The 71,091-nt window shown below is 40.8% G+C and overlaps 5 protein-coding genes and 1 pseudogene across 5 annotated transcripts; all 6 read right to left on the reverse strand.

Annotated features, from left to right (window-relative positions):
• On the reverse strand, window positions 3,279-4,869 carry LOC102176147 (annotated as a pseudogene).
• LOC102175876 (hemoglobin subunit beta-A-like) lies at window positions 17,759-19,401 on the reverse strand. Its single transcript, XM_005689815.3, has 3 exons — window positions 19,270-19,401; window positions 18,919-19,141; window positions 17,759-18,012 (listed from the first exon to the last, which is right to left on the reverse strand). The coding sequence occupies exons 1-3, from the start codon at window positions 19,353-19,355 to the stop codon at window positions 17,884-17,886; spliced, it is 438 nt and encodes a 145-aa protein (XP_005689872.2). The 5' UTR covers window positions 19,356-19,401; the 3' UTR covers window positions 17,759-17,883.
• On the reverse strand, window positions 32,766-33,262 carry LOC102175600 (hemoglobin subunit beta-1/2-like). The gene is given in 4 exon segments (XM_013969691.2): window positions 32,766-33,045; window positions 33,175-33,207; window positions 33,209-33,228; window positions 33,230-33,262. Coding segments are annotated over 4 exon segments (330 nt in total). The 3' UTR covers window positions 32,766-32,801.
• On the reverse strand, window positions 37,305-38,713 carry LOC102182894 (hemoglobin subunit epsilon-2). Its single transcript, XM_018058911.1, has 3 exons — window positions 38,622-38,713; window positions 38,274-38,496; window positions 37,305-37,433 (listed from the first exon to the last, which is right to left on the reverse strand). The coding sequence occupies exons 1-3, from the start codon at window positions 38,711-38,713 to the stop codon at window positions 37,305-37,307; spliced, it is 444 nt and encodes a 147-aa protein (XP_017914400.1).
• Window positions 46,598-48,201, reverse strand: LOC102175317 (hemoglobin subunit epsilon-1). The gene is made up of 3 exons (XM_018059442.1): window positions 48,104-48,201; window positions 47,772-47,994; window positions 46,598-46,726 (listed from the first exon to the last, which is right to left on the reverse strand). The coding sequence occupies exons 1-3, from the start codon at window positions 48,199-48,201 to the stop codon at window positions 46,598-46,600; spliced, it is 450 nt and encodes a 149-aa protein (XP_017914931.1).
• On the reverse strand, window positions 64,324-65,891 carry HBBC (hemoglobin subunit beta-C-like). Its single transcript, XM_005689813.2, has 3 exons — window positions 65,781-65,891; window positions 65,426-65,648; window positions 64,324-64,578 (listed from the first exon to the last, which is right to left on the reverse strand). Exons 1-3 carry the CDS (start codon window positions 65,855-65,857, stop codon window positions 64,450-64,452), a joined length of 429 nt encoding a protein of 142 aa, XP_005689870.1. The 5' UTR covers window positions 65,858-65,891; the 3' UTR covers window positions 64,324-64,449.

Consider the following 71,091-nt stretch of genomic DNA (forward strand, 5'->3'; position numbering starts at 1 on the left):
GACAAGAGTACTGGAGTGGGTCGCCAGTGCCTTCTCCAGGACATAATGAGAGAGGGACACAATCATATCAGAAATAAGTCTCTCTAAGAAGGTCATAGTTGAGGCAGCCCAGAATGAAAAGAAGGAATCTGTCAGTTGAGAGTATTAGGATAGAGGTCTTGAAGGTTGCGATAGTGGCTCCAAATCTCTAAGGAAGGTAAAACAAATGTCTGGTATGCTAGAGATATGAGTGATGGGGTGGTTGGTATGTAAATAGTAAAAGTAAGAATGGCAGAAAATATTATTGTAGAGAAAGCATTAACCTAATAACTTAGAACTTCTCCTCAGTGATAGCGAATAAGAAGTCATTATAGGATTTTAAACCTAGTAATGACAATCTCTAAACCCTCTGGCTCTTAGTTAGATTAATATTCCCAGATAAATGTATTATCACATTATTTTTCTCAGCTGACTCTTATGGTCTATCAACAATAATTAGACACCTTTTCATCTACTAAAAATTTGAGCCATCTAGACCTGATTATATCCATATATGTTTGTGTGTGTGTAAATTGTGTTTTTGTTTTCAGTTCAACTGTCCTGAGCTGGCAAAATCCAGATCTAGACTTAGATCATTAAAGGAGGAAGACTGTATCTTCTGTTTGCTCCCTCACCATCACCACCCCTGACCCCTTGATATTCAGAGTAAGAATAATAGTTGAGAGGCAAGAAGGATGAAAAAGAGATCAATTGATTTAAAAAGTACTTTGCTCTCATTTGTAGACTGACTGGATGAGGTTTCATGCCACAGAGAGTCTTTCTTTACTCTAGGGAAGGGAAGGGAAAGTTGCTCAGTCGTGTCCGACTCTTTGCAACCCCATGGACTGTAGCCTACCAGGCTTCTCCGTCCATGGGATTTTCCAGGCAAGAGTACCGGAGTGGATTGCCATTTCCTTCTCCAGGGGATCTTCCCGACCCAGGGATCGAACCCGGGTCTCCCGCATTGTAGGCAGACGCTTTACCCACTGAGCCATCAGGGAAGCCCTTCTTTACTCTATATAGGGGCATATTAAGAGGCAATGGGGAACTTTCTTGGTGATCCTATGGATAGGAATCCTCCTTACAATGCAGGGGACATGGAAACAATCAATCTCTAGCTGGACAACTAGGATCCCACAGGCTGTGGGGCAACTAAACCCAGAGATGTAACTACTGAGCTCAAATGATACAACAGAGATCTCCCAACCATTACTAAGATCCAATGCAGTCAAATAAATAAATAGGCAAGGGAGCACAGACAGACCAGTGTGTTGACAGTCTGCAAAAATGTAATCACTGGTCTTTTAGCCGCACTGTGAAGACAAAAGGCCAAATTTGAAGGTAATTCACAGGACATATTGACTCATTTGAAAATACCCTTATGCCCAGAAAGATTGAAGGCAGGAAGAGAAGGGGACCACAGAGGATGAGATGGTCAGATGGCATCACCGACTCAATGCACATGAGTTTGAGTAAACTCCAGGAGTTGGTGATGAACAGGGAGTCCTGGCGTGCTGCAGTCCCTGGGGTCGCAAAGAGTCAGACACAACTGAATGACTGAACCAAACTAAACTGATTATAATTAATATATGGAAGTAATGAAATGAATGCCTCATAGAGTTAAATTTGCCAGTCCTTAAGAGGACAATTTGACTCAAAGCCTGGAGCACATGATTCCCTGAGCAATCTGGCAGTGATGCCCTCAAGAATAATTCAGTTAATGCTTCTCTGACATGAAGCCCCCAGGTCATTGCAGGTTTCTTCTGGTTAGAGCCAGGCTGTGAGTTTTCTCAACTGCTGCTACCCTCTTTCTTCTCATCCACCCCAGTCAATCAGAAAATATGTCCTCTTTACTCTCCCCTTCCTCATCCTTCACTTTTTGCACACCTCCCTGATCTTCTTCCAGGGCTTCCCTGGCGGTCAGCGCTAAAGAATCTGCCTGCCAAGCAGGAGATGAAAGTTCCATCACTGGGTCAGGAAGATCCCCTGGAGAGGAAACGGCAATGAGCTCTAGCATTCTTGCCAGGAAAATCCCACGGATAGAAGAGCCTGGTGGGCTATAGTCCATACAGTCACAAAAAGTCAGACACAAATAAACACACTGCTCTTCTTGGATTGAGGCCATTATATCTATCCTCCTCAATTAGCATCCATGTCTAGTCTCTGAAATTTTAATTCATTTTGTGTGAGTTAAGCATATTATTTGCCCCCTCCAAATCCTACTCCTTGAGTCATTTAAAGTTCTAAGAATATTCATTGCTTACCCTTACTACTATCAAGGTAATAACTTTTATTTTTATCTTCAAAACCTTATATTATCTAGTCTTTCCTAATCCTCTACCTATGTCTTACTCTCTCTTCCACTTCCAGAGAGCCGTTTTCATGCACATTGCCAAGCTCTGGCTGGCTAATTTTAAACTATGAGACCTAGTTAGTATCTTATCTCCTACATGAAGTCTTAGTCACCCCCCTGTTCATCTGAATTTATACACTATCCTAAGTCTAATTTTACTTTAGTACACATTACATTCAATCAGAATATGATGTAGGATGATTTCAAGTGTCTTAGCCTTGGCTTTGTAAAGAGACAGTGGAATCCTTTAGAAAAGGATAAGCTATTGTTGGTTCATGGAGATTTTTTGAAAATTCTCAGCCACCCATCAACTGATCTTCTTATCTCCAATTCAGTCTCATAAGATATATAATATCTTAGTTGACTCAAAATGTACATTAGAGCAAACTAAAAAAGTAACCCTAGTCTAGAAGATGAATCCCTACAAAGCTTTTATTTTTTTTTTTCTGCAAACTCTCTGGCACGTACTATAAATCTATCTTGTTTTCTCTCAGACACCACTTACTACATCTGCCTTCCTGCTACAGTAAGTTTTTGTCACACTGCCTTGTGGCAGTCAGTCCCCAACCACAGAATAAACATTTCCAACCACAGAAAACTTCTTTCTCCACCTTTACTTTCTCCCAGTAATCCTAAATCCTACCAGAATGTCTGTCTTCCACTGATGAGTTTCCCAATGCTTCTCAAAGGACTGTTACTTCTTCCTATGTCTCTCCCCATCCTTCAGCTAATGAACCATTTCTCCTTTAGCACAAGATGAAATGATAGAGAAGATACAAGGTTAATTTTTGATCCCTGAATAGAATGTACTTTATTAAACAGAAGCTGGGCTCTCAAGGCCAAACCCCAGTCCCCGTGGGCAGAAAGAAGGCACCGGGGACACAAAATGGTGAATTGAAAAGAGGATTCAGTGGTATTTGTGGGCCAGAGCAGTGGCAATGCCAAAAGCAACATCAGCTTCTGCCAGGCAGCCTGCATGTCAGGGGTGAATTCTCTGCCAGAGTGAGTAGCCAGAAGACAATCACATTGCCCAGGAGCTATTGGATGAGAGACAGAATGACAATTAAGTATCCCAAGTAGAAGTTTCCTAGAAGAGTTGAAGAAAATAATGGCTTAGTACCTACACTCACTCCCAAGCCCACATCTTAAACTGCTCCATGGGTTGTACCTATACTATAAACTCAGATGAGCTTGTCCTTCAATTTAATTTAAATTCTATGAGCCCTCCATTCAACATTTTTCTACCTGTATCCCCTGCCTCTCTCCTATTTCACTATTTTTATTTGCCTCTCTCCCTCCCTCTAATTTTTATATTCATAGGATTTCAGGATTGCATGGGTTCCTAGAATGAGTTTAGTAAAGCCTCCAACTAAGCCTCTACTTAGTCACAATACTGATGGGTAATTTAATAGAGAATTGATCTATTTTTCTTTAAGATGAATGGCCTAAAAATTGTTCTCCCAAATATTTTCCTAACTTCAATCATCAGGAATCACATATGAGATTTCTCCTTCCTTGAGGTTGGACTTCATCTATCAAAGGTCAGATTTTATTTCTCCTTGAACAAATATGCTATTCTTTGGTATTTTCTGGGGGTAAATACATCCAGTTCTGACAGAAGTTCCTGAAAATTTTTAAGCAAACTTAAGGCTGTTCACTGTGACACCAATGGTAAAGAGCCTGCCTACCAATGCAGGAGATGTAAGAGATACAGATTTGATCCCTGAGTCGGGTAGATCCCCTAGAAAAAGAAATGGCAACACATTTCTGTATTCTTGCCTGGAGAATCCAATGGACAGAGGAGCCTGGTGGGTTACAGCCATGGGGTAAAAATCTGACACCTGAAGCGACTTAGCATGCATGCACAGTAAGGCTGCCCATAGCTCTTTATGTCACTAGTCCTGAATCAAGGTGGGCTCGGTATGCCCAGTGGAAATCTGTCCTCCTAACACCTAGTTTGATCTACGAATTCTGAGATCTTTGCTAGGCGTTCCAATGAAACACTCAACTTCCATTATTATTGAAAAGTAAAAATCCAAAGGGAACACACGAACACTTCCTGAACTCACCCTGAAGTTCTCAGGACCCACGTGCAACTTGTCACAGTGTAACTCACTCAGCTTAGCGAAGGCACATTTGAGGATGTCCAAGTTCTTAATAGCTTGTCCAAAAGAGGTCAGCACCTTCTTGCCATGGGCCTTGACCTTGGGGTTTCCCATTATGGCAGAGGCAGAGGACAAGTTGCCAAAGCTGTCAAAGAATCTCTGGTCCAGGGGTGGAGGACCAGTAGCCTATGAGATGGAACCAGCAGATAGAAAATCAGTGACTTGAAAATTTTTTCAGAATTTGCTGATCAATTTGCCAGGCTCATACTCACCATCCTCCCCCATGAAGTCCACTTCCTACCTGCCCAGAGCCTCGCCTCCAGCCTCTTCTACATTTACTTTGCCCCACAGGCCAGTGATAGCAGCCTTCTCCTCGGCAGTAAAATGCACCATGATGTCAAGTCGTGGAGCTTACAGGTGATCACAGAAGCATCAGAAGCAAGTCTGTGCTACTGTTGTATGTTGCAGCCTTTATTCTTTACTGCTGAACTTCTGCTCCCTGCTCCTCCTTGTCCTTTGAAGTCATTGGTCAAGGTTAGGTTGTGTCCCTCAGGGGTGGAGTCAGGTCAGCTGATGGTCAGCAAGAAAGATGTATATTGAGTGTATGATAACGTGCTGGTTCCTGAGACATCCTTCCTTTGTTAGATCCTCCTCTATCCTAAATACTGTTTTCCACTCATTTCCCATTTTTCCCCTCAGCTCTTCCCATGTCATCCTCCACAATGGCATCCATCTCTCCCATTCTCCTTCTCCCAGAACGATCCATGGAGTGTAGCTAAGCATCAGACTAGGAAGGAGCTCTATTCAAACCATTTTAGTATTGGTTAAAGGTAGTGAGATGGTGACAAGGACAGAAACATGCTCAAGATAAAAAACACAATTGTAGACAAGAAACTCAATCAGTTCTAGCTCTCTTGAGGAGTGAATTATAGCCAAGCTCTGGGTTTTATTTTTCCAAGGGAGGAAAAAAAAGAAAAACAAAAACACATATTTATGGTTACTTCATGAAGCTGAATGGAAATGCAAGGGATCTACAATAGAACTAAGTGCTCAATCCCAAATTTAAATATCCAAAGGTTATTTCATAGAGAGAACAGGCAGAATAAGCTTGCATCCTGTGCTTCCAGGGAACTCTGTTCATTTCTCTGTGACAACAAGAGAAATTGTCCACTCTGGAGACATTGCCCTGAGTTTTCTTCTTGATTTTGTCTTCTTATTGATACCAGTGAGGCAGATAAGTCTGAAATTATTTAATACTAGGACTTGTGATCACACTAAGGAATAAATGAATTGATATGAGAGGCTAGGTGTTGGAGTATGTTTAATGTTTGTTGAATCCATCAGTGATGGAGACTTCAAATTTCTCTAGTGTCCTTGTTTTGTTTTGTATTTTGATGTCCCTGTTGTCTGTAGGCTCCCCTAAGAACACATCATCATCATGAAATAGAGTCTGTACCTTACAACTTTTTCATTGACAACCCACTGTTATTTTACTGGAGTCCTGTTGATATGATGGTAAGGAATGGGGGGAGGGGGAGAAGCAGCCCATAATTGTATAATTAAAAATCAGCCTTTAATGGATCGGTTTTCCTGGGCTGTGACCTTCATAAGTATTGCTAAGCTTCCCCTCCCTTAAGAAAAATAGAAAAGACACCCTAGGATAGACTACCTAACCTCAGTCATTTAGCTCAGTTGCTCAGGCGTGCCCAACTCTTTGCAATCCCATGGACTGCAGGATGCCAGACTTCCTTGACCATCACCAACCCCCAGAGCATACTCAAACTCATGTCCATCCTGTCAGTGATGCCATCCAACCATCTCATCCTCTGTTGTCCCCTTCTCCTCCTGCCTTTGATCTTTCCCAGCATCAGGGTCTTTCCCAATGAGTTGACTCTATGCATCAAGTGGTCAAATTATTGGAGTTTAAGCTTCAGCATCCGTCCTTCCAATGAATATTCAGTACTGATTTTCTTTGTGATTGACAAAGAAATCTCCTTGCAGCCCAAGGGACTTTCAAGAGTCTTCTCCAACACCACAGTTCAAAACATCAATTCTCCATACTCAGCTTTCTTTATAGTCCAACTTTCACATCCATACATTCCTACTATAAAAAAAACCAGCTAACAGCAATTTCATAATTTGTTAAATGGCATTATAAAATGAAATTTTCATGTTTTAGCATGCTCCAGCAGTGAACTAAATAACAAACACTTTGATAATAAAATATGAAGTAAAACATAAAAAAAAAAAACCCATAGCTTTGACTAGATGGATCCTTGTTGGTAAAGTAATGTCTCTACTTTTTAATATGCTGTCTAGGTTCCTCATAGCTTTTCTTCCAAGGAGCAAGGGTCTTTTAGTTTCATGGCTGCTGTCACCATTGGCAGTGATTTTGGAATCCAAGAAAATAAAGTCTCACACTGTTTCCATTTTTTCCCCATCTATTTGCCATGAAATGATGGAAATGGATGCCATGATCTTAGTTTTCTGAATATTGAGTTTTAAGCCAACTTTTTAACTCTCTTCTTTCACTTTCAGCAAGAGGCTCTTTAGTTCTTTGCTTTCTGTCTTAAGGGTGTTATCATCTTCATATCTGAGGCTATTGATATTTCTTCCAGCAGCCTTGATTCCAGCTTGTGCTTCATCCAGCCTGGCATTTCACATGATGTACTCTGCATAAGTTAAATAAGCAGGGAGAGTATACAGCCTTGATGTACTCCTTTCCTGATTTGGAACCAGTCAGCTGTTCCATGTCCAGTTCTAACTGTTTTTTCTTGAGCTGCATACAGATTTCTCAGGAGGCAGGTCAGGTGGCCTTTTATTCCAATCTCTTGAATAATATTCCACAGTTTGTTGGCCAAAGGCTTTGGTGTAGTCAATAAAGCAAAAGTAGATGCTCTTCTGGGACTTTCTTGCTTTTTCGATGATCCAGCAGATGTTGGAAATTTAATCTCTGGTTCCTCTGCCTTTTCTAAATCCAACTTAAATATCTGGAAGCTCACAGTTTATGTACTGATGAAGCCTGGCTTGGAGAATTTTGGTTTGCTAACATGTGAGATGAGTGCAATTGTGCGGTAGTTTGAATATTCTTTGGCATTGCCTCTCTTTGGGATTGGAATGAAAACTGACCTTTTCCAGTCCTGTGGCAACTGCTGAGTTTTCCACATTTCCTGGCATATTGAGCGCAGCACTGTCACAACATCGTCTTTTAGGATTTGAAATAGCTCAAACCTAGGATGACACAATTCTAGGGCAAGAGAGCAGATGTTTTATCACTGAAATAGAAGACCAATGAAAGGACAAGAAATGTCTGTCTACACTGTGAAGAACAGCCCTTGTGTGAATAAGAGTATTTTTTTTCCTGGATTTGGTTTGCAATGTTATGCTAGTTTCAGGTGTTCAGCAAAGCAACTCAGTTACACAATAAGCCCCTGTATATGAATCTTCAAGTTGCAAACTTTCAAAGATGCGAACATGTGTTCCATCTACTTCAGGTGTGAGTCAAATTGCAGCTTGTTCTCCATCTCCTATTGCTGATGATTCTCCAGCTCTACCATCTCCCACTTCTTCTCCCTCCTCCAGGCAGTAACTCCTCTTGCCTGTTCACTCGATGCCAGCCCCTGTATGCCAGCTGCTGTGCGGTACTACTGCAGTTTTCAAGATAGCATGTTTTAAGATCAAAAACGCTGTCTTTATTTTTTGTAGTTGTTTTTCATGGTATTTGTGTAAAAAGTATTGTAAACACATTACATACTGTACTATATGTCTGTTTATATTAGCTGATTATGTCAATTGACTGAGTGCATGCTCAGTCATGCCCAACTCCTTGTGACTCTATGGACTGTAACCTGCCAGGTTCCTCTGTCCATGAGATTTTCCAGGCAAGAATACTGGAGTGGGTTGTCGTTTCCTTTTCCACTGGATCTTTCTAACCCAGGGATTGAACCCATGTCTCTTACATCTCCTGGATTGCATGTGGATTCTTTATAGCCTGAGCCACCAGGAAAGCCTTGTTAGTTTGGTACCTAGGCTAACTTTGTTGTACCTAGGATTGGACCCTCAGAATTGAACTCATTCATACAGAGGGGACTTAATGTTTATATATATTTTTTTCAGATTATTTTCCCTTATAATCTACTACAAAATATTGTATATTGTTCCCTGTGCTATGCAGTAAGTTCATCTATTTAATATATAGTAGTGTGTTTATGTTAATCCCAAGCTTCTAATTTATCCCATGCTCACCTTTCCCCTTTGGTAACGAAAAGTTTATTGTCTGCAGGTCTATTGCTCTTTTGTATATAAGTTCATTTGTATTATCTTTTGTTGGGGGGCTTCCCTGGTGGCTCAGTGGTAAAGAATCTACCTGCCAGTGCAGGAGATGTAAGTTTTATCCCTCGGGCAGGAACAGCTGCTGGAGAAGGAAATGACAACCCACGCTTGCCTGGGGAATCCCAAGGTCAGGAGAGTCTGGTGGGCTGCAGTCCATAGTAGTAATGAAGTCTCTCAGTCATGTCCTGACTCTTTGCGACCCCATGGACTGTAGCCTACAAGGCTCCTCCATCCATAGGATTTTCCAGGCCAGAGCACTGGAGTGGGTTGAAGAGTCAGACACAACTTAGTGAGTAAAGAACAACAATAGTACACATACACACACATCTTTTTTATCCATTCATATGTTGAGAGACATTTAGATTTCTTACTTGTCTATTATTGTAAATAATGCTACTTCAAACACAGCAGTGCATGTATCTTTTGAATTACATTTGATATATTAATTAGTAGACTTAGGGCTCTAGGATTCCAAGGCAAATTTCTATAGATCCACAGTATGAGGACAGTGATTCTTTCCTTAGACCTTGGATATGAGGATCAGACATTGTCAAAGCCCAGGGAATAAGAATCAGATTCTATAAGACCAAGAGTTGGGGAAATAAACCCCACCTGAAGCAAACAGTTTGAATATATCCCATTCTCTTTCCAGAGTGTGGACACCAGCCTTCTTTTAAATTCAGGATGTGAGGCTGGTCCCTCTCCTTCTCCCTCATACCCACTTCAGGGCTCTATATCCTTCTCTGGAAACTGTCTTTGGGAACAGAACTGGCATGTCTCCAGGGATCTAATCCATCTCTTGCTTTCTTATTACTAAATGTTGTGGAAAAGGGCTTTAGAAAGGTTATAGGGTTGAAAAGCAGCATGTCTATAGCTTGGTAAAGCCTTATGAATTCCGATTCTGAAGTCACATAGCCTGAATAGAATTTCATTTTTACTTAGGTGCTTGCTGATTCAAGCTATTATCTCAGCTGCCCATTTTGAAATATTTTACTTATGCCTCCTACAAAATACCATGATTATTGTCTCTTTTTCCCAGATGAAAAACCCAAAGTTTAGAGAGATAAGTGATATGATTATCCATGATACATCAGAAAGATTAAATGGTCAGAAAAAACTAAGATTATTCACTTAAGCCTATAAGTTAAAATTAAAATTAAAATATTATATCCAAAGGTATTTTAATAAAAAAGACTTTTAAAATGAAATATCAATAACCTCAGATATGTAGATGACACCACCCTTATGGCAGAAAGTGAAGAACTAAAGAGCTTCTGGATGAAAATGAAAGAGGAGAGTGAAAAAGTTGGAAGATCATGGCATCTGGTCCTATCACTTCATGGCAAATAGATGGGGAAACAGTGGAAACAGTGGCTGACTTTATTTTTCTGGGCTCCAAAATGACTGCAGATGGTGACTGCAGCCATGAAATTAAAAGATGCTTGCTCCTTGGAAGAAAAGTTATGACCAACCTAGACAGCATAGTAAAAAGCAGAGGCATTACTTTGCCAACAAAGGTCTGTCTAGTCAAGGCTATGGTTTTTCCAGTGGTCATGTATGGATGTGAGAGTTGGACTATAAAGAAAGCTGAGCACAGAATTGATGCTTCTGAACTGTGGTGTTGGAGAAGTCTCTTGAGAGTCCCTTGGACTGCAAGGAGATCCAACCAGTCCATTCTAAGGAAGGACTAATGCTAAAGCTGAAACTCCAATACTTTGGCCACCTGATGCAAAGAACTGACTCATTTGAGAAGACCCTGATGCTGGGGAAGATTGAGGGCAGGAGGAGAAGGAAACGACAGAGGATGAGATGGTTAGATGGCATCAACAACACAATGGACATGGGTTTGGGTGGACTCCAGGAGTTGGTGATGGACAGGAAGGCCTGGCGTGCTGTAGTTCATGGGAATGCAAAGAGTTGGACACGACTGAGTGACTGAACTGAACTGAACTGCTTATAAGTTAAAATTGATAAAATAAAAATATTATATTTGCTGCTGCAGCTAAGTCACTTCAGTCGTGTCTGACTCTGTGCGACCCCGTAGATGGCAGCCCACCAGGCTCCCCCATCCCTGGGATTCTCCAGGCAAGAACACTGAAGTGGGTTGCCATTTCCTTCTTCAATGCATGAAAGTGAAAAGTGAAAGTGAAGTCGCTCAGTCGTGTCCCACTGTTTGCGTCCCCATGGATTCTTTGCATCCATGGATTTCTCCAGGCCAGAATACCAGAGTGGGTAGCCTTTCCCTTCTTCAGGGAATCTTCCCAACCCAGGGATTAAACCCAGGTCTCCTGCACTGCAGGCAGTCTTTACCAACTGAGCTATGAAGGAATCCTGTTGCTTTCATTTATTTTTATAATTAAATATTTGAGAAATTCCAGGGGTTTTATGTCCAGTTTAAATACTATTACCTAATGTAGTCTATGGGAGAAGGCAATGGCACCCCACTCCAGCACTCTTGTGTGGAAAATCCCGTGGAAGGAGGAGCCTGGTGGGCCGCAATCCATGGGGTCGCTAAGAGTTGGACACGACTGAGCAACTTCACTTTCACTTTTCACTTTCATGCATTGGAGAAGGAAATGGCAACGCACTCCAGTGTTCTTGCCTGGAGAATCCCAGGGATGGGGGAGCCTGGTGGGCTGCCGTCTATGGGGTCGCACAGAGTCGGACACGACTGAGGTGACTTAGCAGCAGCAACAGCAATGTAGTCTATGAACTAAAACATAGCATGCCATTGAAAAAGAAATTTACACATATCTGAAACAGGATAGATTTGAAGTTAAGTAACTAAGCAGGGCTTAAATGGAAGCAGTGCTGCTTATATTTAGGTCCTACCCATTAATAAGATCATCTACTATGAGAAATTATGAGAAACTAGGATCCTTTGTATTATACGGTCTAGTGAGAACAGTTAGGAATTGCTCCTCTCCCAAGCCCCTTTCCATGCCGTGCCATGCTATGCCACTTTAGTCATGTCTAACTCTCTGTGACTCTATGGATTGTAGCCTGCCAGGCTCCTCTGTCCATGGGATTCTCCAAGCAAGAATACTGGAGTGAGTGCCATGCCCTCCTCCAGGGGATCTTCTGACCCAGGGATCAAACCTGTGCCTCTTAAGTCTCCTGCATTGGCAGGAGGGTTCTTCACCACTAGCACCACAGGGGAAGGCCCAACCCCCTTTCAAACTTTGCTCATTCTAGCCCCAGAAAGACTCTTTCTGAAACCAAATTTCCACAGACCCTATCTTACTGAGTCTGAGGTATCTCTGAGGGAAAGGAAAGCTTCTCAGATTCCTAGACCAACAAGCTACTGTAGTCCTGCTTTGTACTCTAGCCCATTCAGGCATTAGTGCCACCAATTATTTCCTGTACCTGTTTCGTTTAGTCTTTTTCCTTTCCCTTTCCTTTATTCTTCCCCTTCTTCTTTTTCCTCCTCTTACCTCTCTCCTTCTCCTTCTTCTCTTCCATCTTATTCTTCTCCTCCATCTCCTATTTCTTCTGTGTTCACGTGCTTTCTGGGGCTTGGAAGGGGGTGGGACATTTATTTTATTTTGGTGTGTTTTTAATTAACAGAGATAGACAGATCCAGTGGTTTTCTTCTTCTGCGTACTCTGGCTGGAGATAGCTCAGTGGATCAGAAAGTGTGAACACAGATAAGGGTTCAGGAGTACACAGAGCTGTGGCAAAGGACAGGACTAGCTAAAGACAATGAAAGCCAGGGTGCTTCTTCAAAGACTCTGTCCTTAGTCTCCATGCAAGTACATAAGTGAAAGAGATTATGAGTTTGTGCTTGGGGGTCTTGCATGGTTAACTGTTCAGAAATGCCTGGTCAATATGCCCTGTGTAAAATGTGTGTGTGTGTGTGTGTGTGTGTGTGTTTATAAATAAGGTTACAGTGGCTAGATAAAAGGCAAGGCCTTGAAAGCCATATGAATAAATTTCACTCTAATTTTAATTGCAATTAAAAATAAACTTAGTTTAAAAAGTAATGAAAACTAATTTAAATAACAGACACAAAAACAGACACAACATCACCTGAAAGAAAAAGAATGCTTCTCAGGCCAGAAACTCTGAACTATAATCTTTGGAATTTTCCAATCTGTAAAAAGTGTGTTAATCGTTAGAGAACTGAACAACAGGGAAGTATAGGAAAAAGAAGGTTGCTCTGTTGACTTAGAATCTAGAGACATTGAACCTCACATAATATTTATGTTCAGGCCATATCTATCTTTCTCATGAAGAGGACGACTAAGCCATGTCTGGACTTACTGTCAAGATGCTTTCTTGGCATGACTGAATCCAGCTACCTGCCTTGTAAGTTTGCTTCCTCTTCTTTCACTTGATTGGTATAAGGGAAGCAGGTATTACTCACAAAGACATGAAAATTCAAGTTATAAATCCCAATATAAATTAATAAATAAGTACATTGATATATATTTTTAGGCTTGCGTGCCTTTTATTTTGACCAAAATACGTCTTCAAGAGTCCATCTCAACATACGGACAAATGGGCCACATTCTGAAACTAACCGATTTGATCAAGGCCCTGTTTGCTGTGGTCTAAATAGTGCTGATTGGCATTACCTCTTTTGGCATTACTCCACTGATGTTTTTGTGTGCGTGTAGTGGTGGGTGCTTAGGTATGTGTTCACACATGCTAAGTTGCTTCAGTCGTGTCCGACTCTTTGCAATCTGGACTGTAACCTGCCAGCTCCTCTGTCCATGAGATTCTCCAGACAAGAATACTGGAGTGGGTTGCCATGACCCCCTCCAGGGGATCTTCCCAACCCAAGGACCAAACCTGTGTCCTTTGCATTGGCAGGTGTGTTCTTTACCACTAGGGCCAACAGGGAAGCCCGTTTAAATGTATAGGTGCCAACAAGCATGCATGCGCACTAAGTCACTTCAGTCTCATCCTACTCTATGACCCTATGGACTGTAGCCCGCCAGGCTCCTCTGTCCACGGGGTTCTCCAGGCAAGAATACTGGAATGAATTGCCATGCCTTCCTCCAGGGGATCTTCCTGACCCAGGGATTGAACCTCGGTCTCCTGTGACTTCTGCATTGCAGGTGGATCCTTTACTACTGAGCCGCAGAGGAAATCTGTAGGTGCCAATATAAATATTAGCAATTGTTATTGTATGAAATTTGGCTTTATTATGAGTGATGCAGGAAAATCCCAGAGAACTTTGGATAAAGAGATTGCCATACACAATTTGCATTTTTACCAGTGTGCTTTGACTGCCATATTGGGAAGACACTGTCAGGAGCAGCGGTAGAATGATCAGTTAGAGGTCTGCAGTAAGCATTCAGGTGGAGATTACATTGCCTTACACGACGGAGGTGGTAGCAAGGAGTTAACCTGTAAATAAATGTTTAACACTAAGTGGATTCTCTAACAGGATGTGGAATTTGTGAGCTGTTGGTGTGTGTATGAGCGTGCATGCATGCACATGCTCTTGTACATGCTAATTTCTGAATGTGAGTATCTGCGTGGAAGGATGTGAAAGCCAGGCTAATTTCTGAATGTGAGTATCTGCGTGGAAGGATGTGAAAGCCAGACAAGGAGAGTCTTTATGTTGAGTTTGGTCAATTCCTTTGTTCATCACACTAACTGCCTCAGAATTCTTGCTTTTAAATGAGGATAGTGGTACTTCCCTGGTGGTCCTGTGGTTAGAAAAACACCTGTCAGTGTAGGGGATATAGGTTTAATCCTTGATAAGTCCGGAAAGATTCCATGCCACTGAGCAATTAAGCCCGTGAGCCACAACTGCTGAGCCTAAGCACCGCAGCTGCTGAAGTCTGTGTACCCTGGAGTCCGTGCTCCACAGCCAGAGAAATCACAGTGAGAGGCCTAAGCACCACAGGTGGAAAGTAGCCCTTGCTTGCTGCTACTAGGGGTTAGGGTTAGGGTTAGGGTTAGGGTTAGGCTACTAGAGAAAGCCTGTATGCATCAATGAAGGACTAGGGCAGCCAAAATTAAATAGATAAAATAAAATGTTGGTGGTAGATGGGTAGGTAGGAAAATCAGAAAATATCTCTGGAGCATGTTCACACATTCAAATTTTAGCCAAAGTGACATGAACAGTGACAGCACTTCGTGGCTGCTGATCAGAGGTCTAGAAGGTAAGACATTTTCCCCTGAGAGCAGCAGCACCAAGATGGGCCTGAGATGGTTCCTAAAGTCGGGCGTTCCCTGGTGTCATCCCCAGTCAGATCTGCCCAGCATGTCACAGGCCCTTTGTCAGCTGATGTTGGGGGTGCCCTAAAATCATTAATGATGTTTTCCTCTTCCTGTTTCATGCCCCCCTCTTTCATCCTCATATCTCAGTCCATAACCAGAGAACCCTGCAAAGAGGATGTACATTATGTGGAATTTTAAAAACGTGAGACCTAGGACTTGCCTGGTGTACAGTAGATAAGAATTTGTCTGCCAGAGGAAGGGACATGGGTTTGACCCTGGTCTGGGAATATTCCACATGCTGCAAAGCAACTAAACCTGAGCTCCCTGGCTACTGAGGCTGCACCAGACTACTGAGGCCCACACACTGCTACTACTTAAGCCCATGCACCCGCGAGCATGTGCTCCACCAAGACAAGACACTGCAATGAGAAGTCCACACACAATGAAGAGCACAGTTTCATCTCTGATTTGACTCCCTAAAACCTTTGACCTAAAAATGAGAGACTTTTCTTTAACTTTTTGATTCTAGATGTCCATGGCAATTCAACTTTCTTTTAAACATGGATCCTGCTAGCATGGTTCCCTTGTTGTTAAGATCCATTAAAGAGAAGGCTCCAAAATTCCCTACTCTTCAATGTTGCCATTTCAGCCTGAGACCTTTTGCATTTAGGAAGAGATGTTAAATGAGTCAACTTACTCTTTACAAATTCTCACCTGACATTAACTTTTGTTAAAAGTCAAAGTAGAGAACTGTGTTGAGACCTTTTTTTTCATTACCCTACAACATTTAAAGACGACATTATTTACACATTATATATACAAATTGACAAGGGTAGTTGATTCTTCACAAGGTCAGAGTAGTAATTTTTTTCAGTCTTGGCTGTCTGATTTCAAAATGATGTTCTAAACTGTTAAACCACTCTACTTTACTTTTTGATTAGAAGTGAAAACATCTCGTGAGTAATGTCTAAATGGGATATTCTTGTTTGTGAATTTTTAACTTTAAGAATGCATCCACAGTGTACACCAAAATATATTATCTATTCTATTCTATCTCAGGCAGTTTTTTTTTTTCCATTGTCTTTCCTGTTTACCTGAATTTCTCAGAATACACAAACACATTATTTATCAGTGATTTGGCCTATGCTATCCTCCTTTTCTTTTCTGACTTTTGTCTTCTTGTCTTTTGGACAATTGTCTATACTACTTATCTTTACCATCCCTTTCATACCAAGGGCTTCATCATCTGATCTCATAAAAACCTTGAACACACTCATTTACAGTCACTTGTTAGATGTGTTAGTTTCAGAATCTCCCCAACTAGATTCAGAACTGGGAAAGGAATAAGTCAAAGCTTGGATATTTAACTTATACGCAGAGTACATCATGAGAAATACAGGGCTGGATGAAGCATAAGCTGGAATCAAGATTGCCAGGAGAAATATCAATAACCTCAGATATGCAGATGACATAGCCCTTATGGCAGAAAGCAAAGAGGAACTAAAGAGCCTCTTCATGAAAGTGAAAGAAGAGAATGAAAAAGCTGGCTTAAAACTCAACAGTCAAAAAATGAAGACCATGGCATCCGGTCCCGTCACCTGATTGCAAAGAGATGGGGAAGCAATGGAAATAGTGACAGACTTTATTTTCCTGGGCTCCAAAGTCACTGAAGATGGTGACTGCAGCCATGAAGTTAAAAGACGCTTGCTCCTTGGAAGAAAAGCTATGACCAACATAGACAGCTTATTAAAAGGCGGAGACATTGCTTGGCCGACAAAGTTCCATCTAGTCAAAGCTATGATTCTTCCAGTAGCCATGTACGTATGTGAGAGTTGTATCATAAAGAAAGCTGACTGCCAAAGAATTGATGCTATTGAACTGTGATGTTGGAGAAGAGTCCCTTGGAGTGCAAGGAGATCAAACCAGTCAAACTTGAAGGATATCAGTCCTGAATAGTCATTGGAAGAACTGATGTTGAAGCTGAAGCTTCAGTACTTTGGCCACCTGATGTGAAGAACTGACTCATTTGAAAAGACCTTGATGCTGGGAAAGATTGAAGGCAGGAGAAGGGGACAACAGAGGATGAAATGGTTGAATGGCGTCACCAACTTGATGGACATGAATTTGAGCGAGCTCCAGGAGTTGGTGATGGACAGGGAAGCCTGGCATGCTGCAGTCCATGGGATTGCAAAATATCATACACAACTGAGCCACTGAAGTGAAGTGAACTGAGATTCAGAATTAGGATGCAAGAGGGAACAAGGATTACTCAAAATTCATATGTCATTGTCAGACTCCAGCACAGAAGGTTCTGTCCTTCTTGTAGATCTTTCATAAGATGATAGAGGAAAGTAGGATAAAAAAAGGTAGGGCAGGAAGAGCAATGGGGACAGTAAAACGCTTAAAGAAAATCTTAAAACAGTGGTGTCTTTAGGCAGAAGAACTTAATGGATCTAAGTGATGTTCTGGATAATTAGAGAGAAGACATTTATAAGAAAGGCTAAACAACATAATTTATTTAAATAAAACATACCAACGATCTAACTACCAAATCAAGCTGCAACTTGAATTCCTTAAGGCAGAGTAAGACTAAGGAGCAGAGCATATTTTCCAATAACATCAGCTGTTTACAACCATCTTGTCATTGGGTCCAAGATACTGATATATTTTCTCAAAGTTCCAACTTAGCCCTTTATTTCTTTATGTCTTCAGTGCTTTGCCCTCCCAAGTGCCCATCTGAGTAAGAGACAGTGAAATAATTTAAATACACCAGTGCAATGAGAATAAGTGTCTTTATTAAGCAGAGGCCAGGTGCTCAAAATGCTTCATAATTTTTCCATATTCAATTTTTGGTCTTTGAGAACGAAAAAACCTTTCCTGGAAATCAGGAAGGGGAGCTTAGTGATATCTGTGGGCCAGGGCATTGGCAACACCAGCCACCACCTTCTGAAACTCAGCCTGCAGCAGCGGGGTGAATTCACTGCCATGGTGGCGAGCCAGCACAACCACCAGCACGTTGCCCAGGAGCTGTGTGGAAAGACATTAAGCAAGGGCAGGGTTAGTGCAGGTTAGTAAAGTGAAAGTTGCTCAGTCATGTCTGACTCTTTGCAACCCTATGGACTATACAGTCCATGGATTTCTCCAGGCCAGAATACTGGAGAGGGTAGCCTTTCCCTTCTCCAGGGGATCTTCCCAACCCATGGATAGAAGAACCCAGGTCTCCCGCACTGCAGGCAGATTCTTTACCAGCTGAGCCACAAGGGAAGCACAAGAATACTGGAGTGGGTAGCCTATCCCTTCTCCAGCCATTCTTTTCCTGACCCAGGAATCGAACTGGGATCTCCTGCATTGCAGGCAGACTCTTTACCAACTGAGCTATGAGAGAAGTCCAAGGTTAGATTCAGGGTATTTCAGTCTCATCCCAAGCTGTGACCATAGGATATAAGCACAAGGATGACTGAAGTGAAGATGTTACTACTGATATGTATCTACCTATATCTTCCTGAATATATATTTAGAAATGTTTCTCTCTTTCTAACTTAATCCAGAACTTGTTATCATTTTTATTATTTTGAATCATTTCAAAAAGCAATAGAACATTTATTCCTTGAAAGAAACAGATAAGGGGAAAATACTAGATACGATTTTTAAAGTTGATAAAATAAATATTTTTTTCAAATTAAACCCTCAAAATAAAAAGTATAATTAAAAAGAGGACATTGCAGACAACAGAGAACAAGAATGAATCAGAGGAAATGATGGTTGTGAGCAAAGAGGTTAAAAGAGTCTAAACGGTTCTGAGGAGTCCTTAGCACTCTAACCAGAATACCTCTTCTCCATTCTAAACTGTGTCCTGTCATTCAGCCTTCTCCCCACAAAATGAGCTTGACCATAAAAAGAACGAGGAAAACACTGAGGACTCCACAAACTCACCTTGAAGTTCTCAGGATCCACGTGCAGCTTATCACAGTGCAGCTCACTCAGCTGAGCAAAGGTGCCCTTGAGGTCGTCAAGATGCTTCATGCCGTTACTAAAGGAGTCTAGCACCTTCTTGCCATGGGCCTTCACCTTAGCATTGTTCATAACAGCATCAGCAGAGGACAAGTCCCCAAAGTGCTCAAAGAACCTCTGAGTCCAGGGGTAGACAACCAGCAGCCTAAGGGATGAAAACAGCACATGGTCAGAGGAAGTCAGCAGCTTTCAGAATCTCAGGGACGGCTCTGTCCTCACATGCCTAGGTGCCATCCACTCTCCTTAAACCTGTCTTGTAAGTGAGATACCTACCTGCCCAGGGCCTCAGCACCAACTTCATCCACTTTCACCTTGCCCCAGAAGCCGGTGACGGCAGCCTTCTCCTCAGCAGTCAGCATGGTGTCTGTTTGTGTAGCTGCTAGTGAACACGGTTGTGTCAGAAGCAAGTGTAAGCAGCAGCTGGCCCGGCTCTTCCTTTTATGCCCAGCCCTGCCTCCTGCCCTCCCTGCTTCTGTGAGCAGATTGGCTCGTGCCAAGTTGTGGTTCCACAGGGTGAGGCTTGAATGGTGATAGCCATACCTCTACTTGGTCTTCCTGGCACTGACTTTAGACCGTCAGCCCTCTTTCTGGGCATCTCAAGGTCTCAGTCATTCCAGCAATACACATTGCTACTAAAATCATCTTCCTTAGCAAGTTTGCTTGTAGAGATTTTAGAATCACAACGAGGTAACCTCTTGAAAACCTACCTCCTCAATTTTCTTATTACATAAATGAAGAATCCGGGCTCCAGAAAATGGAAAGGATTTTTCTACTATGATTCAACTTAAGACTATGTGGATGGATCATCTCCTGTGCCTTCAGAATATGCAAAAGAATTACAAGTACAGCCTGGATAAAACCTCTGCCCCTGTTCTAAATACACATCTCTTTTGTTTGCTTGTTTGGGATTAATCGTTCTGGTATGAAAACAAATATTCGTTTGCTTATCTACTCATTCAATTTTTTTAAAATTTAATTTATTACCAAATAAATAATGATAGAAAAATAGAATAAGTATGGATTGAGAGATCCTGTGAAATACTTACTCCATTAATCTGTATGTGAAAACATAGAGACCTCTCCATGTAGTAAGAAATACAAATAAGTGAAAAATCAATCATAACCCCAAGGTTTCAATAACCCTGAGAGAGGTAATGTGTTCAAAGACTAGTAGAGGCATATAACTTGTTTCCTCATGGACTGACCTGTGAAAGTGTCTGGAAGAACAGAGAAGCTTCTCCATGATTTAAAAGGAGGGATAAAATTGTGGAAAGACATTCCAGCTTGAATCAGATTATCTGTTTTCTTCCTCTAAGCCTCTAAGAATACTGTGTTCCTAAGAATTACTTCTATTTTATTCATCCATAATTTTGTTTTCTCTATATACTTTATACGTTCTTTCACTAAAATTTATTCTTCATTACCTACAGCTTCTCATATATCTTCTCTCTTTGCCTCTCCTCTCACCCATATAATAAATCTTGTTACCTTCTTAGGCAAGAAAAAACTTCTGAGGTATAGAGGTCTGATTCTTACTACCAGAAGATTCAATGAAAACAGCAAAAGCAACAAGCATTTCTGAGCTCAGCAGAACTTCAGAGTTCCCTGACGTTCTCCTACTTTCTACCATCTCTACTTTCTGCATCTTCCCTTCTTATTCAATTTCTACTTCCTTTCAGTAAGGATAGGAGCATATATATTTACTTTCCATGATCTCTCTCCTTAGAACCTTCTCCTGATTCCGACAACTTGATGTCTAGAATCACCTCTCTCTCACCTTTGCCATCACTATAGAAACATGTTTTAAAAAATCTCTCATTCGTTCAGCTCTATGTCTCTGTAACTCCAACTAATATAATTTTAGGGGAACTAAAAGGAAAGGACTTCTGCATTTCTAGTTGTTACAAAGAAATTCATAAACGCCCATCTTTCGTTACTCCATCCTCCAAAATATTTTTTCCATCATTGCTAGGTAAATGAAATATCTCACCCCTTTGACCTGGCCCATTCCCATTCAAGCACTTGTGAGCAAATTCATTCTGATATTTTCAGACATGTAGAAAAGTCTTGGCTCTTGCTTGGCTGTCTGGAAGTTAGGGCAGAATTATATGCCCACAAAAGATTATAGGAGTAAAAAATATAGAATTTAAACATTTTCAATTTATATACACTCTTTTCTGCAACCCTCAAACAAAGAGGCTCTAACTATTGGTCTATATTTAGAAAAAAAATTTCCACATGTTGACTTCTGGGAAAAGAAATCTTTCAAATATTTTCAATGTTAAAAACAAAAAGCAAACAAAAAGCTACATTTGGTTTGACCTTTAGGTTTTGCATTTCAATTGATTAAATTGAAATCTCCATTAGCTTTATCATTGTTTTATATTTGTACTATTTTAAGCACCCTAATTCACACCTCTGATATCAGAAGTCAGGCATATGTGAGTGAGTGAAAGGACTTCTTCTGGGAAACTTTGGACATCTCTCTTTAGGATGTTTGTGTTATGGGAAACTCACAGAACTTACTAAATAATAATATAATTTATTCCTATATTTCCTTGTAAAGGAGCCAAATTGTCAGGGCTACAATTTTGCTGTCTTGACTGACAGAAATTAGCATGTACTTAAAGACTTCCTGTATCTTTTTTTTTTAATCTTCAGAGATAATTTCCCTAATTCATTTGCTCTGAATTAATTATTTTTAAATATTTTATCTATAATATTATATTAGTTTGAGGTGCACAGCATAGGGATTCAGTATTTTTAAGGACTGTGCACCATTTACAGAGAAGGCAGTGGCACCACACTCCAGTACTCTTGCCTGGAAAATCCCATGGATAGAGGAGCCTGGTGGGCTGCAGTCCATGGGCTCACGAAGAGTCCAACATGACTGAAGCGACTTAGCAGCAGCAGCAATACGCATTTAAAGTTGCAATAAATTATTGACTATGTTTTCTGTTCTGTACAATATATCCTTGTTGCTCATCTACTTTATACACAGTAGTTTGTATTTCTTAATCCCCTACCCCTATCGTGACCCTCCCCTCTCCCCATGGGTAAATACTAGTTTGTTCTCTATACCTGTGAGTTTGTTTCTGCTTTGTTATATTAATTTGCTTTTTGTGTTCCATGTAAAAGTTGCATCATACAAGATTTTGTCTTTCTTTGTCTGATATTTCACCAAGCATAATATCCTACAGGTTCATCCAAGTTGTTGCAACTGGAAAAATTTCATTCTTTTTTATACCTGAGTAATATGTAATATTCCAGTATACATATGTGTGTGTATGTATAAATATATACAAATTCTACTGTGTCTTCTTTTTTATGTCTTCCTTTGCCATGAATGGTCTATGAGTCCCACTTCTGTACTGATTGCTGCTGCAGCCACCATCATGCAAGTCTCAGAGCAAGAGTTGTTACTATCTTTCATACTTGCTACTTGGTATGATTAAAGAGTGAAATGGGTTTTTCCTTCTAAATCTGCAGGGACAAGTCTGAAAGTTTTTATTAGACATCAAAAGTTCAGGCAAAAATAAGGAAGAGTGAACAGTTATATAAATGGGATTATGTTCAGAGCCTAAAGTGCAAATCCAGGCCACCACTAAAAAGTTTTGGAATGCTTCTTAGGCCCACTATCATCTTCACCATCGTGAGCTTTCTTGGACTCTTTGAAGGGATCCACAGCATGTCTGCTCTACTTCGATTAAAGCCCTGTTGAGCATACATACACATGCACAAACTCACACAAGTCCACAGAGAGAGAGACATTTTTTCTTTCTTTTCCTTTATTGCAGTCTGGCAAGGTGACTTAATTCCTAATGTTCTATACCAGGATGAGCCTATTCTGAGTATAATTAAGAGGGTGAATATTGACTTTCTTCAGGAGAATCATGACATTTCATTCAGAGATGTGTGGTTTCATCATTTGGTTCAAAAATTTCATTCAGCTAGAATTCTTTTGTACGTGCTCTGCTGTTCAATTTTTAATTACCCAAGTAGAATATTTCAGCAATCTAATCTATATTTTCTGGGTAAAGTAGATATTTTCTTCAGTTATTTTCCATTAGCATTTATTACAAGATAAAGCAGTTATTTACTCTTTTTCCCCAGATGTGCAATATCTTAATTACCTCAGTTTTAGCACTGTTTCAAAAATAAAGTAAAATAAAATAAAACAACAACAAATAATGCTTTGTGAAGAGCAGAACTCATAGATGTCATAAACAGAATAGTTTAGGATTGTTGTAGTCTAATTCATGTTTAAAAAGGTCAAATTTCTTTCTAAAAACAGTAAAATCAATAGAGCCATAATTTTTATAAAATATACGCTAATTATTACAGACAAGTTAGTGTCTGCTTATCAATTCCACATTAATATTTCCCCCACTGGGCTCCGATTTTAATTCTTTCAGAATTAGCTTTTATTTACCTCAAAAGCGGGCTATGGTCTTGATTTATCAAGAACAAAGATGCAGTCTTTCTCAAGTAAAATTTGAAAGTGTATGTCTGGAAAGGCAGAATCATGGCTTCAGACTGGGCACCCTTGACAGATACATAAGGCATTAATTCCCAAAGCCAACTTTCAGAGTACTTCTCTGAGGCTTAAGAGATAGAAAATTTAGAATAGCATCCTAAATCCCCATGACATTTAATTGGCTGATTTTAAAATGATTATGGAAATCTATGTACAAAATTACTTACTTCTCGCTCTCTCCCCTCTCCTCTTCTTCTCTCCCTTTCTCTCTCTCTGACTCTCTGTGTCTCCCTCTCTGCCTCTGTTCTTCTCTCCTTGCCTCTGGTCTTTTTCCATCTTTCTTTCTTCCACACACACCCCATCCGCATTAACACATACTGAACGTGATCAATAAAGCAACATGATAGGGAGGAACTAGAAGTAACTATTGGGTAAATTATCAAATAAAATAAAATATTCAGGAATTAATTTTACTCTTAGACTTTTACAGAAGCTCCACTTTAACAAAGAATGACTTCCCTTGACCTCCTCATTCCCAACATGGAGACACCAATACCAGCAATACAGCAACTGTTTGAACTTGATCCAAGTCCCACCCCAATGATGTTCTCCTGAATTCTCCAGTATTGAGATTTTCAGTCCCAACTTCTTGTCTAGACTGATTGGCCAGTTCCAAAGGTGAAGGAACAAAAGAGAGTACAGTAGGTTCTTCAGATATTCTTAAAACTTTTATGAACATGTAGAAGGAGAAGGGTACTTTGTTTTCTCATTCGAGATTGTGAAACTCACAGTCTCCCCATACACTCTTTCAAATCTTTTGAAAATCTCTTTGTCTCCTAATGTCTAATTTTATGATGACGTTTCTGTGCTCAAGAATGTGAAAGGAAACTTTCCAACATTTTCCTGAGATGTCTCTGTTTCCATGATGTGACCCTGTGGTTTTTAAACCTAGTGTTGGGGTGTAAAGGATTCTCAGTGCCTACTATGTATAATGACATGGGAAAAAAACAAGTAAATATTTAAAAGCTCATCTGCCTTCAGATAATTCAAAATATATTTGTGAAAAAGTGAACTGTAATGCATTGTCTATAACCTGGTAGTAAGATAGAGTTATTCTAAAAATACATTTTATAGAAGGAAGCAACATGTTCTGTTTCAGGCAATCAAGCCTAAGTTTAATCAACAGGAGCATGATATGGATTTAAAGAAAGCATGCAAGTTAGAAGGTTCTAGAAGTCTTCCAATTTTACATATGACAAAAATAATTTCACAAGGGATAGTTAGGGAGTTTGGGACGGACATATACACACTGCTATCTTTTAAATGGATAACCAACAAGGTCTTACTGTATAGCACAGGGAAGTCTGATCAATGACATGTGCCAGCCTGGATGGGAGGGAGTTTGGGGGAGAATGGAAAAAAAAAATATATATATATATATATATATATACACACACACACACACATATATATGGTTTAGTCACTTTGCTGTGCACTTGAAACTATCACAACAGTTTTAATTGGATATATTCCAATATAAAATTAAAAGTTAAAAATTTTCTAAAGATATTGTGCTACCTATAATCAGAAAGCAAGCATCTAATCAGTGATTTACTTTCCTGTGTGCTTCTTCATTGTATATTGCAGCACTAACACCAAAGAAACACTGTGTGATAGCCTATTTTTAAGATCATCCTCTACTCCCAAGAGTTTTGACACAAGAAATGATTGTTCATCCATTGATTATTTCATTTAATAAATGTACGCTTACTGTCTATGGTGGATTTGATGTATAAGACACGGTAATCATGTAGGATAGTACAAAAGACAGAAACCCTTATACAGCACACAGGGTGAGTATGCTAGAAGAAATGTGAAAAGTTTGGAGTGGGAGGGTTTGGAAGGATTTCCTTAGACAATACTGGAAATTTCACTGATGCCAGTGTCAAAAGATTCAAGCAAGTGTTATGTGAGCACTGAGCTTTACCTGAAATGGGAGGTTGGGGTTAATTTTGGAGGATTTTGGGGGCAAATGGGAGAGGGAGATTATGCATTAGATTGGAAACATCTGATGTAATGTATCACCATTGCCTACAATGTGCACGCAAGGGAAGTATGGAAAAAGGAAACGTTAATAATGGTTTCTTGAGCAATCATTATGTCTCTGATTGAGCACATTATTTCTTGAGTAATTAGTGGATATGGATCAGAATTAGCCTGAAGTTTCTGTCTAGGTTTTCCATGAGCCCCTGTAATGCCATTATCCTGTCTATATTTTAAACCTTCTTAATAGTTCTTATGCTTTGAGGCAAACGCTTCGTCCATTATTGACTATGTGAGGTACCTTCCTTTTCTCATTCCCCTTGTTCTCTCTGTATTAGACACAAAGGCTCCCTATCTATAGACCCTTAGGGACTTTCCCACATCCTTAGAGGGGGAAAAAAAATAAGTAAACTGAATCAGGAAATTGAGCTGAAACTTCTTTATTAGGCAGAAGCCATACCATTGAAGGTGGATATTATTTCCCCAAGTTCAGAAGATAAATTCTGGGGAAATACTGGGACTTTCCTAACAGTCTAGTGTTTACGGCTTAGTGTAATGCAGGGGGTGAGGGTTCTATTTCTGTTCAGAGAGCTAAGATCGGACATGCCTTGTGGCCTGAAAACAGGAACATAAGAAAAACAGAAGCAATATCGCAACTGAAAAATGACTTAAAAAGTTAAATTGTAAAAAATAGAAGAATCTAGGGAAATAAAGTCTTCCAATTGCAGAGTCAATTCTTAGGTAGACTGATAAGGAATCCAGGGTGCTCAAGGGTTCTGGAGCTCTCAAGGAGGAGAAAAGGACAAATGTTTTTTCTAGATTGCTTTGTCTTAGTCAGGTAAGACATTTTTTCTTAAACTCTGAGTTGTTATGACAACAATCTTTAAGACTAACTCTCTTTAAACCCAGAGCTCTTTAAGCCCATGCATAACCTAGGTGGTTAAAGTAAGGGTAAAGGACTTCCTTGGTGGCTCAGACAGTAAAGAATCTATCTGCAATGCAGGAAACCTGGCTTCGATGCCTGGGTTGGGAAGATCCCCTGGAGGAGGGAGTGGCAACCCACTCCAGTATTCTTGCCTGGAGAATCCCATGGACAAAGAAACCTGATGGACTCCGTGGGGTTGCCAAGAGTGGGACACTGACTGAGCAACTAACACAGACACAAAGAGGCCTATTTACTAGATGAAGGACAAAGAAGGAAGTGGCATCAAGTCCTGTTTCCAAGCCTATTCTTAATGATGGTGCCATTGCAGGATACATTCAGGGTTTAGGTATTCTCCTTTGTGCTGGATGTAGTATCAGTGGCCAAGTCTCCTAGAGAAAGACTGATTGATCTTTACCAAACCTCTTATGTAACTCAAGTGATTAATCTTACTCTCCAAACAAGAAGAGCATGAGAGGCCAACAGAAACCTAGAAGACTTAAGTCCTTTTAAAACATACTGCTTTCTTACCTCCCATCGTTTGTCTTGTCTAAAAAAGTAGAGGGTCCCTTTCAATAGTCCATTTTCCTCCATTTCAGTTACACCAGAGACAGAGGCCTTACATGGACTTGTTTGCTCCTAAGATTTGCTTGGAGAAATGAATGGAGCTGCTTTTTTTACAGCTGGAATTTGGGAACCAGACAGTGCAGTGTTCAGGACCTGCAGACGAGTATACGGTTATCTATGCAGTTTTGTCATAGTAATGCCATTCATAAACATTTTAATCCTTATTTTTACCTCATCAAAGTGTTAAGAAATTTCTTTTCTGTTTGGCAACAAACTTCCTAATTTTAAAGTTAGGCTCAAAATATACTTTAATTGCTGAAAAAGTCAGTCCAAGGAATAAGGCTGACCTTCTACCATGGCTTCCCTGGTAGCTCAGATGCTAAAGTGTCTGCCTGCAGTGTGGGAGACCCAGGTTCGATCCCTGGGTGGGGAAAATCCCCTGGAGAAGGAAATGGCAACCCACTCCAGTACCCTTGCCTGGAAAATTCCATGGAGAGAAGAGCCTTGTAAACTACAGTCCATGGGGTCACAAAGAGTTGGACATGACTGAGTGACTTCACTTCACAAAACAATTCATCTTTCTCAAGGGTATGTTTTTCCTTAACTTTGTACTAATGATTATATAACAACAGTGCATCTTGCTTGAGAACCTGGTTCTCCTTCTTAAGATCCTTCTGACTAATCCTGTTATCTTAAAATGTATGGTGTGAGAGAGGGTTTGATAAGACCTTTCTATTGTTAGTAACCAGTGGAAAAAGTATATAAGGTCTTGATAAGACTAGGAAGTAGGGCACTCTCCAGTTCCCCTTCTGATGTCTATCTCAGAAGCTCTCTCTGTCCCTTTTTCACTGTAATAAAATTTCTGTCACGCTAAAATCTGAGTGATCAAGCCTCTTTTCTGGCCACAGATTGAAATTGTGGCCTCTGGAGGCCACAAATCTGACACTGTTCACTGTTCACTTCAGTTCAGTCCCTCAGTCGTGTCCGACTCTTTGCAACCCCATGAATTGCAGCACACCAGGCCTCCCTGTCAATCACCAACAACCCGGAGTTCACTCAGACTCATGCCCATCGAGTCAGTGATATCATCCAGCCATCTCATCCTCTGTCATCCACTTCTCCTCCTGCCCCCAATCCCTCCCAGCATCAGAGTCTTTTCCAATGAGTCAACTCTTCTCATGAGGTGGCCAAAGTACTGAAGTTTCAGCTTTAGCATCATTCCTTCCAAAGAAATCCCAGGGCTGATATCCTTCAGAATGGACTGGTTGGATCTCCTTGCAGTCCAAGGGACTCTCAAGAGTCTTCTCCAACACCACACTTCAAAAGCATCAATTCTTCGCCGCTCAGCTTTCTTCACAGTCCAACTCTCACATCCATACATGACTGCTGGAAAAACCATAGCCTTGACTAGACGGACCTTAGTCGGCAAAGTAATGTCTCTGCTTTTGAATATGCTATCTAGGTTGGTCATAACTTTTCTTCCTAGGAGTAAGCGTCTTTTAATTTCATGACTGCAGTCACCATCTGCAGTGATTTTGGAGCCCAAAGTCTGACACTGTTTCCACTGTTTCCCCATCTATTTCCCATGAAGTGATGGGACCGGATGCCATGATCTTCGTTTTCTGAATGTTGAGCTTTAAGCCAACTTTTTCACTCTCCTCTTTCACTTTCATCAAGAGGTTTTTAGTTCCTCTTCACTTTCTGCCGTAAGGGTGGCATCATCTGCATATCTGAGGTTATTGATATTTCTCCCAGCAATCTTGATTCCAGCTTGTGTTTCTTCCAGTCCAGCGTTTCTCATGATGTACTCTGCATAGAAGCTAAATAAGCAGGGTCACAATATACAGCCTTGACATACTCCTTTTCATATTTGGAACCAGTCTGTTGTTCCATGTCCAGTTCTAACGGTTGCTTCCTGATCTGCATACAGATTTCTCAAGAGGCAGGTCAGGTGGTCTGGTATTCCCATCTGTCTCAGAATTTTCCACAGTTTATTGTGAACCACACAGTCAAAGGCTTTGGCATAGTCAATAAAGCAGAAAGAGATGTTTTTCTGGAACTCTCTTGCTTTTTCCATGATCCAGTGGATGTTGGCAATTTGAACTCTGGTTCCTCTGCCTTTTCTAAAACCAGCTTGAATATCAGGGAGTTCACGGCTCATGTATTGCTGAAGCCTGGTTTGGAGAATTTTGAGCATTCCTTTACTAGCATGTGAGATGAGTGCAATTGTGCAGTAGTTGGAGCATTCTTTGGCATTGCCTTTCTTTGGGATTGGGATGAAATCTGACCTTTTCCAGTCTTGTGGTCATTGCTGAGTTTTCCAAATTTGCTGGCATATTGAGTGCAGCACTTTCACAGCATCATCTTTCAGGATTTGAAAGAACTCCACTGGAATTCCATCACCTCCACTAGCTTTGTTCATAGTGATGCTTTCTAAGGCCCACTTGACTTCACATTCCAGGATGTCTGGCTCTAGATGAATAATCACACCATCGTGATTATCCAGGTCATGAAGATCTTTTTTGTACAGTTCTTCTGTGTATTCTTGCCACCTTTTCTTAATATTTTCTGCTTCTGTTAGGTCCATACAATTTCTGTCCTTTATCGAGCCCATCTTTGCATGAAATGTTCCCTTGGTATCTCTAATTTTCTTGAAGAGATCTCTAGTCTTTCCCATTCTGTTCTTTTCCTCTATTTCTTTGCATTGATCGCTGAAGAAGACTTTCATATCTCTCCTTGCTATTCTTTGGAACTCTGCATTCAGATGCTTATATCTTTCCTCTTCTCCTTTGCTTTTGGCTTCTCTTCTTTTCACAGCTATTTGTAAGCCCTCCCCAGACAGCCATTTTGCTTTTTTGCATTTCTTTTCCATGGGGATGGTCTTGATCCCTGTCTCCTGTACAATGTCACGAACCTCATTCCATAGTTCATCAGGCACTTTATCTATCTGATCTAGGCCCTTTAATCTATTTCTCACTTCCACTGTATAATCATAAGGGATTTGATTGAGGTCATACCTGAATGGTCTAGCGGTTGTCCCGACTTTCTTCAATTTGAGTCTGAATTTGGCAATAAGGAGGTCATGATCTGAGCCACAATCAGCTCCTGGTCTTGTTTTGTTGACTGTATAGAGCTTCTCCATCTTTGGATGCAAAGAATATAATCAATCTGATTTTGGTGTTGACTATGTAGTGATGTCCATGTGTAGAGTCTTCTCTTGTGTTGTTGGAAAAGGGTGTTTGCAATGACCAGTGCATTTTCTTGGCAAAACTCTATTAGTCTTTGCCCTGCTTCATTCCGCATTCCAAGGCCAAATTTTCCTGTTACTGCAGGTGTTTCTTGACTTCCTACTTTTGCATTCCAGTCCCCTTTAATGAAAAGGACATCTTTTTTGGGTGTTAGTTCTAAAAGGTCTTGTTGGTCTTCATAGAACCGTTCAACTTCAGCTTCTTCAGTGTTACTGGTTGGGGCATAGACTTGGATTACTGTGATATTGAATGATTTGGCTTGGAAATGAACAGAGATCATTCTGTCATTTTTGAGATTGCATCCAAGTACTGCATTTCAGACTCTTGTTGACCATGATGGCTACCCCATTTCTTCTGAGGGATTCCTGCCCACAGTAGTAGATATAATGGTCATCTGAGTTAAATTCACCCATTCCAGTCCATTTTAGTTCGCTGATTCCTAGAATGTTGACGTTCACTCTTGCCATCTCTTGTTTGACCACTTCCAATTTGCCTTGATACATGGACCTGACATTCCAGGTTCCTATGCAATATTGCTCTTTATAGCATCGGACCATTCTTCTATCACCAGTCACATCCACAGCTGGGTATTGTTTTTGCTTTGGCTCCATCCCTTCATTCTTTCTGGAGTTATTTCTCCACCGATCTCCAGTAGCACATTGGGCACCTACTGACCTGGGGAGTTCCTCTTTCAGTATCCTATCATTTTGCCTTTTCATACTGTTCATAGCGTTCTCAAGGCAAGAATACTGAAGTGGTTTGCCATTCCCTTCTCCAGTAGACCACATTCTGTCAGACCTCTCCACTATGACCCGCCCATCTTGAGTTGCCCCACGGGCATGGCTTAGTTTCATTGAGTTAGACAAGGCTGTGGTCCTAGTGTGATTAGATTGACTAGTTTTCTGTGAGTATGGTTTCAGTGTGTCTGCCCTCTGATGCCCTCTTGCAACACTTACCATCTTACTTGGGTTTCTCTTACCTTGGGTGTGAGGTACCTCTTCACAGCTTCTCCAGCAAAGCACAGCCACTGCTCCTTACCTTGGATGAGGGTTATCTCCACACCATCGCCCTTCCTGACCTTCAACCTGTGATAGCTCCTCTAGGCCCTCCTGCACCCATGCAGCCACAGCTCCTTGGACATTGGGTTGCTCCTCCCTGCCGCTGCCCCTGGCCTCGGGCGCAGGGTTGCTCCTTCCAGCCGCCACCCGGGCCTTGGACGCGGAGTGGCTCCTCTCAGCCATCGCCCCTGACCTCGGACGTGAGGTGGCTCCTCCCGGCCACTGCCTCTGACCTCGGACATGGGGTAGCTCCTCTCCGCTGTGCTTAGTGCGGCAGTTGCGGTTTCCGCCTGTGCTTAGCGCGTTGGTCGTGGCAGCCTCACTGTAAGCTATCACAGTGTTCATCCACTCAAGGAATTCAAATAGGGCTCTGTAATAACCTCAGTTCAGTTCGGTTCAGTTCAGTCGCTCAGTCGCGTCCGACTCTTTGCGACCCCATGAATCACAGCACTCTAGGCCTCCCTGTCCATCACCAACTCCCAGAGGTCACTCAAACTCACGTCCATTGAGTCAGTGATGCCATCCAGCCGTCTCATTCTCTGTAGTCCCCTTCTCCTCCTGCCTCCAATCCCTCTCAGCATCAGAGTCTTTTCCATAGAGTCAACACTTTGCATGAGGTGGCCAAAGTACTGGACTTTCAGCTTTAGCATCATTCCTTCCAAAGAAATCCTAGGGCTGATCTTCTTCAGAATGGACTGGTTGAATCTCCTTGCAGTCCAAGGGACTCTCAAGAGTCTTCTCCAACACCACAGTTCAAACACATCAATTCTTCGGCACTCAGCCTTCTTCACAGTCCAACTCACACATCCATACATGACTACTGGAAAAACCATAGCCTTGACTAGATGGACCTTAGTTGGCAAAGTAATATCTCTGCTTTTGACTCTACCAGTATTTTGCCAAGGAGCTGTGTGGAAGGAATAAAAAAACAAGGACATAGTTAGCAGAGGCACCCAATTTGGACTAAAGAGTATTTCAGTCTCATCCCAAGTTGTGCCCCTAGAATATAAGTAGAAAGATGGCTGAAGTGTAGGTGTTACTACTGATATGAAGCCACCTATATCAGCCTGAACTTGTTCTTAGAAATGTTTCTGCCTTTCTGCCTTAGTCTGTTATCATTTATTATTCTTTTGAACCATTTCAAGAAGCAATGCATCATTTTGTCTTCCTTGCTTTGAAAGGAAGAGGTAAGGGGAAAAAATGAGATAAAATTTTAAGTGACTTAAAACATAAAAGTGTTTTTAAACACTCAAAATGTTTAAATATAAAGAAGATATTGTAAAGAGCAAACAGAAAAAAGAACAAGATTGGGTAAGAGGAAATGATGGCTGGGAACAAAGAAGGTAAAGGAAATGAAATGGTCCTGAGAAATCCATAGTGATGTAACCAGAATACCTCTTCTGCATTCTGAACTGTATCCTGCTGCTTAACTCTCTCCCCATGATAGAAACTTGACCACAAAAAAAAAAAAAGAAAAAAGATGGAGAATATTAAGGGTCCCGTAGACTCACTCTGATGTTCTCAGGACTGACATGCAGCTTCTTATAGTGCAACTCACTCAGCAAAGCAAAAACTCCCTTGAGATGGTCAACATGCTTCAGGCCTTCAGTAAGGAAGACTAGCACCTTCTTGTCATAGGCCTTCACCTTAGCGTTGCTCATAACAGCATCAGCAGAGGGCAAGTTCCCAAAGGACTCAAAGAACCTCTGAGTCCAGGGGTAGACAACCAGCAGCCTAGGGGGTGAAAACAGCATAAGGAAGGAGGGAATCAGTGCCTGCCAGAATCTCAGGAAATGGCTCTGTCACCACACACCCAGCTGACATTCACTGTCTGTCAGCCTGCCTTGTAAACTGAATACCTGCCTGCCTAAGATTTCAATACCAACTTCAGCCACTCTTGTTCCACAGGGCAGTGACAAGTAGCTTTCTCCTCAAGAGTCAGATACACCATGATGTGTGTTTGTGCAGTTGCAAGTTGTGTCAAAAACAGGTGTAAGCAGCAGGGGCCCTGGTCTTCCTTGTGAGTCCCACCCAGCACCTTGCCCTCTCTGCTTCTGAGAGTAGATTAGTCCAGGGCATAACACAAGTTCATTGATTTGGGGGAATGTAAGATGCACTCTTGTTCCTCAGTACCCTTCATCTGTGATTAGCTGACGCAATGTGTCTAGACTCAGAAACTCTGCTCTCCCTGTTCTTGTTTCTTAGCTTCATTTCCTTCATCCTTCCATTGCCTCTACAAATATATTCCCAGTTTCATTTATGCATAAATATTTTAGTCTAATTTTGAGTAATGCATCTTACAGTTTAAGCCTATGAATTACAGTTTATCTATGAATTTAAAAAGTTGAATTAATAGGTCAGAAAATTCAGACCTAGAAAGGATATATTTTATCAAGTTGACTTTGCATGGAGCTTCACCTTGTTTCTGGAAATATTTGTAAGAAGTTCAAATGGATAAATATTTTGTCATATATTTAACTTGCTTTTTTTCTCCTTGTATAAATACTTTGGGCCACAAAAATCTTTTTTCACTTATCCCTTCATCAAACTAAGTCTCCATAAAGTTAATGAAAAATAATAAACATTGCCTTTCTAGCAGCTATTGAGCTAGGTTTATGGAACATGGATTATAATGGAAACAATTTAATTAGAAATAAAGAAAAATATCTGATACTTATGATATAACTGTAGAGAAAATGCAGAGGAATTGTAAACAAGATTCATCTTATTCAGCCTTATAGAGTCTGACAGGATTTCTGGGAAAACACCAAGTGCAGAAATATCCACCTCTCCATCCTCAGGAAAAAAAATGAAAATGGACCCAGCAATGAAGATTCAAGACAAATTTCATTATTTTCAATTCAAAATAATACTACAATGATTTACAAATATACACCCACCAACATACCTGGAAAGAAGGAAGGAAGGAAGAAAAGAAGAAGAAAGAGAGGAAAGAAGAAGGATGGATGGAAGAAGGGCCTAGGAGAAGGGAAAATAATGTAACAAAAGGGAAGGACGAGGGAAAGAATATAAAGAAGAGGAGAGCTTCACAATTCCAACATTTTGCAAACCTGTAGATAAAATGTTCATACTTTGGTAATGATAATATAAAACAGTATAATTGATTTGAAAATATTTGTTGGTGTCTACTGAAGCAGAGGAGCTTCCCTGGTAGCTCAGCTAGCTGGTAAAGAATCTGCCTGCAGTGCAGGAGATCTCACTTCATTTCCTGGTTCAGGAAGATCCTCTGGAGAAGGGATAGGCTACCCACTTCAGTATTCTTGGGCTTCCATGTTGGTTCAACTGGTAAAGAATCTGTCTACAATGTGGGAGACCTGGATTCAATCCCTGGGTTGGTAAGATCCCCTGAAGAAGGGAAAGGCTACCCACTCCAGTATTCTGGCCTGGAGAATTCTATGGACTGTGTAGTTCATGGGGTCACAAAGAGTCGGACATGACTGAGTGAGTTTCACTTTCACTTACTGAAGCAGAAGATGTGCAACACCTATGACCTGGCAATTGAAAAGCATGTTAGTGTGCATCCAAAGATGTGTATAGGAATGCTTATAGCACCCATATGCACGAGAATCTCAATTCAGTAGCAATTTTAATGTTCCTAGTTTAGTGGAGCAGATAAATTTTGGTACAGTAAAATGATGAAATATTTACAGCAATGATAAGAATCTGCATCACATGCTGTAATACAGATTCATTGTATAACATAATGCTGTTTAAAAATTGCCAGGGACAATAATTCAAATTATGTGATTTATATATGGAAAGATATGCAGTGTGACTGTGATTCAGATGACAGGGAAATGTTTTGTGATAGGAAGAGGCTATGAATGATTTTTATGCTTTACAGATTTTTTTCCCTTAACCTGAAAGTCAAGTAGAACTATTGAGAAATCCAAGGAATGGAGTAACATGACTGATTTGCAGTTTTCAAAATTTATTGTGCCTTCAGTGTATATATGAATATAGGAATAGAATAAGTGAGAGACATATAGAATGATACTGCAGTAGGGAGGACAATATAATTGCCATCTCTGTTTCCAGTCTTGAGCAACTGATGACGTCCTAATCTTTAACATGTTATGGGGCTTCCCTGGTGGCTCAGATATGAAAGAATCTTCCTACGATATGAGAGACAGAGTTTCGATCCCTGGGCCAGGAAGATCTGGAGAAGGGAATGGCAACTCACTCCAATATTCCTGCTTGGAGAACTCCAACAGAAGAAACACCATCTCTGTTTTCAGACTTCAGCAATTAATGATGTCATAGTCATTAAGATGGGGAACATGAAAAGAAGGCTCAGTTAGCAGAAATACATTAGAAAATGATCAGGAGTTCAGTTTGGGACATACTGTATTTGAGTCACCTTTGAGCAATCCAACATGGAATATTCAATAGTTAGATAGCTAGATGTGAAGCTCAGAAACAATGGAATCAATTCAAGAATATACAATGAAACAGGGCACAGAAAACTAGATCATAGAATATCATATATACTACTACCACTACCTTGGCAAAATGACAGACAACACACTTTATAAACATCTCTTTGGAACCTCAGAAGTGAGGGTGGTAGAGATCATTTGTGAGGCAGAGATAGAGATAATTATCCCAATTCACAAACAAGGAAATTAATTCTACAAAAATATTAACTAAATGTTTCAAGGCAATGGAGCAATACTTTGACCTTGTCTGTTATTCCAAGGCTTTGGCTTTTCACTTTATGCCTGTGGCTTGAGTACAGAAATTTGAAAAGATTTTTACAGGGGTGGCTATGCCCATTACCAGCTCCAAGCAAGAGACGTCTAGGTTTTTTCCCTCTTCTGTCAAGAAATTTCCTCTCCTCATTCACCAGATAAGGAACATGGCTGTCATCCATGACTTCCCCACTCTCATTTCACTGTGTTTCAAGTCTTCAGGCATCATTGCCACAATAGTCCAATATTTGATTTTTCAGTCTTCCTTCCCTTGCTTCGGTCAAGTTGGGTCCTTTACCTATAGCTTCATTATAATCATAGCCAATTCCTAAGCCCAGATTCTGCCTTGCCTGGTCTATACACACACATGGATCAATTTCCCTACAATAATCTATTCATTATGTCACTCTCCTGTTCAAGAAACTTCACTGGTTCTTTTTGCATGCAACAATAGCTTTATTACCTGATTTTTCTGGTCTCTCTAGCAAATTTTCTAATTTTATACTACCACTGCTTTTAAAGGGCCAGTTCATCTTCTGTCAATTAGACCTGACAGGATGAATTGTGAATTCATCATTTCTCCTAATAAATGGCCTTTATCTCTTGCAAAGGTTTAATAGAACTAGCAATGTGTTCCAGGACACTGAGCTCCCAAGTAATATAGCATTAGTACCATTGAAGATGCAAGGACACAACTGAGAGCACAGTCCTTCACTGGGTGCCTACAAAGTACCATCTTCATTGCACTTACAACTACAACATATATGACTTTTGCATTAAATAAAAGTAGTCCAGAAAGAGCTCTATCCTACATTCATACAAATAACAGGCTATACAGGTCCCCTACTTTGTGTCCTAACAGCTCACTATTAACAATCATTTTGCATCTCTCTAGAGTAACTGCATGTCTTTCCTTTTTCTAAAGACTTTATCCATCTCAGGAGTTTACATTCCCCTCCTAAGATTAACTACCCACTGAAGTCACTCTTATAGAATCTTATTAGGGTTCCTTCTATAACCTCCCCAAACTCTCAATCTCCAATATTACCAGTTCGAATAGGAATCCTTTTTTTTTTTTTTTTTTTTTTTTTGCTGAATCAACTTATAAAATATAAAAACAAAGAGAAAATACAAGGACATTCATTATAGACCGTGACTTTTATTCCATTTGTATTATATTGGAGTTTTACGTCTGCAGAAAGCTCTCTCCCTCTGTCTTCAGGAGATGAACTGCTGGGACACTGGGCCCTCAGATAGGCACCAGCATAGTAGGCCAGGCAACTATTGGCACTTGTGGGCCAGAGCATTAGCCACAGCGTTTGTCAGCTTCTGCCAGGCAGCCTGCATCTGCAGGGTAAATTCCTTGCTGAAGTGGGTTGCCAAGACAATCAATATCATGGTTCCTAGGAGCTGGGAATAAAAAGATAGTACTTAATGAAGAGAAGGTCTCAGGCTGCCCTTCCAAGCAAATAGATGCCACATCCATTTCCTTCTTCATAAGAGGGTGAGCAGCTTTCATGGCCATGTTCCCACAAAAGTGCATCATTAGAGACCTGGCATTGGATTCAGTGACTCCCAGCCTGAAACCCCACTGTGTTACATCCTTCTCCCATTTTCTCTGTCAACGTCCAAGCCTCAGCATTGCTATGGATTGCTTCTCTCAATTACTTTAAAAGTAAAATTATAGTGCTGAAAGGGGACTAGATATGTATATTGTTCTCCTGATATTACATACATTCAGGTTGTTTGGACATCCATTTGACAAAGAATCCAGCACCTTGTATACAAAAACATTTCATCATTGCTAGAGATGAGAGAAGAAGGCACACATTGTGAAAAGTTGCTCTTATTTTGCCCTGTTTAGTCCTCATTCAAAACTCAAAAATCATAAAGAAATATATTCATCAATTTTCATAGAAGTTTTCAGTTATCAAAGACAAGATATTCTTCTGCATGGCTCAGTTTGCGTTCTCCAGGCCAAAACACATAGCTCAAGTTTGGTCAGTGTTCTTCACAACATTTTTTCTTTTCATCAGAATTGTCAGATGACCAGTGACCTCCACTAGTCATAGAGTATTTACTTGGTCTTACCTTTGACCTCTGGAACAACCTATTAAGATCAAGCCTTTCTCTGAAATATTACCTCCAAAAAATACCTCTATAGCATAAGACTTGAGTCAGTGTTCTCATTATAGCCACAGCACAGAAACCTGGATGAAAGAACAGAGCACAGGCATACCCAGAACTCACCCTGAGGTTCTCGGGATCCACGTGCAACTTGTCACAGTGCAGCTCACTTAGATCTGCAAAGGGGCCCTTGAGGTCATCCATGTGCTTAATGGCATTTCCAAAGGAGTTCAGCACCTTCCTGCTATGGGCCTTGACCTTGGAGTTGCCCATTATGGCAGACTCGGTGCATAAGTTACCAAAACTGTCACAGAACCTCTGGGTCCATGGGCAGAAGATCGGGAGCCTATGGGATGATCATAGTCACAGAACAGATGAGAAGCCAGAGGATGTAAGAAACCTAACCAGTCCCTCTTTTCTGGAACACTTTCTGCATTTCTACACCTTGTCTTACCTGTGTCCAGTGCTCGCCTTGCCAGGCTCTCACCGCCGACCACCTCCACATTCACTTTGGCCCACAGACTAGCAACAGCAGCCTTCTCCTCGGTAGTAAAATGCACCATGGTGTCTGGGAGTTTACTGGTGATCCTAATGGGCCAGAAGCAAGTCTGTGCCGCTGCTTCACTGCATGGCCTTTTATTCCTCATCTGCTGCCCCAGGCCCTTCCTTCCCCCAATAAAACGAGACTATTGGTCAAAGGTAGGTGGTCACTGCCAGGGGTGGGACTTGGGCAAGGGTGGGTCAGCAAGATGGACATTTGTGTCTCTGATACTGTTGGTGGCTCTATCAGGGATACTCTGCTGTCGTCCCCCCTACCCTCCACTGTGCAATTCATATCTCAAGGTCCCCGCCACCCTTCCTGAAGTGACCAGTAGGCTGACCAGGAAGCATAGCTAGACTTAGGAAGAGCAACATCTAGAACTCTGTTGAGCATTGTGTCAGGTGTTTACAAGACACTGTTCTGCTGTTTGGCCAGCGTATATTAATAGGAGAAGCCACAGCTCTTCCTGAGTTACCAATGCTTCTAAAGCTTATATGGGGCTCATACTTTTATCGTTCTCATAACCAAATAAAAATGATCCCAATCCAGCATCAACTTAGAAACAAGATAGGCAAGAACTCTGTAAAATGTAGAGAAGAATTAAACATCACCCTTTGTCACTGAGTTCTGTCAGTAATATGTGTACTTGCCTGAATAATTTTTTTCACTCTGGTTATATGGAAAGTGTCTCTGGCCAAGACATGTATCTATGCATTCATATCAGAGGATACACTATTGAATGTTGGGGAATAGGTGCTTCTCTGTTTAATGAAAAGAGTATAAGAATTCCTCTTGGCAATGTCTCTGGATGAACTGAGTTGTCTCATGTGCTGGGTCCACACTCCTGACTGAGAGTTTTCTTCACATCTAATCAGTCAGAGGCAACCTTCACTGACAGTACTCCACACGCCACTGCCACTGTGATCTATGATACTTTGTTCTCATGCATCCAAAAAAGCATTTACAAGACTGGAGAAGACACATTTCTAGTGGGAGAGGGAATGATTCATTTTATCTCAGAATTTGTTGCTCCCACATTTGACCTCAAGAAAGTTGGTTTGTTTCTCCCTAAGATCACTCTTACAAATATATGTACATATAATAAAAATAATTTTCATTTGTATTTACAGAGGGACTCTAAAATTTAGAGTTCAACCAAATGTGTTTATATTAATAGCCTAATTTCTACTATTAGAAAATAAATCCTTTCTGTCTATGTGATATAATGAGACACTTTTATCGATTCAACCTGAAAAGACTTAAATGTAAAATGTGGATAAAAATTTCTGTTTCGGGAAGCTGGTTTACCATGACAGAGTGGATAATCTGTGAGCACTGATTTATGTGAGCACTTCAGTACAGAGATATAAAGAACATAGTTTGGATTGCTGTCAAAAGGATTTGCTTCAAGAAAAGAGGTCGGAGAAATAAAAGAAAGGAGAGGAAACTATGACCACGTCAGGAATCTCTCTCACACTCAGCTGGGGTCTGTCTGGCCTGCAGGGTTGGCTCTGGGTACTTTCTATCTCTAGCCCTGATGTCCATCTTCATCGGAGTATGTGCCCTCTGCAAGGCCCCAGACTCAGGGGCTTCTGCAGCTCTGAATGTTGGGGAATAACTGCCCATCTTTTCAGCAAAGCAGGCAATGATTCTGGAAGTTACCTCTCATTCCTGATTTTCTCTCACACTTTTTAGACAGTCCCTCTCTCTGAGCATTTTACAAAGGTCTCTCTTCCTTGAAATTCTGTAGCCAGCCTGCTCATATGTGTCTCCATATGTGCAATGCAACAATCAATTTAACATTCCCTCCCTGGTGGTCTAGTGGCTAAAATTCCTGACAACAAATGCAGGGGCCCCAGGTTCCATTCCTGGTCAGGGAACTAGATCCTACATGCCACATTTAAAGTTCCTACATGCTGCAAAGTCGAAGATCCTGCCTGCCACAGCTAAGACCTGGCATAGCCAAATAAATAAATACAAATAAACATTAAAAAAAAAAAAAGCCTTCTTAGGCAGCTCTCTTCACTTTTCCAGACAGTTCTTTAATAAAGCACATGTGCAGTTCTTTGAAGTTGACTTTGAAAAGAGGTATCCCCTGCTCTGACCTCCAACCCCTCCCATCCAAATCTCTCTTCACAAGGGCTGAGACAAGCCAGCTGCTTTTAGAAACTGTGTTCTTAGAATGGAATGACATCCTTACTTGGACAATTCCATCTTAAGACCTGGGCTAATTTTCCTGTAAAGAATCTCCACTTTGGTACTCTACCTCCATTCAGAACCTTTGCCTTCACTTAAGTCTTTTTTGAGACCCACTTAATCATCTGATCCTGAGGTGTTCTTGTTCCCTGATACCCTTCCCCTCCCACCTGAACATTCCTATATCTTTAACTGGAAAAACTCACGAGTATGTATTTCTCCCAAGTGTATGTCCAAACCATATCCCTTTGGTGTTCTGTTTTTAATTTTCCTGCAGAAATTTCTACTTCATGCAAAAACTGAATAGTGAGGCCCCCCAACCTCCTCCCAATACAATTCAACATAGAATCCCTAAAGTTTTCACATATTTGAAAGCACATGAGAAAACCTTCCCTAGGACAATTATCCTGAAAAGAACTCTTAGCAGAGTGTTACTGCTACTGCTACTCTTCTTGTTGCTGTTGTTATTGTTATTATTAATTCAATAAAGCTTTTCCTTGGTGACAGTGCACTACTGGGCAGGGCCCTCAGTGATACTTGTGGGCCAGGGTGCTCACCAGTCCAGTCACTATTATCTTCCAGGCAGCCTGCACTGGGGGGTTAATTCTGTATCAGAATGGTTTGCTAGACAATCACTAGCAGAGTTTCCAGGATCTGTGGAGGTGAGAGAGATCAAAGATGTGCACAGTGAGCAGAGAGTTCCAGACTGACCTCTCTGCTCCCATTTTGAACTGAGTGGTATCAACTTCCCGCAAAGCCTGGGGCCTTGCCTTGTCTCTGAGCACAGCTAGTTTGTTCCCCTTGCTAGACTAGGACTTGACCATGATTTCCACCCTTCTATCTTCCTAGCACCATCAACGTCATATTTTGTGGTTTTAAAAATAAACAGTTTTATTATTGTACTCACTCCAGCCCACATGTTCCAGCTGTTTTCCTCACTCAGAGACACTTCACCCCACTTCTGGATTTATAGGGTGTAAACTTGAAATAGCTGTCTAGAAACAATTTTGTATAAATGCTCAGCCAATGTATGAATGTGCTGTATACTTAGTCAATCATGTCCGATTGCATGGACTGCAGTCTGCCAGGCTCCTCCCTCCATGGGGATTCTCCAGGCAAGAATACTGAAGTGGGTTGCCAGGCCGTCCTTCAGGAGAGCTTCCCAACCCAGGGATGGAACCCAGGTCTCCCACATTAAGGGCAGATTTTTTACCGTCCTAGCCACCAGGGAAGCCATAATGTATGAATAGCCTTAGCAATATATTTGGAGAAGGCAATGGCAACCCACTCCAGTACTCTTGCTACTCTTGCCTGGAAAATCCCATGGATGGAGAAGCCTGGTAGGCTGCAGTCCATGGGGTCCCTAAGAGTCGGACACGACTGAGTAACTTCACTTTCACTTTTCACTTTCATGCATTGGAGAAGGAAATGGCAACCCACTCCAGCGTTCTTGCCTGGAGAATCCCATGGATGGGGGAGCCTGGTGGGCTGTCGTCTATGGGGTCACACAGAGTTGGGCATGACTGAATCAACTTAGCAGCAGCAGCAGCAGCAGCAGCAGCAATATATTTGTGAACTCTAGATACTTTCCTTATACAGAGCCAGCATATGCTGCATAGACATTTCTCCTTGGCAATGTTTTTTTCTGCCTCCAGGAGAGGAAAAGCGAAAAATAACAAAGGCACAGTTCCTTTCATACAATTATACTTTCCAGTAGACACTTTCCTCATCCCTATATAGGCTTCTTCTGAAAGTAAACTAAGTCCAAACAAACGCCTCTAGCCTTTCGAAAGCAGTCTTTAGTCCCTAATGCATTACCTCTTTGTCTTAGTTCAGTCTTCTGGAATTTCTTTCCTTTCAACCTAAATACTTCCAAATGTTTCACCTCCCACAGCTATCCTTGCTTCCTTACCATCCCTCTGTTTTTGAACTCATCTCTTCTCTTTCCTCTAGACCTGTCTTGCTGATTTCTTAAATTCAGGCTTTGAATTTTCCATTTCCTCACCAAATAATATTTTATTTCCACCAAAGCTCATTTAGTTTCAATAACGATAACTGTCCTTATAGCTAAATTTTTAAAAAAGCATTATTATTAGAAACAAAAGATCACATATATTTATGAATACATATATATAATGCAGATAGATAAAGTTTATAGTAACATAATACTACTGCTAAAAGATAGACGTTATAGATACAGTCAATTATTTTTAGAGAAAGAGATAAAGAGAGCTTATATTACAAGTAGTGAACTAAAGATGTGGGATATATTAATATATTTAATTCTTTAAAAAATAAACTTAGATAAACACTATCAGTAAATGAGGGATTAAGATATTAAGTGATGCATCTCAAATTGTAGAGCTAGCAGGATGCTCAAATTCAAACCAAAGCAGCAGATTCTAAGGTCTTAGAGCTGGCTCCCATTAGTACAAATGACAACACCGGGGAAAGGCCAGGCAAGGGCCCTTGACTGTACTCTGAGAAACACATTCTGTCTCAGGACAGCTGATCAAACATTATGTTTCTTACATCAATTAAAATTAACTATAATGTTTTTTCAAGCTTTCATTCCCATGGGTCCTCAAATGTACATTCAATAACTACTTTGTATTATAATTGTTCTATGTAGTGGAGATTTAAGTTAGACAAAGAAGAATCTAATTTGGGGGTAGAAGATACAGAAAATGAATAAGTAAACCCATCAACAAATAATTTCAGCTATTATAATTTGTTATGAAGGAAATTAATATCTGGACATAATGAGAGAGGGACACAACTCCATCAGGAATAAGTCACTCTAAGAAGATCATAGTTGAGGCAGCCCAGAATGAAAAGAAGGAATCTGTCAGTGGAGAGTATTGGTATAGAGGTCCTGAAAGTTGGGATAGTGGATCCAAATCTCTAAGGAAGGTAAAACAGACGTCTGGTATACTAGAGATATGAGTGATGGGCTGTTTGATATGAAAATAGTAAAAGTGAGAAAGGCAGAAAATACCATTGTAGAGAAAGCATAAACCTAATAATTTAGAACTTCTCCTCAGTGATGAGGAATAAGAAGTCATTATAGGATTTTAAACCTGGTAATGACAATATCTGAACCCTCTGACTCTTACTTAGATTAATAATTCCAGATAATTGTGTTATCACATTATTTTTCTCAGCTGACTCTTATGCTCTATCAACAATTAGACATCTTTTCATCTATTAAAGATTTGAGCCCTCTAGACCTGAATATATGCATATACATGTGTGTGTAAATTATGTTTTTGTTTTCAGTTCAATTGTCCTGAACTGACAAAATCTAGATCTAAACCTAGATCACTAAGGGTTGAAGAATGTATCTTCTGTTTGATCCTTCACCATCACCATCCCTGACCCCTTGATATTCAGAGTAAGAATAATAGTTGAGAGGCAAGAAGGATGAAAAAGAGATCGATTGATTTTAAAAAGTAAATTGCTCTCAATCGTTGACTGACTGTATGAGAAGATTTCATGTCACAGAGAGCCTTTCTTTACTTTATTTAGGGGCATATTAAGAGGCAATGGGTAACTTTCTTGGTGGTCCCCTGGATAGGAATTCATCTTACAATGAAGGGAACATTAATTCAATCTCTAGTTGGGCAACTAGGATGCCAAATGCTGTGGAGCAAATAAACTCGGAGATGTAACTATTGAGCTCAAATGATGCAACAAAGATCTCCCATCCATTACTAAGATCCAATGCAGTCAAATAAATAAATAGGCAAGGGAGCACAGACAGACCAGTGTGTTGACAGTCTGCAACAATAGAATCACTGGGCTTTTACCACCATTGTGAACACAAAGGGTCAAATTGGAAGGTAATTCACAAGACATATTAACTCATTTGAAAAGACCCTGATGCTGGGAAAGACTGAAGGCAGGAGGAGAAGATACTGACAGAGGATGAGATGGATGGATGGCATCACTGATTCAACGGACATGAGTTTGAGTAAACTCTGAGAGTTGGTGATGGACAGGGAGGCCTGGCCTGCTGCAGTCCATGGGGCCACAAAGAGTTAGACATGACTGAGCAACTGAACTGAACTGAACTGATTGTAATTAATGTATGGAAGTAATGAAATGAATGCCTCATAGAATTAAATTTGCCAATCCTCAAGAGTACAGTTTGACTCAAAGCCTGGAGCTCATGATTCCGTGAGCAATCTGGCAGTGACATACTCAAGAATAATTAAGTTAGAGTTTCTCTTCTTGTTAGAGCCAGGCTGTGAGTTTTCTCATCACTCTTCTTTCTCATCCACCCCAGTCAATCAGAAAATATGTCCTCTTCACTCTCTCCTTCCTCATCCTTCACTTTTTGCAGACCTCCTTGATCTTCTTCCAGGGCTTCCCCAGAAGTCAGCGGTAAAGAATCTGCCTGCCAAGCAGGACATGCAAGTTCCATCACTGGGTCAGGAAGATCCCCTGGAGAGGAAATGGCAACGAGTTCCAGCATTCTTGCCAGGAAAATCCCACAGATAGAAGAGCCTGGTGGGCTATAGTCCATACAGTCACAAAAAGTCAGACACAAATAAGCATACTGCTCGTCTTGGATTGAGTCCATTATGTCTATTCTCCTCAATTAGCATTCATGTCTAGTCTCTGCAATTTTCTATTCATTTTGTGTGAATTAAGCAGATTACTTGCTCCCTCCAAATCCTACTCCTTGAGTCATTTAAAGTTCTAAGAATACTTATCATTTACTCTTACTACTATCAAAGTAATAACTTTTATTTTTATGTTCAAAGACTTATATTATCTAGTCTTTCCTAATCCTCTATCTATGTCTTACTCTCTTCCACTTTCAGAGAGCCATTTTCACGCATGTTGCCAAGCTCTGGCTGGCTAATTTTAGACTATGAGACCTAGTTAGTATCTTATCTCCTACATGAAGTCTTGGTCATCCCCCTGTTCATCCGAATTCATATACTAGTCTAACTCTAATGTTACTTTACTACACATTACATTCAATCAGAATATGATACAGAATGATTTCAATTGTCTTAGCCTTGGCTTTGTAAGGAGACAGTGAAATCCTTTAGAAAAGGGTAAGCTATTTTTAGTTCATGGAGATTTTTTGAAAATTCTCAGCCACCCTTCAACTGATCTTATCTCCAATTCAGTCTCATAAGATATATGATAACTTAGTTGACTCAAAATGTACATTAGAGCAAATTGAAAAAATAACCCAAGTCTAGATAATGAATCCTTACAAAGCTTTTATTTTTTTCTGCAAACTCTCTGGCATGTACCATAAATCTATCTTGTTTTCTCTCAGACACCACTTACTACATCTGCATTCCTGCTACAGTAAGTTTTTGCCACACTGCCCTGTGGCAGTCAGTCCCCAACCACAGAATAAACATTTCCAACCACAGAAAACTTCTTTCTCCACCTGGACTTTCTCTCAAGCATCCTGAACCCTACCAGAATGTTGTCTTCCACTAATGAATTTCTCAATGCTTCTCAAAAGACTGTTACTTCTTCCTATGTTTCTACCCATCTTTCAGCTAATGAACCATTTCTCCTTTAGCATAAGATGAAGTGATAGAGAAGATACAATGTTCATTTTTGATCCCTGAATAGAATGTACTTTATTAAACAGGAGCTGGGCTCTCAAGGCCAAACCCCAGTCCCTGTGGGCAGAAGGAAGGCACTGGGGACACAAATGGTGAATTGAAAAGAGGATTCAGTGGTATTTGTGGGCCAGAGCAGTGGCAACACCAGACAACAGCTTCTGCCAGGCAGCGTGCATGTCAGGGGTGCATTCTCTGCCAGAGTGAGTAGCCAGAACAATGACAATCACATCGCCCAGGAGCTATTGGGTGAGAGACAGAATGACAATTAAGTATGCCAAGTAGAAGTTTCCTAAAAGAGTTACAGAAAATAATGACTTAGTACCGATACCCACTCCCAAGGCCACATCTTAAACTGCTCCATGGGTTGTACCTATACAATAAACTCAGATAAGCTTGTCCTTCCATTTAATTTAAATTCTAAGAGCCCTCCATTCAACATTTGTCTATCTATATCCTCTACCTCTATCCTATTGCACTATTTTTATTTGCCTCTCTCCCTCTCTCTAATTTTTATATTCATAGGTTTCAGGGTTGCATGGGTTCCTAGAATGAGTTTAGTAAAGCTTCCAACAAATGCAGCAATAAGCCTCCACTTAGTCATTATATGGATGGGTAATTTAGTAGAGAATTAATCTATTTTTCTTTGGGATGAATGGTCTAAAAATTATTCTCCCAAATGTCTTCCTAAACTTCAGTCATCAGGAATCACATAGATATTTCTCCTTCCTTGAGATTGGACTTCATCTATCAAAAGTCAGATTTTATTTCTCCTTGAACAAATATGCTATTCTTTGATATTCTCTGGGGTAAATACATCCAGTTCTGACAGAAGTTCCAGAAAATTTTTAAGAAAACTTAAGCCTCTTCACTGCGACATTAATGATGAAGAACCTGCCTGCCAATGCAGAAGATGTAAGAGATACAGATTTGATCCCTGAGTCGGGAAGATCCCCTAGAAAAAGAAATGGCAACACATTCCTGTATTCTTGCCTGGAGAATCCCATGGACAGAGGAGTCTGGTGGGCTACAGCCATGGGGTCACAAAGAATCTGACACCTGAAGTGACTTAGCATGCATGTACAGTAAGGCTGCTCATAGCTCTTTATGTCACTAGTCCTGAATCAAGGTGGTCTCGGTATGCCCACTGGAAGTCTGTCCTTCAAACACCTAGTTTGATCTACAATTTCTGAGATCTTTACTAGTCTTTCCAATAAAACACTCAATTTCCATTATTATTCCAAGGTACAAAGCCAAAGGGAACGCATGAACACTTCCTGAACTCACCCTGAAGTTCTCAGGATCCATGTGCAACTTGTCACAGTGCAGCTCACTCAGCTTAGCGAAGGCATCTTTGAGGTTGTTCAAGTTTTTAATAGCTTCTCTGGATGAGGTCAGCACCTCCTTGCCATGAGCCTTGGCCTTGGGGTTTCCCATTATGGCAGAGGCAGAGGACAGGTTGCCAAAGCTATCAAAGAATCTCTGGGTCCAGGGGTAGATGACCAGGAGCCTATGAGATGGAAACACAGTAGATGGAAAATCAGGAACTTGAAATTTTTGAAGAATTTTCTGGCCAATTTGCCAGGTTCATATTCACCATCCTCCCCCATGAAGTCCACTTCCTACCTGCGAGAGCCTCGCCTCCAGCCTCTTCCACATTGACTTTGCCCCACAGGCCAGTGATAGCAGCCTTCTCCTCGGCAGTAAAATGCACCATGATGTCAAGTCGTGGAGCTTACAGGTGATCACAGAAGCATCAGAAGCAAGTCTGTGCTGCTGCTGGATGCTGTGGCCTTTTATTCTTTACTGCTGAACTTCTGCTCCCTGCTCCCCCTTGTCTTTTGAAGTCCTTGGTCAAGGTTAGGCTGTGTCCCTCAGGGGTGGAATCAGGTCAGCTGATGGTCAGGAAGGAAGATGTATATTGAGTGTATGATAACGTGCTGGTTCCTGAGACATCCTTCCTTTGTTAGATCCTCCTCTATCCTAAATACTGTTTTCCACTCATTTCCCATTTTTCCCCTCAGCTCTTCCCATGTCATCCTCCACGATGGCATCCATCTCTCCCATTCTCCTTCTCCCAGAATGATCCATGGAGTGTAGCTAAGCATCAGACTAGGAAGGAGTTCTATTCAAACCATTTTAGTATTGGTTAAGGATGGTGAGATGGTGACAAGGACAAAAACATGCTCAGGATAAAAAATATTATTGTAGACAACAAAACTCAATCAGTTCTAGCTCTCTTGAGGAGTGAATTATAGCCAAGCTCTGGGTTTTATTTTTCCAAGGAAGAAAAACAAACAAACAAAACACACATTTATGGTTACTTCATGAAGCTGAATGGAAATGCAAGGGATCTACAGTAGAACTAAGAGCTCAATCCCAAATTAAAATACCCATAGGTTGTTTCATAGAGAGAACAGGCAGAATAAGCTTGCATCCTGTGCTTCCAGGGAACTCTGTCCATTTCTCTGTGACAATAAGGGAAACTGTCTACTCTGGAGACATTGTCCTGAGTGTTCTTGATTTTCTCTTCTTATTTATACCAGGGAGGCAGCTAAGTAGTCTGAAATTATTTAAAACCATGACTTGTGATCACACTGTGGAATAAATGAATTGATATGAGAGGCTAGGAGTTGGAGTATGTTTAATGTTTGTTGAATCCATCAGTGATGGAGACTTCAAATTTCTCTAGTGCCCTTGTTTTGTTTTGTATTTTGATGTCCCTGTTGTCTGTAGGCTCCCTAAGAACACATCGTCATCATGAATTAGAGGCTGTACCTTACAACATTTTCATCTGCAACCCACTGTTATTTTACTGGAGTCCTGTTGATATGATGGTAAGGAATGGTGGAGGAAAAGCAGCCTATAACTGTATAATTAAAAATCAGTCTTTAGTGGATCAGTTTTGCTGGGCTGTGACCTTTATAAGTATTTCTAAACTTACCCCTTCCTTAAGAAAAATAAAAAAGACACCCTGGCATAGACTATCTAATCTCAGTCAGTTAGCTCAGTTTCTCAGGCATGTTCGACTGTTTGCAACCCCATGGACTGCAGGATGCCAGGCTTCCCTATCCGTCACCAACTCCTGGAACATACTCAAACTCATGTCCATCGTGTCAGGGATGCCATCCAACCATCTCATCCTCTGTTGTACCCTTCTCTTCCTGCCTTCAATCTTTCCCAGCATCAGGGTCTTTTCCAAGGAGTTGACTCTTGGCATCAAGTGGTCAAATTATTGGAGTTTCAGCTTCAGCATCAGTCCTTCCAATAAATATTCAAGACTGATTTTCTTTATGATGGACTGGTTGGATCTCCTCAAAGCCCAAGGGACTTTCAAGAGTCTTCTTCGTAGTTCAAAACATCAATTCTTCAGCACTCAGCTTTCTTTAAGTCCAGCTCTCACATCCATACATTACTACTGGAAAAATCATAGCTTTAACTAGATGGATCCTTGTTCATAAAGTAATATCTCTACTTTTTAATATGCTATCTAGGTTTGTCATAGCTTTTCTTCCAAGGAGCAAGGGTCTTTTAATTTCATGGCTGCTGTCACCATCGGCAGTGATTTTGTAGTTCAAAAAAATAAAGTCTCACACTGTTTCTGTTGTTTCCCCATTTATTTGCCATGAAATGATGTAACCAGAGGCCATGATCTTAGTTTTCTGAATATTGAGACTTAAGCCAACTTTTTCACTGTCCTCTTTCACTTTCATCAAGAGATTCTTTAGCTCCTTTTTGCTTTCTGCCATAAGGGTGGTGTCATCTGCATATCTAAGGTTACTGATATTTTTTCCAGCAGCCTTGATTCCAGCTTGTGGTTCATCCAGCCTGGCATTTCACATGATGTACTCTGCATAAGTTAAATAAGCAGGGAGAGTACACTGCTTTATGTACTGTTTTATGTACTGCTTTCCTGATTTGGGACCAGTCAGCTGTTCCATGTCTAGTTCTAATTGCTGCTTCCTGACCTGCATACAGATTTCTCAGGAGGCAGGCAGGTGGCCTGGTATTCCCATCTTTTGAATAATATTCCACAGTTTGTTGTGATCCACACAGTCAAAGGCTTTGGTGTAGTCAATAAAGCAAAACCAGATATTTTTTGGAACTTTCTTGCTTTTTCGATGATCCAACAGATGTTGGCAATTTGGTCTCTGGTTCCTCTGCCTTTTCTAAATCCAACTTAAATATCTGGAAACTCACAGTTCATGGACTGCTGAAGCCTGGCTTGGAGAATTTTGGTTTGCTAGCATGTGAGATGAGTGCAATTGTGTGGTAGTTTGAACATTGTTTGGCCTTGTCTTTCCTTGGGATTGGAATGAAAACTGACCTTTTCCAGTCCTGTGGCAACTGCTGAGTTTTCCACATTTCCTGGCATATTGAGCGCAGCACTGTCACAGCATCGTCTTTTAGGATTTGAAATGGCTCAAACCTAGGATGACACAATTCTAGGTCAAGAGAGCAGATATTTTATCACTGAAATAGAAGACCAATGAAAGGACAAGAAATGTCTGTCTACACTGTGAAGAATAGCCCTTGTGTGAATAAGAGTATTTTTTTTCCTGGATTTGGTTTGCAATGTTATGCTAGTTTCAGGTGTTCAACGAAGTGATTCAGTTACACAGTAAGCCCCTATATATGAACCTTCAAGTTGCAAACTTTCAAAGATGTGGCCGTGTGTTCCATCAGCTTCAGTTGTGAGTGAGATTGCAGCTTGCTCTCCATCTCCTACTGCTGATGATCCTCCAGCTCTACCATCTCCCACCTCTTCTCCCTTCTCCAGCCAGTAACTCTTCTTGCCTGTTCACTCAATGCAAGCCCTTGCTTGCCAGCTGCTGTGCTATACTACTGTAGTTTTTGAGATAGTATACTTTAAGATCAAAAATGTTTTCTTTATTTTTTGTATTTGTTTTATATGTTATTTGTCTAAACACATTACACATTGTGCTATATGTCTGCTTATATTAGCTGATTATGTCAATTGACTGAGTGCATGCTCAGTCATGTCCAACTCCTTGCGACCCTGTGAACTGTAACCTGCCAGGTTCCTCTATCCATGAGATTTTCCCGGCAAGAATAGTGGAATGGGTTGCCATTTCCTTTTCCAGGGGATCTTTCTAACCCAGGGATTGAACCTGTGTCTCTTGCATCTCCTGGATTGCGTGTGGATTCTTTATAGCTTGAGCCACCAGGAAAGCCTTGTTAGTTCGGTACCTAGGCTAACTTTGTTGGACCTAGGATTGGACCCACAGAATTGAACTCATTCATATAGAGCGGACTTAATGTTTATATATATATACATATATATGTATATATTCAATATTTATTTATATTTAATATTTATATTCAATATATGTATTTCAGATTGTTTTCCCTTATAGTCTATTACAAAATATTGCATATAGTTCCCTGTGCTATGCAGTAAGTTCATCTATTTAATATATAGTAGGGTGTTTATGGAGAAGGCAATGGCACCCCACTCCAGTACTCCTGCCTGGAAAGTCTCATGGATGGAGGAGCCTGGTGCATTGCAGTCCATGGGGTTGCTAAGAGTTGGACAAGGCTGAGTGACTTCACTTTTACTTTTCACTTTCATGTATTGGAGAAGGAAATGGCAACCCACTCCAGTGTACTTGCCTGAGAATCCCAGGGACGGCAGAGCCTGGTGGGGTGCATAGTCCGGTCTATGGGGTCGCATAGAGCCAGACACAACTGAAGCGACTTAGCAGCAGCAGCAGTGTGTTTATGTTAATCCCAACCTTCTAATTTATCCCTTGCTCACCTTTCCCCTTTGGTAACCATAAGTTTATTGTCTGCAGGACTATTACTCTTTTGTATATAAGTGCATTTGTATCATCTTTTGGGGGACTTTTCTGGTGGCTCAGTGGTAAAGAATCCACCTGCCAGTCCAGGAGATATAAGTTTGATCCCTGAGTCAGGAGGATTTCCTGGAGAAGGAAGTGACAACCCATGCCTGCCTGGGGAATCCCAAGGACAGAGAGTCTGGCTGGCTAAAGTCCATAGGGTTGCTAAAGAATCAGACACAACTTAGTGAGTAAAGAACAACAATAGTACACAAACACACACACACACACACACACACACACACACACACATATATACAGGGCTTCCCTGGTGACTTAGATGGTAAAGAATCCACCTGCAATGTGCGAGACCTGGGTTTGATCCCTGTGTTGGGAGGATCCCTGGAGAAGGGTATGGCAATCCAATCCAGTATTCTTCCCTGGAGAATCCCCATGAACAAAGGAGCCTGGTGGGCTACAGTCCATGGGGTTGCAAGAGATGGACACAACCAAGCAGCTAAGCACAGCACGCAACACACATACACATACGCACACATATTCTTTATCTATTCATGTGTTGACAGACATTTAGATTGCTTACTCGTCTATTGTAAATAATGCTACTTCAAACATAGCAGTGCATGTATCTCTTTGAATTACATTTGATATATTAATTAGTAGACTCAGGATTCCAAGGCAAATTTCTATAGATCCACAGTATGAGGACAGTGACTCCTTAGACCTTTGATATGAGGATCAGACATTGTCAAAGCCCAGGGAATAAGAAACAGATTATATTAGACCAAGAGTTGGGGAAAGAAACCCCACCTGAAGCAGACAGTTTGAGTACATCCCATTCTCTTTTCAGAGTGTGGACACCAATCTTCTCTTAAATTCAGGATGTGAGGCTGGTCCCTCTCCTTCTCCCTCATACCCACTTCAGGGTTCTATATCCCTCTCCAGAAACTGCCTTTGGGAACAGAACTGGCTTGCCTCTAAGGATCTGATCCATCTCTTGCTTTCTTATTACTAAAGGTTGTGGAAAAGGGCTTTAAGAAAGGTTATAGGCATAAAAGGCAGCATGGCTATAGCTTGGTAAAGGCTTATGAATTCTGATTCTGAAGTCACATAGCCTGAATAGAGTTTCATTTTTACTTAGGTGCTTGCTGATTCAAGCTATTATCTCAGTTGCCCATTTTTAAATATTTTACTAATTTCTTCTATGAAGTACCATGATTATTGTCTCTTTTTCCCAGATGAAAAATCCAAAGTTTAGAGAGATAAGTGATATGATTATGCATGATATCTATCTTTATGATAGAAAAATTAAATGGTCAGAAAAAACTAAGATTATTAACTTATTGCCTATAAATTAAAATTCAGTTCAGTCACTCAGTCGTGTCTGACTTTGCGACCCCATGAATTGCAGCACGCCAGGTCTCCCTGTCCATCACCAACTCCTGGAGTTCACTCAGACTCATGTCCACCGAGTCAGTGATGCCATCCAGCCATCTCATCCTCTGTCATCCCCTTCTCCTCCTGCCCCCAATCCCTCCCAGCATCAGGGTCTTTTCCAATGAGTCAACTCTTCACATGAGGTGGCCAGAGTACTGGAGCTTCAGCTTTAGCATCATTCCTTCCAATGAACACCCAGGTCTGATCTTCTTTAGGATGGACTGGTTGGATCTCCTTGTAGTCCAAGGAACTCTCAAGAGTCTTCTCCAACACCACAGTTTAAATGCATCAGTTCTTCAGCACTCAGCTTTCTTCACAGGCCAACTCTCACATCCATACATGACTACTGGAAAAACCATAGCCTTGACTAGACAGACCTTTGTTGGCAAAGTAATGTCTCTGCTTTTGAATATGCTATCTAGGTTGGTCATAACTTTCCTTCCAAGGAGTGAGTGTCTTTTAATTTCATGGCTGCAATCATGATCTGCAGTGATTTGGGATCCCCAAAAAATAAAGTCTGACACTGTTTCCCCATCTATTTCCCATGAAGTGATGGGACCAGATGCCATGATCTTCGTTTTCTGAATGTTGAGCTTTAAGCCAACTTTTTCACTCTCCTCTTTCACTTTCATCAAGAGGCTTTTCAGTTCTTTACTTTCTGCCATAAGGGTGGTGTCATCTGCATATCTGAGGTTATTGATATTTCTCCCAGCAATCTTGATTCCAGCTTGTGTTTCTTTCAGCCCAGCATTTCTCATGATCTACTCTGCATAGAAGTTAAATAAGCAGGGTGATAATATGCAGCCTTGACGTACTCCTTTTCCTATTTGGAAACAGTCTGTTGTTCCATGTCCAAATTAAAATTAATAAAATAAAAATATTATACCTAAAGGTGTTTAAATTAAAAAGACTTTTTAAAAGACATTTTAAAATTTGACAAAGATTGTTCTTGCCTCTGTTGTATTTTTTATCATTTGTACTTTGGTAAATGCTCTTCAGGATTCTAAGAAATATAAGATGCCTCTTTTTAGCATGGAAAAGTAAAAATATTTTATTAAACCTTGTTAGCTGAATATGTGGAGAAGGCAATGGCACCCCACTCCAGTACTCTTGCAGGGAAAATCTCATGGATGGAGGGGCCTGTAAGGCTGCAGTTCATGGGGTCGCTGAGGGTCGGACACGACTGAGCGACTTCACTTTCACTTTTCACTTTCATGCATTGGAGAAGGAAATGGCAACTCACTCCAGTGTTCTTGCCTGGAGAATCCCAGGGATGGGGGAGCTTGGTGGGCTGCCGTCTATGGGGTTGCACAGAGTCAGACATGACTGAAGTGACTTAGCAGCAGCAGCAGCAGCAGCAGCTAAATATGACATATATACTAATCCTTTAAGTCAAATAATGTATTATCCTTAGGTGCTATTAGCATGGAGAATTATATAAATTATAAATTGTTAAGAGATAAAAATAGATCTTTGATTCCACTGCATTTTTTTTCGTACTATTAGCTGAGCAAAAAAGTACTTCACAAATTACTCTTCATCACAAATGCGGTTTTCTATTTTCATCTTTAAAATTGGAAAATTGAAGATACAAAAAAGGCTGCTTAGTATTCTTGATTAGAGAGGCTATAAATTAGTCTGCTTTCATTATAATCTGAATTTGTCTTTTTATCATAAAAATAGATAAGATCAAATTTCCTATTAAGTGTTGTATTAGCCTAGAATAAACTGGATACCACTGTTCTTAATCACTCAGTCCTGTTCAGCTGTTTGCAATCCCATGGACTGCAGCCTGCCAGGATCCTCTGTCCATGGGGATTCTCCAGGCAAGAATATGGGTATGGATTGCCATTTCCTTCTCCAGAGGATCTCCCCAACCCAGGGGTTGAACCCAGGTCTCCTGTATTGCTACTTAAGCCACCAGGGAAGCCCCTGGATACCACTAGTAGCTGGAAATTGTAATGGCTGCCAGGCACTAAGCCAATGAATATCTTTTGTTATATTAATAATAGCAATGAACTAGAGAACAGGCGCAACTGCTAGCCAGGCAACACTCCTGCTTTGTAAACACAGGGCTTCTGCATCAGCTCTCACAAAGACTGAAGGTGACTCTGAACCCCAGCTTGGTCCATTCCAAGAGGGATTTCTTTATGTTGGTGGCTGACAGCACAGGCATCGATGGTTTGAAAGGGACCTCTGGGACCACTGTGACTTAGGCATAGCCAGAGATGCCTGAGAATGTTAATTAAGCAAGAGGAATCTACTAGGAAGAGGGAATGGAAAATCAAAACCAGCCAGTTATTGCACACTTGTCTACATAATGAACTTTGAAGGTTAAATCTGAAATCTGGCAACTTAGAAAAGTCATAAACTTCTCATTTTCCCATTTTATAACTTTATTTTCTTGGCTTCATTGATTTTTTTTTACCTTAGGCAAAAGTGAAAGAAAGTGAAATTCGCTCAGTTGTGTCTGACTTTTTGTGTCCCCATGGACTACAGGCCAGAATATTGGATTGGGTAGCCTTTCCCTTCTAAGGGGACCTTCACAACCCAGAGATTGAACCCAGGTCTCTCACACTGCCAGCAAAGTCTTTACCAGCTGAGCCACAAGGGAAACCCAAGAATACTGGAGTGAGTAGCCTATCCCTTCTCCAGCTGATCTTCCCGACCCAGGAATTGAACCTGGGTCTCCTGCATTGCAGGCAGATTCTTTATCAACTGAGCTATGAGGGAAGCCTGTTACTTTCATTTATTTTTATGATTAAATTTTTGAGAAATTCCAGGGGTTTTATGTCCAGTTTAAATACATAATGTAATCTATGAAAGAAGACATAGCATGGCTCTTAAAAAGGAAATCTATTTGAAACAGAATAGATTTGAAGTTTAGTAACTAACCAGGACTTAAATGAAAGCAGTGATGCTTACATTTAGATCCTACCCATTAACAAGATCAACTACTATGAGAAATTATGAGAAACTAGGATCCTTTGTATTATATGGTCTAGTGAGGGCAGTTAGCAATTGCTCCTCTCCCAAGTCCTTTTCCACGTGGTGCCATACTATGTCACTTTAGTCATGCCTGAATCTGTGTGAACCTATGGACTATAGCCTGCCAGGCTCCTCTGTCCATGGGATTCTCCAAGCAAGAATACTGGAGTGAGTGCCATGCTCTCCTCCAGGGGACCTTCAGACCCGTTGCTCTTAAGTCTTCTGCATTGGCAGGTGAGTTCTTTATCGCTAGCACCACAGGGGAAGACCCAAGCCCCTTTCAACCTTTGCTAATTCTGATCTCAGAAGGACTCTTTCTGAAGCCAAATTTTCACAGCCCCTATCTTACTGAGTCTGAGATATCTCCGAGGGAAAGGAAGCTTCTTAGGTCCCTAGACCTACAAGCTACTGTAACCCTGCTTTCTACTCTAGCCCATTCAGGCATTAGTGCCACCAATTATTTCCTGCACCTGTTTTTTTTCTTTTCTTTACCCTTCCCCCTTCTTTTTCCTCCTCCTACCTGTCTCCTTCTCCTTCTTCTTCTCTTCTGTTTTATTCTTCTCCTCCATCTCTTATTTCTTGTTCTAAGTGTTCACATGCTTTCTGGGGCTCAGAAGGGAGTGGGGCATTTATTTTACTTTGGTTTGTTTTTAATTAACAGAGATAGACAGATCCAGTGGTTTTCTTCTTCTGTGGACCTGCGCTGGAGATAGCTCAGTGGGTCAGAAACTGTGAACAAAGATAAGCGCTCAGGAGGAAACAAAGAGAGGAGTGGCAAAGGACAGGACCAGCTAAAGACAATGACAGCCAGGGTGCTTCTCTGACTGCGTTCAAAGACTCTGTCTTTAGTTTCCATACAAGTAGATAAGTGAAAGAGATTATGGGTTTGTGCTTGGGGGTCTTGCCTGGTTAACTGTTCAAAAATGTCTGGTCAATATGTCCTGTGTAAAATATGTGTGTGTGTGTGTATGTTTATAAATAGGTGCTGCTGCTGCTGCTGCTGAAGTCGCTTCAGTCTTGTCCAACTCTGTGCAACCCCATAGACAGCAGCTCACTAGGCTCCTTTGTCCCTGGGCTTCTTCAGGCAAGAACACTGAAGAGGGTTGACATTTCCTTCTCCAATGCATGAAAGTGAAAAGTGAAAGTGAAGTCACTCAGTCATGCCCGACTCTGTGCGACCGCATAGATGGCAGCCCACTAGGTTCCTCCGACCATGGGATTTTCCAGGCAAGAGTATTGGAGTGGGTTGCCATTGCCTTTTCTGATAAATAGGTGAGTACTGTCAAAATATAAAGGCTACAGTGGGTAGATAACATGCAAGACCTTGAAAGCCAGAGTAACAAATTTCACTCTAATTTTAATTGCAATTAACAATAAACTTGGGTGAACTCTTGGAGTTGGTGATGGACAGGGAGGCCTGGCGTGCTACGATTCATGGGGTCACAAAGAGTTGGACACGACTGAGCGACTGAACTGGACTGAACAATGAACTTAGTTTAAAAAGTTATGAAAACTAATTTAAATACAAAAAAAAACAGACTCAAAATCATCTGAAAGGAAAAGAATGCTTCCCAGGCCAGAAACTCTTAACTATAATCTTTGGAATGTTCCAATGTGTCAAAACTGTGTTAATCATTAGAGAACTGAACAACAGGGAAGTATAGGAAAAAGAAGGTTGCTCTGTTGGCTTAGAATCTAGAGACATTGAACCTCACATAATATTTATGTTCAGGCCATATCTATCTTTCCCATGAAGAGGACGAATAAGCCATGTCTGAACTTACTGTCAAGATGCTTTCTTGGCATGACTGAATCCAGCTACCTGCCTTGTAAGTTTGCTTCCTCTTCTTTCACTTGATTGATATAAGGAAAGCAGGTATTACTCACAAAGACATAAAAATTCATGTTATAAATCCCAATGTAAATTAATAAATAATTACATGATTTCTATTTTTAGGCTTGTGTGCCTTTTATTTTGACCAAAATACGTCTTCAAGAGTCAATCTCAACCTACAAACAAATGGGCCACATTCTGAAACTAACTGATTTGATCAAGGCCCTGTTTGCTGAGGTCTAAATAGTGCTGGAGTTATTTCTCCACTGATCTCCAGTAGCATACTGGGCACCTACTAACCTGGGGAGTTCCTCTTTCAGTATCCTTTCATTTTGCCTTTTCATATTGTTCATGGGTTCTCAAGGCAAGAATACTAAAGTGGTTTGCCATTCCCTTTTCCAGTGGACCACTTTCTGTCAGACCTCTCCATCATGACCCACGCATCTTGGTGGCCCCACAGGACACGGCTTAGTTTCATTGAGTTACACCAGGCTGTGGTCTGTGTGATAAGACTGGCTAGTTTTCTGTGATTATGGTTTCAGTGTGTCTGACCTCTGATGCCCTCTCGCAACACTTACCAGCTTACTTGGGTTTTTCTTATCTTGGACGTGGGGTATCTCTTCACTGCTGCCCCAGCAAAGCACAGCCACTGCTCCTTACCTTCAGCGAGGGGTATCTCCTTACCACCACCCCTCCTGACCTTGAACGTGCCGGCTGCAATGGACCACGTCACATCACTTCATGGGAAGTAGATGGGGAAACAGTGCAAACAATGTCAGACTTTTGGGGGGGGAGCCCCAAAATCACTGCAGACGGTGACTGCAGCCATGAAATGAAAAGACACCTACTCCTTGGAAGAAAAGTTATGACCAATCTAGATAGCATATTCAAAAGCAGACATTACTTTGCTGACTAAGGTCCATCTAGTCAAGGCTATGGTTTTTCTTGTGGTCGTGTCTGGATGTGAGAGTTGGACTGTGAAGAAAGCTGAGCACCAAAGAATTGATGCTTTTGAACTGTGGTGTTGGAGAAGACTCTTGAGAGTCCCTTGGACTGCAAGGAGATCCAACCAGTCCATTCTAAAGGAGATCAGCCCTGGGATTTCTTTGGAAGGAATGATGCTAAAGCTGAAACTCCAGTACTTTGGCCACCTCATGCAAAGAGTTGACTCATTGGAAAAGACCCTGTTGCTGGGAGGGATTGGGGGCAGGAGGAGAAGGGGACGACAGAGGATGAGATGGCTGGATGGCATCACTGACTCGATGGACATGAGTCTGAGTGAACTCCAGGAGTTGGTGATTGACAGGGAGGTCTGGCATGCTGCAATTCATGGGGTCGCAGAAAGTCAGACACGACTGAGCAACTGAACTGCACTGAACTGAAATAGTGCTGATTGGCATTACTCCACTGATGCTTTTGTGTGCATGTAGTGGTGGGTGCTTAGGTATGTGTTCATGCATGCTAAGTTACCTCAGTCTTGTCCAACTCTTTGCAACCTGGACTATAGCCTGCCAGCTCCTCTGTCCATGAGATACTCCTGACAAGAATACTGGAGTGGGTTGCCGTGCCCTCCTCCAAAGGATCTTCCCAACCCAGGGACTGAACCTGAGTCTCCTTCATTGGCAGGTGTGTTCTTTACTATTAGCACCATCAGGGAAGCCCTTTTAAATATATAGGTGCCAACAAGCATGCATGCGCACTAAGTCACTTCAGTCTCAACCTATTCTATGACCCTATGGACTGTAGCCCGCCAGGCTCCTCTGTCCATGGGGTTCTCCAGGCAAGAATACTGGAATGAGTTGCCATGCTCTCCTCCAGGGGATCTTCTTGACCCAAATATCAAACCTGAGTCTCCTGTGACTTCTGCATTGCAGGTGGATTCTTTACCACTGAGCCACAGAGGAAGTCTGTAGGTGCCAATATAAATATTAGCTATTGTTATTGTATGAAATTTGGCTTTATTATGAGTGATGCAGGAAAATCCCAGAGAACTTTGGATAAAGAGATTGCCATACACAATTTGCATTTTTACCAGTGTGCTTTGACTGCCATATTGGGAAGACACTGTCAGGAGCAGCGGTAGAATGATCAGTTAGAGGTCTGCAGTAAGCATTCAGGTGGAGATTACATTGCCTTACACCAGGGAGGTGGTAGCAAGGGGTCAACCTGTAAATAAATGTTTGACACTAAGTGGATTCTCTAACAGGATGTGGGATTTGTGAGCTGTTGGTGTGTGTATGAGCGTGCATGCATGCACATGCTCTTGTACATGATAATTTCTGAATGTGAGTATCTGTGTGGAAGGATGTGAAAGCCAGACAAGGAGAGTCTTTATGTTGAGTTTGGTCAATTCCTTTGTTCATCACACTAACTGCCTCAGAATTCTTGCTTTAAAATGAGGATAATCGTACCTCCCTGGTGGTCCTGTGGTTAAGAAAGCACCTGCCAATGTAGGGGATACAGGTTTAATCCCTAATAAGTCCAGAAAGATTCCATGCCACTGAGCAATTAAGCCCGTGGGCCACAACTGCTGAGCCTAAGCACCGCAGCTGCTGAAGTCTGTGTACCCTAGAGTCCGTGCTCCACAGCCAGAGAAATCACAGTGAGAGGCCTAAGCACCACAGCTGGAAAGTAGCCCTTGCTTGCTGCTACTAGAAAAAGCCTACATGCATCAATGAAGGACTAGGACAGCCAAAATTAAATAAATAAAATAAAATGAAGATGCTGGATGGGTAGATAGGAAAATCAGAAAATATCTCTGGAGCATGTTCACACATTCAAGTTTTAGCCAAAGTGACATGAACAGTGACAGCACTTCGTGGCTGCTGATCAGAGGCCTAGAAGGTAAGACATTTTCCCCTGAGAGCAGCAGCACCAAGATGGGCCTGAGATGGTTCCTTAAGTCAAGCATTGCCTGGTTTCATCCCCAGTCAGATCTGCCCAGCATGTCACAGGCCCTTTGTCAGCAGATGCCGTGGGTACCCTAAAATGGGTAACAATGTTTTCCTGTTCCTGTTTCATGCCCCCCTCTTTCATCCTTATATCTCAGTCCATAACCACAGAACCCTGCAAAGAGGATGTGCACTATATGGAATCTTAAAATCGTGAGACCTAGGACTTGCTTGGTGTACAGTAAATAAGAATTTGTCTGCAAAAGCAAGGAACATGGGTTTGACCCTGGTCTGGGAATATTCCACATGCTGCAAAGCAACTAAACCTGAGCACCCTGGCTACTCAGCCTGCACCAGACTACTGAAGCCCACACTCTGTTACTACTTAAGCCCATGCACCCAAGAGCATGCGCTCCACCAGAAGAAGACACTGCAATGAGAAGTCCACACACTACAATGAAGAGCACAATTTCATCTCTGATTTGACCCCCTCCTAAAACCTTTGACTTAAAAACGAGAAACTTTTCTTTAACTTGTTGATTCCAGTTGTACATAGCAATTCAATTTTCTTTTAAACATGGATCCTGCTAGCATGGTTTCCTTGTTGTTAAGATCCATTAAAAAGAAGGCTCCCAAATTCCTTACTCTTCAATATTGCCATTTCAGCCTGAGATCTTTTGCATTTAGGAAGAGATGTTAAATGAATCAACTTACTCTTTTTAAATTCTCACCTGACATTAACTTTTGTTAAAAGTCAAAGTAGGGAATTGTCCTGAGACTTTTTTTTTTTCATTTCCCTGCAACATTTAAAGATGACATTATATACCAAACTGACAAGGGTAGCTGATTTTTCACAAGGTCGGGGCTTATAAGTAGTAATTTTTTTTTTTTCAGTCCTGGCTGTCTGCTTTCAAAATGATGTTCTAAACTGTTAAACCACCTTATTTTATTTGTCAATTAGCAGTGCAAAAACTCGTGAGTAATGTCTAGATGGTATATTCTTGTTTGTGAATTTTTAATTTTAAGAGTGCCCTCCACAGTGGACACCAAAATTTATTATCTATTCTATTCTATCCCAGGCAGTTTTGTTTCAGTTGTCTTTCCTGTTTACCTGAATTTCTAAGGATACACAAACACATTATTCATCAGTGATTTGGCCTATGCTATCCTCCTTTTCTTTTCTGACTTTTTTTTTTTTAATCTTTAATTCTTACATGCGTTCCCAAACATGAACCCTCCCTGACTTTTGTCTTCTTGTCTTTTGGACAATTGTCTATACTACTTATCTTTACCACCCATTTCATACCAAGGGCTTCATCATCTGATCTCATAAAAACCTTGAACACACTCATTTACAGTCACTTGTTAGATGTGTTACTTTCAGAATCTCCCCAACTAGATTCAGGTTTGGGAAAGGGATAGCTCAAAGTTGTATATTGTCACCTTTCTTGTTTAACCTCTACACAGAGTACATCATGAGAAATGCAGTGCTGAATGAAGCATAAGCTGGAATCAAAATTCCTGGGAGAAATATCAACAACCTCAGATATGCAGATAACACCACCCTTATGGCAGAAAGCAAAGAGTAACTATATACCTCTTGATGAAAGTGAAAGAAGAGAATGAAAAAGCTGGCTTAAAATTCAGCAGGCAAAAAATGGAGATCATGGCATCTGGTCCCATCACTTGATTGCAAAGAGATGGGGAAACGATGGAAATAGTGACAGACTTTATTTTCCTGGGCTCCAAAGTCACTGAAGATGGAGACGGCAGCCATGAAATTAAAAGATGCTTGCTCCTTGGAAGAAAAGTTATGACAAACCTAGACAGCTTATTAAAAAGCAGAGACATTGCTTGGCTGACCAAGGTCCATCTAGTCAAAGCTATGGTTTTTCCAGTAGTCGTGTATGGATGTGAGAGTTGGATCATAAAGAAAGCTAACTGCCAAAGAACTGATGCTATTAAACTGTGATGTTAGAGAAGACTCTCAAGGTTCCCTTGGAATGCAAGGAGATCAAACCAGTCAAACCTGAAGGATATCAGTCCTGAATATTCATTGGAAGGACTGATGCTGAAGCTGAAACTTCAATACTTTGGCCACCTGATGTGAAGAACTGACTCATTGGAAAAGACCCTGATGCTGGGAAAGATTGAAGGTAAGAAAAGGGGATGGCATAGGATGAAGCAGTTGAATGCCATCACCAACTTGATGGACATGAATTTGAGCAAGCTCCAGGAGTTGGTGATGGACAGGGAAGCCTGGCATGCTGCAGTCCATGGATCACAAAGAATCGTACACAACTGAGCCAGTGAACTAAACTGAACTAAGATTCAGAATTAGGATGCAAGAGGGAACAAAGATTACTCAAAATTCATATGTCATTTCCAGAATCCAGGACAGAAGGTTGTGTCCTTCTTGTAGATCCTTATAAGATGATAGAGGGAACTAGGATAACAAGTGGTCAGGGTAGGAAGAGCAATAGGGACAGTAAAATGCCTAAAGAAAATTTTAAACAGAGCTGTGTTTACGCAGAAGAACTTAATGGATCTAAGAGAGTTTCTGGACAATTAAAAAAAAGAGAAAACATTTACAAGAAAGGTTAAATAACATAATTTATTTAAAAAAAATACCAATGATCTAACTCCCCAATCAAGCTGCAACTTGAATTCTTTAAGGGAAAGTAAGACTAAGGAGCAGAGCCTGTTTTCCAATAACATCAGCTGTTTACAACCTCTTCTGTCTGGGGTCCAAGATACTGATATATTTTCTCAAGGTCTCAACTAGCCCTTCATTTCTTTATATCTTCAGTGCTTTGCCCTCCCATGTGTCCATCTGAGTAAGAGACAGTGAAATAATTCAAATACACCAGTGCAATGAAAATAAATGTCTTTATTAAGCAGAGGCCAGATGCTCAAAATGCTTCATAATTTTTCCATATTCAATTTTTTGGGCTCTGAGGATAGAAACACTTTTCCTGGAAAACAGGAAAGGGAGCTTAGTGATATCTGTGGGCCAGGGCACTAGCCACACCAGCCACCACCTTCTGAAACTCAGCCTGCAGCTCCGGGGTGAATTCCTTGCCAAAGTGGCGAGCCAGCACAATCACTAGCACATTGCCCAGGAGCTGTGTGGAAAAGACATTAAGCAAGGGCAGGGTTAGTGCTGGTGAGTGAAGTGAAAGCCGCACAGTCGTGTCTGACTCTTTGCAACCCCATGGACTATACATCTTCCCAACCCAGGGATTGAACCCAGGTCTCCTGCACTGCAGGCAGATTCTATACCAGCTGAGCCACAAGGGAAGCCCAAGAATACTGGAGTGGGTAGCCTATCCCTTCTCCAGCCCTTCTCCCCGACCCACAAATCGAACTGGGATCTTGCACATTGCCGGCAGACTCTTTACCAACTGAGCTATGAGGGAAGCCCAAGGTTACATCCAAGGTATTTCAGGTTCATCCCAAGCTGTGCCCCTAGGATATTAGCACAAAGATGACTGAAGTATAGATGCTGCTGCTGATGTGAAGCTGCCTATATCAGGCTGAATTTATATCTAGAAATGTTTCTCTCTTTCTACCTTAATCCAGAACTCATTATCATTTTTATTATTTTGAATCATTTCAAAAAGCAATGCAACATTTTATCCCTTGGAAGAAACAGACAATGGGAAAATATTAGATACCATTTTTAAAGTTGATAAAAGAAGAATTTTTTTTTCAAATTAAACTCTCAAAATAAAAAGTATAATTAAAAAGAGAAGACATTGCAGACAACAGAGAACAAGAATGAATCAGAGGAAATGATGGTTGTGAGCAAAGAGGTTAAAAGAGTCTAAACAGTCCTGAGGAGTCCTTAGCTCTCTAACCAGAATACCTCTTCTCCATTCTAAACTGTGTCTTGCCATTCAGCCTTCTCACCATGACATGAGCTTCACCATAAAAGGAAGAAGGAGAATATTGAGGACTCCATAAACTCACCCTGAAGTTCTCAGGATCCACATGCAGCTTATCACAGTGCAGCTCACTCAGCTCAGCAAAGGTGCCCTTGAGGTCGTCAAGATGCTGCACGCCGTTACTAAAGGAGTCTAGCACCTTCTTGCCATGGGCCTTCACCTTAGCATTGCCCAAAACAGCATCAGCAGAGGACAAGTCCCCAAAGTGCTCAAAGAACCTCTGAGTCCAGGGGTAGACAACCAGCAGCCTAAGGGGTGAAAAGGGCACAAGGTCAGAGGAACTCCGCAGCTTTCAGAATCTCTCAGGGGGACGGCTCTGTCCTCACACGCCCAGGTGCCATTCACTTTCCTTAAATCTGTGTTGTAAGTGGGATACATACCTGCCCAGGGCCTCAGCACCAACTTCGTCCACTTTCACCTTGCTCCAGAAGCCGGTGATTAGGGCCTTATTCGGCATGGTGTCTGTTTGTGTAGCTGCTAGTGAACACAGTTGTGTCAGAAGCAAGTGTAAGCAGCAGCTGGCCCGGCTCTTCCTTTTATGCCCAGCCCTGCCTCCTGCCCTCCCTGCTTCTGTGAGCAGATTGGCTCATTCCAAGTTGTGGTTCCACAGGGTGAGGCTTGAATGATGATAGTCATACTTCTCCTTGGTCTTCTTGGTACTGACTTTAGACCGTCAGCCCTCTTTCTGGGCATCTCAAGGTCTCAGTCATTCCAGCAATACACATTGCTACTAAAATCATCTTCCTTAGCAAGTTTGCTTGTAGAGATTTTAGAATCACAACGAAGTAATCTCTTGGAAAACACTTCCTCAATTTTTTTATTACACAAATTAAGAATCTGGGCTCCAGAAAGTGGAAAGGATTTGTACACTATGATTCAACTTAAGACTATGTGGATGGATCACCTCCTGTGCCTTCAGAATATGCAAAAGAATTACAAGGACACCATGGATAAAACTTCTGCCCCTGTTCTAAATATGCATCTCTTTTGTTCGCTTGTTTGGGATTAAATCGTTCTGGTATGAAAACAAATATTCATTTACTTATCTACTCATTTAATTTTTTCTTAATTTAATTTACGACCAAATGAATAATGATAGAAAAATAGAATAAGTGTGGATTGAGAGATCCTGTGAAATACTTACTCCATTAATCCGTATGTGAAAACATAGAGACCTCCCCATGTAGTAAGAAATACAAATAAGTAAAAATTCAATCATAACCCCAAAGTTTCAGTAACCCTGAGAGAGGCAATGTGTTCAAAGACTAAATCAAGGCATATAATTTGTTTCCTCATGGACTGACCTGTGAAAGTGTCTGGAAGAACAGAGAAGCTTCTCTATGATTTAAAAGGAGGGATAAAAGTGTGGAAAGACATTCCAGCTTGAATCAGATTGTTTGTTTTCTTCCTCTAAGCCTCTAAGAATACTGTGCTCATAAGAATTACTTCTATTTTATTCATCATCCATAATTTTGTTTTCTCTATATACTTTATACCTTCTTTTACTAAAATTTATTCTTCATTAACTACAGTTTTTCATATATTTCTTCTCCCTTTGCCCCTCCTGCCACCCAGATAATAAATCCTGTTACCTTCTTAGGCAAGAAAAAACTTCTGAAGTATAGAGGTCTGTTTCTTACTACTAGAAGATTCAATGAATAAGACAAAAGCAACAAACCTTTCTGAGCTCAGCAGAACTTCAGAGTTCCCTGAGGTTCCCCTACTTTCTACCATATGTACTTTCTGCATCTTTCCTTCTTCAATTTCTACTTCCTTTCAGTAAGGATAGGAGCATATATATTTACTTTCCATGATTGCTCTCTTTAGAACCTTCTCTGGATTCAGACAACTTGATGTCTAGAATCACCTTTCTCCCACCTTTGCCATCACTGGCAAAACATGTTTAAAAAAATCTCTCTTGCTTTCAGCTCTATGTATCTGTAACTCCAACTAATATATTTTTAGGGGAACTAGAAGGAAAGGACTTCTGCATTTCTAATTGTTACAAAAAAATTTATAAATGTCCAGCTTTCGTTACTCCATCCTCCAAAATACATTTTCCGTCATTGCTAGATAAATGAAGATTCCTCACCCCCTTTGACCTGGTGCATTTCCATTCAAGCACTTGTGGACAAATTCATTCTGGTATTTTCAGACATGTAGAAAAGTCTTGGCTCTTGCCTGGCTGTCTGGAAGTTAGGGCAGAATTATATGCCCACGAAAGATTACAGGGGTAAAAAATATAGAGTTTAAACATTTTCAATTTATATATTCTCTTTTCTGCAACCCTCAAACAAAGAGGATCTAACTATTGGTCTATGCTTAGAAAAAAATTTCCACATGTTGACTTCTGGGAAAAGAAATCTTTCAAGTGCTTTCAGTGTTAAAAACAAAAAGCAAACAAAAAGCTACATTTGGTTTGACCTTTAGGTTTTGCATTTCAATTGATTAAATTGAAATCTCCATTAGATTTATCATTGTTTTATATTTGTACTCTTTTAAGCATCCTAATTTCCACCCCTGATATCAGAAGTCAGGCATATGTGAGTGAAAGGACTTCTTCTGGGAAACTTTGAACATGTCTCTTCAAGATGCTTGTGTTATGGAAAACTCACAGAACGTGCTAAATAATAGTATAGTCTATTCCTATATTTCTTTGTAAAGGAGCCAAATTGTCAGGGCTACAATTCTGCTGTCTTGAATGACAGAAATTACTTGTACTTACTTGTACTTACAGACTTCCTGTATCATTTTTTTATTTTCAGAGATGATTTCCCTAATTCATTTGCTTTGAATTAATAATTTTTAAATATTCGATCTATAATATTATATCAGTTTCAGGTACACAGCATAGTGATTCAGTGTTTTTAAGGACTATGCACCATTTAAAGTTGCAATAAATTATTGACTATGTTTTCTGTTCTGTACAATATATCCTTGTTGCTCATCTACTTTATACACAGTAGTTTCTTAATCCCCTACCCCTATCATGACCCTCCCCTCTCCCCATGGGTAAATACTAGTTTGTTCTCTATACCTGTGAGTTTGTTTCTACTTTGTTATATTAATTTGTTTATTTTGCTTTTTGTGTTCCATGTAAAAGTTGCAACATACAAGATTTTGTCTTTCTTCGTCTGATATTTCACCAAGCATTATATCCTACAGGTTCATCCAAGTTGTTGCAACTGGCAAAATTTCATTCTTTTTTATACCTGAGTAATAGGTAATATTCTAGTATACATATGTGTGTGTATGTATAAATATATACAAATTCTTCTACTGCGTCTTCTTTTTTATGTCTTCCTTTGCCATGAATGGTCTATGAGTCCCACTTTTGTACTGATTGCTGCTACAGCCACCATCATGCAAGTCTCAGAGCAAGAGTTGTTGCTATCTTTCAAGAATTTTTTTTTTCTTTTCCTTTATTCCAGTTTGGCAAGGTGATCTAATTCCTAATGTTCTATACCAGGATGGGTTTATTCTGAGTATAATTAAGAGGATGAATATTGACTTTCTTCAGAAGAATCATGACATTTCATTCAGAGATGTGTGGTTTCATCATTTGGTTCAAAAATTTCATTCAGCTAGAATTCTTTTGTATGTGCTCTGATATTAAATTTTTAATTACCCAAGTAGAACATTTCAGTGATCTAATCTGTATTTTTCTGGGTAAAGTACCTATTTTTTTCAGTTATTTTCAATTCACATTTATTACAAGATAAAGTGGTTATTATTTACTCTTCTTCCCCAGATGTACAATATCTTAGTTACCTGTTTTAGCACTATTTCAAAAATAAAGTAAAATAAAATAAAACAACTAAAACAAAATAAGTAAATATTTTGTGAAGAGCAGAACTCATAGAAACTGATGTCATAAACAGAATAGTTTAGGAATGATATAGTCTAATTCATGTTTAAAAAGGACAGATTTCTTTCTAAAAACAGTAAAATCAATAGAGCCATAATTTTGATAAAATATATCCTAATTATTACAGGCCAGTTAGTGTCTGTTTATCAATTCCATAATAATATTTCCCCCACTGGGCTAAGATTTTAATTCTTTCAGAATTAGCTTTTATTTACCTCAAAAGCGGGCTATGGTCTTGATTTATCAAGAACAAAGATGCAGTCTTTCTCAAGTAAAATTTGAAAGTGTATGTCTGGAAAGGCAGAATCATGGCTTCAGACTGGGCATCCTTGACAAATACATAAGGCATTAATTCCCAAAGCCAACTTTCATGGCACTTCTCTGAGGCTTAAGAGATAGAAAATTTAGAATAGCATCCTAAATTCCCATGACATTTAATTGGCTGATTTTAAATGATTATGGAAATCAATGCACGACATTACTTCTCTCTCTCTCTCCTCTCCTTTCTTCCCTCTCTTCTTCTCTCCCTTCCTCTCTGTGTCTCCCTCTCTGCCTCTGCCCTTCTCTCGTTGCCTCTGATCTCTTTCCATCTTTCTTTCTTCCACACATACCCCATCTGCATTAACACATAGTTAATAAAAGGAGATCAGCCCTGGGTGTTCTTTGGAAGGAATGACGCTAAAGCTGAAACTGCAGTACTTTGGCCACCTCATGCGAAGAGTTGACTCATTGGAAAAGACTCTGATGCTGAGAGGGATTGTGGACAGGAGGAGAAGGGGACAACAGAGGATGAGATGGCTGGATGGCATCACTGACTTGATGGACATGAGTTTGAGTGAACTCTGGGTGTTGGTGATGGACAAGGAGGCCTGGTGTGCTGTGATTCATGGGGTCGCAGAGAGTTGGAGATGACTGAGTGACTGAATTGAACTGAACTGAGTTGATATGACAACAATCTTTAAGACTAACTTTCTTTAAGCCCAGAGCTAATGATTAAACAACAAAGCAATTCATCTTGCTCAAGGGTATGTTTTTCCTTAACTTTATACTAATGATTATAGAACAAAAACGCATCTTGCTTAAGGACCTGGTTCTCCTTCTTAAGATCCTTCTGACTAATCCTTGTTTTCTTAAAATATATGTTGTGAGAGAAGGTTTGATGAGACCTTTCTATTGTTAGTATGGGATTCCCTGGTGGCTCAGATGGTAAAGCGTTTGCCTCTAATGAGGGAGACCAGGGTTCAATCCCCTGGTTGGGAAGATCCCCTGGAGATGGAAATGGCAACCCACTCCAGTACTCTTGCCTAGAAAATTCCATGGATAGAGGAGCCTTGTGGGCTACAGTCCATGGGGTGGCAAAGAGTTGGACACAACTGAACGACCTCACTCACTCACTCACTTCTATTGTCAGTAACCAATTGAAAAAGTATATAAGGTCTTATAAGACTAGCTAGTGGGGCACTCTCCCGTTCCCCTTCTGATGTCTATCTCAGAAGCTTTCTCTGTCACTTTCTCACTGTAATAAAACTTCTGCCACACAAAAGCTGAGAGATCAACCCTCATCTCTGGCTCCTGATCAAAATTGTCTCCTCTGGAGGCCACAAATCTGACACTGTTTACTGTAAGCTATCACAATGTTCATCCCCTCAAAGAATTCAAATAGGGCTCTGTAATAACCTCAGTCAGTTCAGTTCAGTCACTCAGTCATTTCCAACTCTCTGTAACCCCATGAGTCTCAGCATGCCAGGCCTCCCTGTGCATCACCAACTCCCAGAGTTCACTCAAACTAACATCCATCGAGTCGGTGATGCCATCCAGCCATC

The sequence above is a fragment of the Capra hircus genome, chromosome 15, assembly GCF_001704415.2.
Source record: "Capra hircus breed San Clemente chromosome 15, ASM170441v1, whole genome shotgun sequence".
Classification (NCBI taxonomy): domain Eukaryota; kingdom Metazoa; phylum Chordata; class Mammalia; order Artiodactyla; family Bovidae; genus Capra; species Capra hircus.

Coding starts and splice junctions, on each gene's coding strand:
- LOC102175876 (XM_005689815.3), bottom strand. CDS start 19,355: ATGCTGACTGCTGAGGAGAAGGCTGCCGTCACCGGCTTCTGGGGCAAG. Junction 19,142..19,269: donor GGTGCTGAGGCCCTGGGCAG/GTAGGTATCTCA, acceptor TTCATCCCTTAG/GCTGCTGGTTGTCTACCCCT. Junction 18,013..18,918: donor TGGATCCTGAGAACTTCAAG/GTGAGTTTGTGG, acceptor CTTTCCACACAG/CTCCTGGGCAACGTGCTGGT.
- LOC102182894 (XM_018058911.1), bottom strand. CDS start 38,713: ATGGTGCATTTTACTACCGAGGAGAAGGCTGCTGTTGCTAGTCTGTGG. Junction 38,497..38,621: donor GGCGGTGAGAGCCTGGCAAG/GCGAGCACTGGA, acceptor ATCATCCCATAG/GCTCCCGATCTTCTGCCCAT. Junction 37,434..38,273: donor TGGATCCCGAGAACCTCAGG/GTGAGTTCTGGG, acceptor TTTTATTCCCAG/CTCCTAGGAACCATGATATT.
- LOC102175317 (XM_018059442.1), bottom strand. CDS start 48,201: ATGGTGCATTTTACTGCCGAGGAGAAGGCTGCTATCACTGGCCTGTGG. Junction 47,995..48,103: donor GAGGCTCTCGCAGGTAGGAA/GTGGACTTCATG, acceptor TCCATCTCATAG/GCTCCTGGTCATCTACCCCT. Junction 46,727..47,771: donor TGGATCCTGAGAACTTCAGG/GTGAGTTCAGGA, acceptor CTCACCCAATAG/CTCCTGGGCGATGTGATTGT.
- HBBC (XM_005689813.2), bottom strand. CDS start 65,857: ATGCCGAATAAGGCCCTAATCACCGGCTTCTGGAGCAAGGTGAAAGTG. Junction 65,649..65,780: donor GGTGCTGAGGCCCTGGGCAG/GTATGTATCCCA, acceptor TTCACCCCTTAG/GCTGCTGGTTGTCTACCCCT. Junction 64,579..65,425: donor TGGATCCTGAGAACTTCAGG/GTGAGTTTATGG, acceptor TTTTCCACACAG/CTCCTGGGCAATGTGCTAGT.